Below are 60673 nucleotides of genomic sequence, written 5' to 3'. Positions count from 1 at the left end.
AACTGTAAAAAACTTTTTAAGGTGTGAGGGTTTTCTCATAGGGGAAATATTTATTTTTAAAGCAAGGAGGGTGGGCCGTGGAGACAGCTCCGGGCTCTGGCAGAGAACCTGAGTTCAGTCCCGAGCACCCACTTGGCAGCTCACAGCTGTCTGCAACTCCAGTTCCAGGTCTGACTCCCTTTTCTGGCCCCTGTGTGCACCAGGCGCACGCGCACGCGCACACACACACACACACACACAGAGGCACGCTCCCACACACACTCAACTGTGTATAGAAAGAAGTAGGAAACGCCTGAATGCCCAAGGTTATTCTCCAAAGCCATGACCAGTGCTGGCCTCACTGCAGACAATGGATTCCTTTGCATTCCTGTACTTTGTCTCTACCACAAATCTCTTTTACTTTTAGCAACTGTTAGTAGTTTCTTCGTGTCAGCTTTACTTAAAACTTAGAGATAAGTGGTTGCCAGACCGACACCTCAGAACTGGCAGATACCATCCTTTTAGACCATGATGCTATTTATTTATTTAATCCTCCTCCAGTTTCATGATAGTGCCCAATGCCTAACATGAGCCCTACGTCGGTCAGGACGCTCAAGAACGCTCCTCTACAGTGAGACCTCGCCGCTCTTCATTTCCTACATGACTGCCACTACAGTTCAGGGACTCACTAGGTTACTGCAAAAAGTGACTTCCAAATCCCAGTAAAAACCTTTCTGCAGAGGAGGAGGAGGAACAGACTGGGGAGGGGGGTAGGGGAAGGAACTGGGAGGACAGGAGGGAGAGAGAGAGGGAGGGAGGGACGGAGGGAGGGAGGGAGGGAGACGGAGGGAGGGAGGGAGGGAGGGAGGGAAAACTGATCAGTCTGGGAAAAAAAGTAATTAAAGAAAAAAACCTCACAGGTGGAAAACAAAACAACACAAAAAACCCAAATCTTTCTGCAAACGGAACCTTGTGTTGGAACGTCAACATACACAGAGGCAGCATCCACTGAGTCCTGTCCACGCAGCCCCTGCCCACAGGGCGCAGCGTTAAGAACTGCCACTGCCCTCTGCAACGCTACATGCCACGCCAGAGCGAAGGAAGAGACACACACTCGGTCTCACGTTTATTTGGTGGTTTTGCTTTGCAGGGCTGGATCGCCATCACTGGTAGAGCTGCAGCTGGCCGGGGTGTGCTCCACTCAGGGAAAAGCAAACACGGCTCGGTGGCTTTACAGGAAATCGCAGGACTTCGTAGTGTATGTGCAAGAGGACACAAGTCTTGGCCCTCTCCTCGGAAATAAATATTAACCATAAAAATGTTCAGCCATTCTTCAGTTGTCCAGGGAGGCGCACGCCAGGCCCCACGCAGGGGGTCAGAGTTCCTCTTTGAAATAACCCAGTTTTGCCAACGACATCTCCTTTCTCAACTGCATAACTTCCCAAAACATCTGATCAACTGCACAGACAGAGAAGAGACATGTAAATCATGTGTAATTACTGCTCAAGCGTCAAGGAAAATGTAACATTAGCTAAAATGCAAAGCTGGTGCTCCCTAATATGGGTTACCCCAGCTCTACCAGCCCTCAAGCCACGGTGTCAGACTTGTCGTGATAAACACGGACAAAAGTAGATATTTCAAGGTCTAGAGTAAATGCCAACTCCATCCCCTCCTTGAGTACATTAAGGCTCAGTTACTTATTCAAAGGTTATGATCCAACCGCTGAGTCTTCGGCACTGGTCTGTCCTCCCTTAGACGTTTCCCAGAAACAGAAAATGCAGTAATGTCCCTTGAAGTGATAAGGGAAGCTTTTTGTATGGCTCAAATTAGAAATAAAAAGGAACACCGAGGTTCAACTATACATTTCCATTATCCACACTTCTTTTAATTCCCAGTCAAAGTGGGAGAGAAGGGGTCTGTGCTTCAAGCAATAAACAGTCTGTGGCCAGCTCACACTGTGGCCAGCTCACACACTCACCAATGGGTTCATCAGACACATTTGGCCCCCAAAGCACATTTGACAATGTCTGAATACCTTTTTCATGGCTGTATGTTAGAGTTCTACTGGCATCTAACAACTACAGGCCAGAGATGTTGTAAAATATGTTATAACACACCCAATACACACACACACACACACACACACACACACACACGATTATCCAAGCTAGCAGTGTCACTATAAGACAGTATCCTTTACCTAAAATGCTTGTAAGAGGAAAAGGTCCATATTTTAATTAAAAAACATAAAACATTTACACAGACACGAGGAGATAACCTTGGGGAAGGGCCCAGCACCTTCAACCCAAAGTTCAAAGGCTTTGTGTGGAGCCTGCTATTGCGGAAGTCTTTAACCCAGCAGAGCCAGGATAGTGAGTTCGAGGCCAGCCTGATCTACAGAGGGAGTTCCAGGACAGCTAGAACTACATAGTGTGACCCTGCCTCAATAAAAAAAAAAAAGGAAAAGGAAAAAGGAAAAAAGTTCCTGTGGATCTTATACACAGTGCCTAAAAGTAGTGTTTCTATTGTGCTTGCATCCTGACTATGGGATTACGTCCATGCTCGATGCAATGCTTATCTTGAGGCATTTGTGTTGGGGTGTTAAGGTGCCCAAACTACTGTAGTACAAAGGCTAAAAAACTATGCCTTGGATTTAACTGACCCTAACCTTTTTTTTTAACACAAAGCTCAGATGATGCTAGGTTTTAAAATAAAACTTTAGCTTCATACAAGGGCCCTGCAGGGTATATTCTGGGTATTAGATACATGAGATGCAAAAATAACAGAATGTCACACCTGACACTCTCATCCAAGACATTTCCTTCCTATTTTCATGAAGTGAATTCTTTTCGTATTTCATAACAAGGAGGAAGTTTGCATCATATTATCCATCAATCGTTATTCAAAAGATGTTTTTACTGAAATTATAAAAGCCATCACACACTTACAGACTCCTTTTGTTTCATAGCCTCTAGCTCCATGCCTCCCATATTTACATGTTAAAATTAATTATGTGCAATTCTAAATAAATATGGCACAGTTCCATGCACCGGAGCCATAAGGGCTGAACTGAGTCTTTGCCAGTCTTGTGTGACAGCAAACAATCAGCTTCTGTAGTCTCGAGGTACAGAAAGGTTTTCACTATCTGTACAAGCTTACATGGAAACTCTCCCACCATGCCCGAGGAGAAAGGTGGGCTTCTTCCTGACCTAGTGTGATCAGTAAGTGTGGGAGGGTGGGCAGTTAAGACACTGGGTTATGGTCCCTTAGCAACCCCAGAAGGCTACACTGAAATGTTAACACAACCGCAACGGCCTGCACTTCTGCTTCTGCTGCTTCAGGAGGAGTCATTTTCCTGTTCAGAATCACCACGTCTGCCTCGCGAAAGCAGAGAACACAGGAAACTCACAGCTGGTCCCTTAAACTTTCGACCAGTGAAAATAATCTGACCACTGGCAGAGCTTGCTCATCTTCCCACACACCAAACCTAGGACCTCACTCATGCTAATCAAGTGCTCTTCCACGGAGCTATACCGTTTATTCTCAAGCTCCTTTGATATTTGAGGCAGGGTGCCACTAACTTGCTTAAGCTGGCCTTGAACTCATCCTGTAGCTCTTACTGGCCTCAACCTGCTCTCCTCCTGTCTCAGCCTCCCAAGCAGCTTTCAAGGGGTAAATGCAGTTAGTGGTTTGATCTATCATACGTCCCTAGCAAGGTAAAGCTGGTCCTGCTCGGCACTCAGGAGTAAAACCGGGGAAGCGAAAACATCATTTTTGGAAGACGCACACTTTGTTAGAACGAACGGTGAGGGATTCACTGAGGCGACAGGAACAACAGTTCACCGCCACACACTACAGTGGTCTGGTACGCTCTCCCGCAAACGCTACGCTCTCACGCAAACGCTACGCTCTCCCGCAAACGCTACGCTCTCCCGCAAACGCTACGCTCTCCCGCAAACGCTACGCTCTCCCGCAAACGCTACGCTCTCCCGCAAACGCTACGCTCTCCCGCAAGTGCTTACAAGGGTTTGAAAGCACTCACCATCCTGTTGTCTCACAAGCCCCTGCTGAATATATCGGATGTACGTAAAAAAGTTGCAAACAGACGTGATCTAGGCCAAAAGGAAGAGCTGTCAGAGCTGGTCAGTTTATGGCAAAGAGAACATTATTAAACACCATGGTCATGTCACTTACCCTGTATCTGCAAAAGGGAGAAATATAGTAATAGTTGCTTGAGTCCCCCAGTTTAATTCTGTGTTTACAGGACTTACTCTGGCCAGTGAGAGCACATTTTCTGCAAAATAACAAAAATGTCAGTTTTGTTTTATAATTAAAAGCCTTTGCCCCCTTTCTCTCTCTCTTTCTCTCTCTCTTTCTTTTAACAAGCTGTCTCCTCATTACCATAGAAAATATCTAAGAACCTAACGTGTCAGGCCTGACCTGGACGCTGGATCACCGAGACAAAAAGGCACAGTCAGTGCCCTGTGGGATTTATGTCCCAGTATAGCCCTATGACCCTAACACTGTGCTCGCTTCTAGAAAGACGCAGACTGCTTCCACACTCGGCCCAGCTGGGAGAAAATCTACACGTGGTCCAGTAGCTGCAGGTCTCCGTACAACATAACAGCTTCCTAGCTGAAGAGAACCTAATCAAGAGCATTCAAGTCTTAACAACCCTTGCTAATGCTGTACAGGGTTGACAGCTGCCAAGAGGAGCCTGTTTGACTGGTAGGCCTTGCTGCATTTAGTGTATAAAGAAGTAAGTTGTCCTTAACACCTGTGTGAGGGGCCCAGCTCATTCCACCCTTCCTACCTGCGGCCGTTCTGCCTGGACTAGGCTATCTACTTCTTGAGGGTAGATACTGTGCTTGCTCATCTTTAGAGCCTGGCAACAAGTCAGATTCACTGACTGCTAACTAAGTGATAGCCACCTGTCACCATGCTGCTCAGTTGTCAACCTAGTCAGCTGGGGCCTTGGGTAGACACAACCACCAGTGTTTGTTAATGAAAAATTAGCGACGCTCTCAGTAAAACAAGGTGGCAATAGCAGCTGACGCGACACTACAAATTATACAACAAAGAAACAATATACCCGAACGATGCTAGATTTCAGGTATACCTAAAATAAACACAACCCAAGCGCTCCTCCACAGAGAAACAAAGTATAAAACATATTATTTAGAACAAAAATTTAGAATTTCAAATCTCTTTGAAAAAAGATTATCTTTTAATTCTTCTCAAGGAGATTATTTTACTTACTTTGGTCCAGCGTGCACAAACACACACAGGCACACACAACACACACCTGCAAACTGTTCTAATGCTCTGTGACAATATTTCAAAGTACTAACGGCTGTAATTTTAAAAAGCAGCTCAAGATAGAAAGACACCATGGAACAGAGTTCAAGCAAAAGGGTTTTTTATTCGGGAAAGGGGAGCAGGGAGACCGGCCTCCAGGGACAGGAACAGTGGGATCAAAGGAGAGAGACAGGGGGGGGGGATGATGGGTGGGGGAGGACAGTCAGACAGCAGACAGACAGAGGGAGAGAAGGAGAGAGGGATGCAAGGTGGACAGGGCCCTTTTGAAAGGGAACGTAGTGAATGTGCACAGGTGCTCTTAGTGGCTGAAGCTGAGGGCGCATCCTGTCAGAACCCCACGGGCAGGCCAGTGCAGATGTCTGGATACTAACACTAACTACTGGATTGGGAAAGATCAGAGGTCAGTAAACTTAAGTTGGAAGTCCTTGTAATTTGCAAAAAGTATAATTTATTCAGAAAGAAAAGTACCCTTGAAGAAAAGAAAGGAAGGAACCCAACTTATTCTTCTGAAAATATATTTGTTCTTTAACATCTTGTCACATTTTGAAAGGATTTTGCTAAAGTGGTCTCAGGTATTAATTTTTAGAATAAAATTAAAAAATCCCCTTCAAAGAGAGGACCAAGCTCTGGCTTGCAGAGTGCGCCCCCTTCTGCTCTGTGGAGGGTCTTTCTCTGTATGTGCTGCATGCATGTGTGTCTTCGCTCCTAATAAAAGTTCTTCTTCAACTGCCTTTAAAAGCAGCATTTCTTAAATGGCCATTTCTAAACGCTAACAGGGTCAGTTAATCAATGCACTTCTGATTCTGGACTCAATGCTGGTCTGGTCTCTTGAAGCTGCCATAGAACACGCTGCTGCTGCTGCTGCTGCTGCTGTACCTCTTCAAGGATGTAGCCTGCCTTGTCACACCGGGATGACTGCACATAGACCCAGGCCCGTAGCGTCTTTCAAGCCAGAACCTTCTCTACTCGTTTCCACGATACTCCAACCCTCATCAAGCTGGCGGTCTCTAATTCTTTCTTCTTGCACCCCTCACCCATCTATCACACCGTTTTTCTCCTCCCTATCTTACCTGTCCTCTGAACATACTGTTTTCCTGTCCAATTTATCCACTTCCTCCCACACCCCAACGCTACCAAATCTTTCCACCTCTTATCAGGGAGTAGTATGACACACCTGTAATCCCAGTCTCTGGAGGCAGAGGCAGGCACATCTCTGAGTTCAAAGTCAAGCTAGTCTACAGAGGGAGTTCCAGGACAGCCAGAGCTACACAGTGAGACCCCCATCTCAAAAAACAAAAAAATCAACAACAACAACACACACACACACACACAAACACAAATACACACACCAAATCTGTCCTCTCCCAGAGGAGTTCCTAATCACTAGAGTGGTTGTGTCTTACAGCACTGAGTCATTTGTTTAATCACCATGTTTGAAACCTGGTCCCCACAGTTTGTTTAAAGGTCCAATATGTGAGCCAGCAAGATGGCTGACTGCTGCAGAGTGTGACAGTCTGAGCTCCACCCCTGGAACCCAACAGGAGGAGAGAAACCAGCTCCCACAAGGCATACTGACCTCACACGCACACTAAAGAAAGTAAAGCACAGTAATAAAGGGAAGACAAACGTCTCCCTTCAGTTTTACACAGAATGTGTGTGTATACACCTGAAATGCCTTTCCTGACCTCACAGCGTAAGCACAGCGTGCAAACTGCTCTCTAAATCTAACCTATCTAATTCCTTTCCTAAAACCCTGTATGTCCGCATCACCGTCTGGCATCATCTGGAGTACACTTCATATGTGTACCATGTGTGACATAATGTACGTCCGCATCACCGTCTGGCATCATCTGGAGTACACTTCATATGTGTACCATGTGTGAGATAATGCAGGGGTAGACAAATGCGACAGTAAAAACTGCCAGGTATCACACTGACAATACGGTATGACCCAGACCTTCAAAGTGTGGACTCTGCTATCACTGCATCTGGTTTTCCATTTGAGAGGCTGCAGGGCCAAAAGGGAAATACGTTGGTGTTTGTAGAATTTAATACTATAAATTCCCCTGAAATTCAGAGGCCACTGTGCTACAGGTTGTCACAGCACTAGTTTAACACAGACTACAACTCTGAGTTCATAGATGTGCGGCTCACAAAACACACACACCGTGCACACACTCTGCAGGCATCCTAAGGAGTGTGTGCACCAACAAAACAGTTACAACTTCAACAGTCCTGCACAGACAACAGCTGCAATCGGGCCCACGGCTGCCCTGAGCTCTCCGGCTCCCTCCCGGCCCCCGCTAATGTGGTCTTCAGAACGGAAGCTGAGGCACCGTTACATGCTGGTTTGGGGCAGAACACTTCTCAGAGGTTTTAGGCCTTCTTCCCAGAGGACTGGCTGGGGAAGCCTGCCCGCTGGGAAATACACCAGTCCTCCCATTGACCCCCATTTATAATTTCCAAAGACCTCCCGAATGTGGAAGACAGACTATTTGCCAATTTTGGAATCTTTTACAGAAGAACTATGGGAGGTGGGGGTTAATTATTTCTGTGGTTGTGGTTTTTAATTATGAATATGCATCCAGGTCTGTGCTCACATAAGTGCTGGGGTCCATGAAGGTCAGAGGGTCTGGGTCTGAGTTACAGGTATCTGTGAGCTCCCTGATGTGGGTGTTTGCACTGAACTGGAGTTCTCTCAAGAGCACCAAGTACTGCATCAGGGCCATCAATCCAGGTACTGTTTCCCTTGTGGAAAGACCAGCTCTAAGTCAGTACCGCCCCAAAGTAAAATGGGCCAACACTTTCTATCCCTAGTCTACCCACACCCCTACCTTGTACGTGTATGCCATAACTGAAAGGGTGCTAACTCTCTGGAGAAGCCGCCATCCATCTCTTGCCTGAGGCCTGCGCCAGTGGCCTTCCCTCGGGTATTTCCCACCCTACCTTTCTTCACTAAAGAGACCACAACTCTGTCTGGGGGAAACTAAGCTTGACTTTGAAAAGCACCAATACCACCTGGGATTTATTTGTCTTTGGGCCACAGATGCGGAGAAGAAACTGAGGAGGAGAAACGTCATCACATTTACAACACACACATGAATAAACACAATAGCACAACACAGAAACTTTCCAGAACTCACTCTCCCACGAGGCACGGGTGTAAAAACCTACTTTGGCCCTCCGCATTCTACAGCTGAGGCTTTCACGAATCGAATGGGCTGCAGCCCCACGGGCTCGATGCTTAGAGTGTTGTTCTCCACCGCCTCCAGGACAGCTGAAGCCAACTTAAAAACAACAAAAGAATTAAATCAGGCTGGCAGGGAAACTCAAGTAAGACAGGAAGTTAATTTTATAAGCTAGCCCTCCTTCAATGCCATACACTTGGCCTTAGCCACTTCAAAGAGAAGGGGACAAAAGTTCAAGTCACAATCTCCATTTAATTTCTTTCATAATTCGAGCAGTTATGGGAGGCAACTAAGTTGCAGTGGAAGAATTTTTTTGTATTAACCGGAAGAGGATTAAAGTATTAATTCCAGTCTCAACCCATTCCTCACCCACGACTACACATCCACTACAAAAGCCATTTCAAAATTAACATCCTAATGCTACATCCTGCTTAACTTATGCAATAAGTACTAGTAATTTACATTAGCAATATGTACCAAATTTAGCTATATATTTTCTCAACTTGTACTTAGAGGCATAAACATCTACCAAAAAAAAAAAAAAAAAAAAAAAAAAAAAAAGAAAGAAAAAGAAAAAAAGAAAAAAAGAAAAAAATAGCATTCACCCCCCCCCCCCGAATCAAATATGAAGTCTCCTCTGATAGAGGCAGTGTGACGGTCCCGAGTTCCTCCTGGTGAGGTTACCAGCACCGAGCGGATGGTCGGCAATGCCCACACCAGGCTAGTGCTGTGTTCATCTGACTCTGGCTTTATAAGCTTGCAGCATCTGCAAGAACGCTACAGCTCAATCCTCAAAAGGCTTCCATTAGACTCTCAGGAATGAAGTCCTTAAACATCAGCTGGCAGGTTATTGGGGACAAACTTCTCACAGGTAAGATCAAAGGGAAATGGTGACTGCCCAGCTGTGTGTGATCTATACGATACCCGATCCTCTGAAATATTTCTTAATCTGCCTACTTCATTTTTCCTCTTAATCCTGAGACAAAGGCCAAGCCTTGTCTTTCCTGTTTTATTTATAAACAGATTTGGTTCTGGTGTAGGTTCTGTTTTGGCAGGTGGTGGGGATGGACTCAGGGCCCTGCAGAGGCGGGTCTGTCATTTCTCTCTGAGCTACACCCCGGCTGTGCACACATTTATCGTGACCACGAGCCCAGCAACTGCCTGTTACAGAGTAGGCTCAGGACTTGGCTTAAACTGAAAACTGAACCTGATGTGTGAAACAAGCTGCTCCTCCCACACACATGTCCCTGTCACACTGACACAATACACATCTCAGTGTTCATGACCCCCGGCTAACGAGAAGGAAAATGTGGAGGATCGCAATAACCATATGGTCCTAAAATGAAATGGAGAAAATGTTACACATGCCATTTTTACAGTAATTTAAGACATATAAGACATTAAAATATGTAACATGACAGTAGAAAGTACAAAAGATCTGGAACAAACTTCTATTAAAATGAAAAAGAAAAAATTACCTCGCTTTTTGCGAATGTTAAACATGGAAAGATATCTTCCTGATAGATTTTGTCTAAGAAAGGACATGTTCTATCCATCGTGGGCTCATCCTTCCAAGATCTGAATTCATTGTACAGAGATAAATCGGCCTAACAAACAGAACAGACACAAAGCAACTTTAAAAGAATAAATATGAACCACTTGATAGAACCAAGCCCTAATTTACACATTATTAAAAGGAAATGTCCTTCATTTCAAATAATAACAATTCAACTGTCCTGTAATACATGATAGCAAGTTTTCTTTAAAAAGAAAAAAAAGATTAACTGAGTCTCTTGAGTCTCTGGGTGTCTGGGTGTGTCCCCTATGATGTTCAAAGATGCTGCCATCATCTGCACCTCTTCGGAGACAGGGCCTCACTCATACCCAGCTCTCTGGGACTCACTGTCAGCAGGCTGGCCCTGAGCAGGCTCCTGCCTCTGCCTGACCACCATGCCCAGCAACACTAGAGCTCTCTGGGGACAAGGACTGTCCTGAATATAAAAGGTGCTACTGAGCAGTCTGCTTTAAAATTATCAATCCGGATATCTGTTACTTGAAAAAATCTAATCCAGCCTGTGCCGGAGTGTGGGATGACAGTCCTAACAGGATGCTAAAACAGCCATTAGTACAAGCGACGGGCAATGAGCAACAGCACGCTCAGTTGCTACACTGACCATGGGAACCACCGTGAATTAGCCGTAAGAAGCGAGCCACACCTCCCCTTGGCCCTCCTCGTTCCCCTGACTAAGTCCTCTTCTCTACAGACCCTCAGCCTACCTAGCCCACCCCAGGCCACCTGCTGATAGAAAGCAGCACCTACACACGCACGGGCGCAGAGCGGCCCCTGAGCTCCGGGCCACACCCGCAGCCAGAGGTGCAGCCCCATCAAAGGCACCGAAGGCTGAGGGCACCACTGTCTCCTACGGGCTTTAAGAGGTCAGTAATGGCAATCACATTGTGATTATTTTTCATTCGATTCATAAATGTCCTGAGTCAATGTTAAAGGCAAGAGGATAAAGTCTGTTAAGAGATAAATAGTTAAGATTTCCAAATTCACTCATGAAGTTAATGGAGAAAATGGAAATAAGGCCCGAAGCAGGAAAGTGAATAATAATCAAAGGAAAGATTGCTTAAAGGCAACACTGGAACCATTTCCTGACAGCTGACTCTTTCAGAAACCATGGTCCCTTAAGCACTTTCTAAACACTTAATCCTCTAAGTTGTGCAAGGAGAGATGATGGGCGAGGACTTACAGAGAAAAGCAGCTTCCCAAACCACAATTGAGGAAAAGCCTCAAGCCCAAGGGGCATTTTCTTATCATGACTGGTGGGGGAAGGCCCAGCTCTCTGTGGGCGGCGCCATTCCTGGGCTGCTGGTCCTGGGTTCAATAGTTAAAGCAGACCGAGCCAGGGGAAGAAGACAGTGAGCAGCAGCCCCGCATGGCCTCCGCATCAGCTCCCGCTCCAGAATCCTGCTCTGTGTAACTCTGACCCTGGCTTCCTTCAGATGATGAAAGATGACGTGAAATCCTTTGGGTCAAAGCATTTCATCGCAGCGCTAGCATCCTTGACTAAGACACACAGTTAAGTATAATGTAGACCCAAAGCCTGCACTGTGTGTGTACGGCTGCACACGTGTGCTAAAGCTTTCAGAGCTCCCTTCTATGACTGAGAGCCTCACCACGCTGTCCAGAAGAACAGGCGACTGCTGGGAAGTGTCCTACAACAGTGGTTTTCAACCTTCCTAATGCTGTGACCCCCAACCCTAACCTCACCCTCATTGCTACTTGCTAACTGTAACTCTGCTATGGTTATGAATCATAAGGTAAACATCTGTCTTTTCTGATGCTCTTAGGCGACCCCTGTCAAAGGGTCATTCGACCCCAGAGGGGTCGCGACCCACAAGGTTGAGAACATTGTCCTAGGGTATACTTCAGCCAAATCTGGATTTCTTTTGTGTGATAAAATTTCCTGATATTTCCACAAAGCACCAGGATATAAAGTATCAAAAGTGGATGTGTGCAACCTATTCATATGCATTTCAAAACTAGAAAAGCTTTAAAAATGGTGAGAAACCATCCAAACTGTTTTATTATAGGCAACAGGAGAAAAACCATTACACTTACTAAGTGAAAACTACAATTTTTTTTTAAGTACACTTATTTAAAATCAAAGAAGAAATGAGAATTAAAGCAACTAAAGGAGTGTGTTAGACATTTAACAGAAACAAATATGGATTTCAGATTTTGCTATATTCAGAATTGGACAAGAACTAAACTGTTCTGGTTACCATATTCTTACTAATAGCTGAGCAAAGGTAACTCAGTTACAATAGTTTGCCTTGGTAATTCAATTAGTAATTCCTGGCTTCTAGACACAGGTTAAATGAATAAACACCAATGGCTTCTCAAACATGAATTAGCTTAAACTCAATGATGGATGTAGCTTTCAAGAAAACCAGCGATACTCCCAGAATTCTTGATCAATCCCTTTAGAAACGGTTTAATAATTATCTAATCTTTATTCTGCACATCCCAAAATACACAGTATCTACGTTATCTTTATGTTTTCTAAAATGTAAGGCTTCTAGTACTTCTGGGTTCTGTTTGTTCTCTTCCTCAATTGTCTGAATCAACTCTGGACTTCCGTAGCAATGTAAAATTCTGCTTCTCAGATCTTGAAGAGCATCACCCCACTTCCCCACTTCCCGTGCTGCTATTTTAACACTGCACCAACGGAGCACCCCGGCTAGTGAGGATGCTGAGGCCCCCCTTTCCTCTACACAACACATGCCAGTTTGCTCCCCTAGTGAAACTCTGAGGTGCAGAGACACAGCAGGTCTGCAGCGGCAAGTCCAAGGCCAGCCAGCAGAGAACAGGGGGAAAGGGTCCCTGAAAGCAGCCAGCTCTAGACAAAGCCTCCCCCATCTTAATATTGCATATTTTATACTAAAGGAAGGAAGGAAGGAAGGAAGGAAGGAAGGAAGGAAGGAAGGGAAAGAAAGAATCCCGACAGACACCTCCGCGATGGAAATGAGCGACAGTCACCTCTTTACAGTCTTTGGCCAGGGGCTGTATCACACTGAGGTCCTGGTGGCTGCCACCCATGGCACTGCTGGTACTTTTATTCCTCGTGTGCCCCCTTTTAAAAGGCGTCTTTGCAGCCACCAGCGGCTCCTGCGTCGGTGACGTGGGCGAGCTGGACAACACGAGTGACTTCAGGGCGGCCACTTCAGCTTGGAGAACGTCAATCTTGAAAAGAGATCAGCACCGACCGTCACACACACACACACACACACACCACACACACACACACACACACACACACTCACACACACACACACACCACACACACACACACACACACACACACACACACACACAAGCTCTGACACATGTGGCCGAGCGTTAGCAGTTCGGCCAGGACACTCTCAAGGGCAGAAAATAAGATTAAGTTGTATGTTCTGGGGACTAATGCAAAGAAAGTAATCCAAGTTTTTGGGTTTCCAGATGGCTTGGATTCCAAAAGAAAACATTTAAATGGTCAAAATTACCTAACATTAATGTGGATTCTCAAAATCACTACGATACATTAACTTACGATTAGCTGTAGTTCAGTCTTAAATAATAAAATCTATTTAGGTGCTTGATTTTTTTTTTTAAGCAAACTAAGAAAAGAAGTATAACTTTTCACTGTGACTACTGAACCCTTTTGTGTGACTTACACGGTTTTAAGTGAGCTGGATGGTACGCGAATGCACCGGTGCCCGGTGTCCCTAGCTTTAGGTGACTTACACGGTTTTAAGTGAGCTGGATGGTACGCGAATGCACCGGTGCCCGGTGTCCCTAGCTCCTGTATGCGCCTACTTCCTCCCTCGTGGCTTTTGTGCATGTAAACTCAGCACTGCCTCTCTGCAGAACAGCCCCGATGGCGGCCAAGGCGCCCTGGAGACAGCGATGACTGACATCTTCCTGCCCACAACTGGAGCCATGAGACTTACTTTCCCTTGAGCTTCCTTCAGCTGCTTCTCCGCTGTGGCCTGCTTGACGTTTGCTTCTCTCACCATCCTGTGGGCTTCCTGGAAAAGGCGACATCTCAAATTTTGTAGACAAGTATTTTAGCATTCATTTTCAAAGCACATTTAAGCTGCTGCCTAAGACAAAGACCCCCTGCCAAGTTCGACCGTGGAACTAAGCATTCCGTGCTCTATGGGAAAGCAGCTGATATTAAAAGGGCAGGAGGGAAGGACCAGGCATTCTCCACTTAGCACCCATCAGCCACTGAGGCAGCCGCGGTGGGTCCAACCAATCCAGCGGTGTCTGTCACGCGATCGTGATACGTATACATATTGTTAGTCACAGAAAAAAATACACGAAACGGACAAGTAAGAACTGTTAACACCTCAACAGGAAGGTTAACCGAGGAGTTTCAGTTGCCAAGAGAGTGAAAACTGTATTGTACAGCGTGACCTGCAAGGGAAATCTGAGTACTCGTTAGTGGCCTTCACTTTCTAATGAAACAGACGTGAAGCCGTAGGAAACTCCAGGGTTCCTGCCTTTTAGTCACAAATATTCACTCATGCCATCTCTTTATGCGGTGCTGTTCCAGGCTGACAATGAACGGGGTAAAGGCCCTGCTCCTAAAGAGTACATGAACATTCTGAGGGAGACAGACTTGATTCTAAATGAAAGATGAAGTCTCTTTTTAAGGAAGAGAATAACATGATCTCGTATTTTAAAGGTTATGCTTTTGTGCAAAATAATCAGTCTAAGAGATTAAAGTGAATCCAAACAGCACGGGATTTGAGAGTTCACATTTCAGAGTTTTAATATATCCAAAGGAGATTAAAAGATATTTAATAAGCACACAGGGCAATGGCCGCCCTGGGCCTGCGAGCCGCCGAGTGCAGGATGGAACTCTTCCTTGGGCTGTGCCAGGGCACCCAGCTGCTCAGCTGCTCTTATGGCATGGGACTGGAGACAGCAGCTTCTGTGTCTCATGACCGTGAACCCCAGACAGCAATAAATAATCAAATGATCATTATTCGTGATTTATAATGAAATGAGATGAACCACGGACATACTTCATGCACCATTTTTCTGCTTATCTGGCAAAGTCCTTAAGAACAGTCAGATGTCGTGAGCCCAGCAGCTCCCTTTGGGAAACGACAGTTGTTGCAGAGTCACTGAATTTTACTGGGACAAGGAGGGGCTGTCAAAAGAAGACTATCTGACAGATATTTCCAAAATAATGAACCTGTCTATTCCAACCTCTCCTAACTTAACTCTACATACAGAAGACACTAATGATAAGCAGAGCACCTGCTGAACTGGCTGGCAATGGACTCTTAATGTCAACTCTACAATCGGAATCACACTTCTTGGAGTTGACACTTCTAAAATGTATCTTTGGAAGCATCAGAGAGATGAGCAAACGGTGAACAACCGGAACCAAGGCCAGGAGAAAACCCAAAGATTCCAGTTGCAAGAGGGGCACCATGAAAGACACACAGGTGTCCCCAAAGAGGAGGGTGCTGGCCTGCGGCAAAACCATCTGAAAAGATACCGCATTTGGCACAAGTCTGCCAATCACCCAAATGTCAGGATGTAGAATATCTAGACGGTTTTCCTTTACTTCTTTCTGAGGTGAGATGTAGGCACTATATACACCAGGCTTTTCGAATGCTCTACTAGAGATGTCAGACTGTCCATTTTACAATAGTGAGAGTACCACTTCTAATACAAAAGGCATTAGTATGTTTAGGACCATTTCAGAGACTGCTAGAAATTAATTTTTAAATACGTAACTTTCATTGACGTTTCCTCCTTTGACAATTTAGTACATGTATGCAATGCATTCTGGGTACTTTGCTCCCATCTGTCGTCTCTCCCTCCTACCCGACAACCTTCCCATTTACAAGTGCCTTCTCACACTCAGCCCTTGCGCTCCGACTTTTGGCTCCCAGTGTCAGTTTGTGACCATGTTTTGAACTGTCCATTCTGTCCAGGTGGGCACACCATATACAAGCCATCAGGGCCCACAGTTCATCAGGGTGGCGTATGGTCCCGTGAGCCCTCCCCGTCTGTGCTTAACTGGTGTCAGCCCTACTGTGTGCAGGCTGTGTGCAGATTGGGCAGACGCTCTGGACACAGAGTTTTCACAGTTCTCCGCATCTTCTGGCTCTTAGATTTTTTTTTTTCAATGTCTCTTTTTTGGGGGGGATTTCTTTCTTATTATTTAGTAGCTCATTCCCCCTTTCCCCTACCCCTCCATTTCTCTTCAGATACAGATAGTCCTCCCATGGATATCAGCCAGCCATAGCTGGGAAATCAGGCATCTCCTCTTCTATTAAGACTGGACAAGGCAATCCGGTCAAAGCAGGCAACACAGTCATTGACAGCCCTTGTTACCACTGCCAGGAGCCCCACAAGACCAACCTACACACAACTGTAACATACATGCAGGGCTGGTTCAGTTCCATGCAGGCTCCCTGGCTGTCGGTTGAGTCTCTGTGATCCCTATGAGCCCAGGTTAGTTGGTTCTACGGGTTTTCTTGTGATGCCCTAGACTGCATCAGAGTCCGCCCGATGTCTGCTGTGGGTCCCTATATCTGTTTCCACCACCAACCTCTCCTTTTAATGGGTTTTTTCCCCTTTTAAATAAAACTCAAACTAACACTTTGAACAGCAATTTCCCTTTTTTTACAAATTCTTTGTCATATTTACTAATTTATCTTTGTACGTGCCATGGCATGCCTATAGAGATCAGGGAACAACTCGCACAAGTTAGCTCCCTATTTCCACCATATGGTCCCAGGGATGGAACTCGGCGGCTCAGGCTCAGCCACAGGGGCCCTTACTGCTGAGCCACCCTGCTGGCCTACAGACCACAATCTCTAACCATTCAATCCAAACACACGCGCACTTTGTTTCCTGTAACTAAGCCCATGTGTTTCTACAGGAGCAGGAAACCATATACACTGCAGCCCCCAACGGGCCACAGGCCTGAACCGGAGCTGGGCGTTTCAGGCCACCCTCGCTGGTGGTAGAATGGACGATGCAGGGGGAGCATACGGCATGTGCAGAGCCAAGGCTGCGGTGTGGCCCTGTGACGTGACACGGGTTAGCACTGTTGCACCTTCGGGAGTGGCACTCTCTTTGCACCACAGGGGATTAAACTCTGGCCATTAGCTTGCAGAGCAGGCACTTTCACCAACAGAGCCCTATCAACCTGATGTCCCTTATTATATAGCCACACACCATGCTTCAGCTTTATTCATTCCTTGATGAGTATATGTTCCCTCACTTCTGGCTTGTGATAATACTATAGCAACAGGCACGAGAATACAAGTATCAAGAACTGTAATGCGTACGGTTTTTCCTCCCGCTGCCGGTCTGGTCCCGCCGCTGCCGCACCAGCCAATTAACACACGAGACTCTGTATTTGATATTATGCTGTTAGCCAGGTGCTAGTTTCTTATCGGCTAGCTCTGTCTTAAGAATTAACCCATTTCTATGTATTTCCACGTGGTCTTACCAGCAAGAAGCGGCTGGCGTTTCTGCCTTCTCCAGACTCTCCATCTTTACTCTTCTCCCTTACCACTTCCTCTTTCCTCCTCGTCTCCTAGTCCCTTCTATCTTCCTTTCCTATTGGCCAACAGTGCTTTATTCATTAACCAGTATGAGAAACATATACATAATGGCATCTCCCATCAAAGAATTAATTTTATTTCCTTTGATATAGATTGAAAAGTGAGATTGCTTGCTTCTAATTTCAATCTTTTTTGGGGGGGTCTGGTTATTTTTGATAGGTTTTATTGTTATTGTTTGTGAGACAAGGTCTCTCTATGCAGCCCTGGCTGTCCTGGAACTCACTATGTAGACCAGGCTGACCTCAAATGCTGAGATCTGTCTGCCTCTGCCTCCTGACTGCTGGGGTTAAAGGCATGCATCAGCACCGCCCAACTCTACTTCTAATCTTTTAAGAAGAAATCTCCATATTTTTGTCCACAATAACCATACCAGCAGTACCACATCCTTGCCTACAGGTGCTGTGCTGAATTTGGATAAGCGTGTGGAAAGACCTCACTGGGCTCTGATTTGCAACTGCCTGACTGGTGTTGCTGAACATCTTCTTATGTATCTTCTGCTTGCACATCTCTTTAGGGAAAAGTCCATTCAGCCTTTAAACTATCTTTTATTGTATTGCTCTTTTGATATTCCTAATATGTGCCCTTGGTAGACACACTTTGCAAGTGTTTTTCCATCCATCCACTGCACTTTAATTTTGGTGATGGGTGTGTACAGGTTTTAGTTAGATGCAACTCCACTCGTCCATTTTTGTTGTTTTCCTGAGCTTCTGAATCCTTAGAACCTCACATGGGACTCCGTGACCTCACATGGGATTCCGTGACCTCACACAGGACTCTGTGATCTCATACACGACTCTGTGACCTCACACGGGACTCTGTGACCTCACACAGGACTCTGTGATCTCATACACGACTCTGTGACCTCACACACAATTCTGTGACCTCACACAGGACTCTGTGACCTCACACACGACTCTGTGACCTCACACAGGACTCTGTGACCTCACACAGGACTCTGTGACCTCACACAGGACTCTGTGACCTCACACGGGACTCTGTGACCTCACACAGGATTCTGTGACCCCACACGGGACTCTGTGACCTCACACAGGACTCTGTGACCTCACACATGACTCTGTGACCTCACACACGACTTTGTGACCTCACACACGACTCTGTGACCTCACACGGGACTCTGTGACCTCACACATGACTCCGTGACCTCATTCGGGACCCTGTGACCTCACACATGACTCTGACCTCACACAGGACCCTGTGACCTCACATGGGACTCTGTGACCTCACACATGACTCTGACCTCACACAGGACTCTTTGTGACCTCACACAGGACTCCGTGACCTCACACGGGACCCTGTGACCTCACACAGGATTCTGACCTCACACAGGACTCTGTGACCTCACACGGGACCCTGTGACCTCACACAGGATTCTGACCTCACACAGGACTCTGTGACCTCACACAAGACTCCGTGACCTCACTCGGGACCCTGTGACCTCACACGGGACTCTGTGACCTCACTCGGGACTCTGACCTCACACGGGACTCTGACCTCACACACAACTCTGTGACCTCACTCGGGACCCTGTGACCTCACACGGGACTCTGACCTCACTCAGGACCCTGTGACCTCACACGGGACTCTGTGACCTCACACAGGACTCTGACCTCACACAGTACACTTATCACTTCATAAGAACTCTAAGAAATCTGCAGTACATCTCTCCTTTCAACTATTTTTTAAAACTTTCTCTCTCTTTTTTTTCTCAGTCTAGTAAAGGTGTGGTTATTTCTTAAAAGAAAGAAAAAAGCCAAAAAACAAGTCTTGGGCTTCTTGATATTTTCCCCTTGTTTCTGTACCTACTACACTCCCTTACTTCCTTCCTCTTGCTAGCTTGGTACTTGGGTTGTTTTTCCTCCGGTTCCCTGAGGCCTGACACTAAGTAGAGTGTCTTCTTGTATTCTGTAAGCATTTACTGCCATGACTGCAATTTTCTTAGCATTGCTTTTGCGGCATCTCATAAGCTTTTAATATGCTATATTTTCAATGTCTCAAGTTTTTCAAGTTCCTCTTTAATTCCCTCTTTAGCTCACAGTTCAGTGTTTCCATTTCCACACACTTAACGTAATTTTGCTGTTCTATTGTTGATTTCTAACTAGATGTCACTATGGCTGCAAAAGAAGAATACGGATTGCTTCCTCGTGTGGACAGTTCCGTGTGTGTCCACAGGTGTATCTGGTGCACTGCCACCCGTCCAACTGCTTCTGTATCTGACTGCCATCTGAACGATGTGTCCATTCCACACAGAGGTATTAGCATCTCCTGCAATTACTGTACTGTTTTTCTCCCTTCAGCTCTGACACTGCGTGCTTTGAACATGCAGATGCTTTGTTGTTGGGTACATATTTAATTGTATCGTCCAATCAAACTGATCCTTTGTCATTATGTATCCATCCTGTCTCTTGATGACAGTGTTGATCGAAACTCTATTATGTGCATACAACACCTCCTGTTCTCCTTAGCAGTTGCACAGAAATCTCTCTCTGCCCATTCACCTTCAGGCTGTGTGTTTCTACACGTATACTGTGACTGGAGGATGTGTTCACACTGAATCAATTACTGTAAGGCAGGGGCTTACTCTCCACACGTGGTCCATCTGTGCTCTGTCCTCTGTGGCTTCCTTGTTCCTCCTTGGTCTTGTCCGCTTTCGCGGCTCGCGGCTCTCTGGTGGTGTGGGGTGTGCGTTGGTACACTTGATTCCTTTCTCTCTTTCGTGTATCTAATGTGCTTTTTATTTTGGTTATCAGAACGCAAACTAAAGAGTTCCCCACTCTAATGCCGTTTTCAGCTAAGTAACACACAGACAGTTTGAGATGTGCCCCCACCCCACTCTGCCCCTTAGACGTGCTGGACCTCACGTCTTTACTGTGTTTCCACTGACAAATTTCTGTGGTTTGGCTACTTCCAATACTTGCTTTCCAACTTATGCAGTAGTATTCATTTTTTTCATATTATTTACATGTGTGAGAGTTTTAAACTTTTTTCTCCACTTAAAGCCATAAACTCTATTTTTTAGGTCACAGGAGACAAAAATCAACAGAATGCAATTTGCTCACTTGTGACCTTTGCTCTTACACACGTGTACACACTCACAAACTCAGAGAATAAAATCACTTTTCTTTCCCAGTTAGAATTTGAACAAACCAATTTCAGGTTTCATTTTGCAATGTGAATGGATCACAGGACGCCTTAATTAAGTATTATCAAACATTATCCCTAGTATTTCTGTAATGGTGTTTGGGACAAGATTAACAAACTGATACACTTAATAAGGCAGACTGCACTCTACAGGGACAATCGCACAGAGGAAGGCCTCAGCAGAATAAAGGCTTACCTTCTCACCGGGTAGGAGAGCCTGTTCTCCTTTCCAACCCTGACTCATGGTCCTTTCCAGTTCTGGGGCCTGCTAACCCACATTACAGCCCTCAGACACAGCAGGCTCCACAGGCAATAGCCAGTTCTTTACAACAATGAGTGTCTGAGTGTCTGAGTGTCTGTCTGTCTGTCTCACAAGTGCATCTGTCTTTCTGGGCCAATGACTGTGATCAAAAGTCAAAGCAGAGCTGGGCAGAAATCTTGGTCCTGACCGCAAGCTAGAAATGAAGAGGTGTACCTCCTAATGTCCCTCAAACCACCCTGCAGCAATGGCTGCACCTCAAGGGCCTGCAAGCATAAAAGACAATTTAAAAAAAAAAAAAGTAGCCCCTAAATAACTGTAAAATGTAAAACTAAAGTTACTAACCCTTCCTTTCACACACATATGTTTAAACCACCAGATACTGATAACCTAAGGAATTCTATTTTCCTCTGTACACTATTTTAAGTTAGACTACATTTCCTTACTATAATTAATGTTCTCTTTCTTGCTTAGAGGGATTATGAATACTCGTGAAGCTAGCCATTACCCTTCTCAAGATTCCCTCACAAACCAATTCTATCAACATATAAAATTGCGATGTTGCTCTTGGCCACGAACAAACCAACCTCAAATAAACTAGCTGTGAGTTCTTCCAGCTCCTGCCCAAGTTGATCTCGCACTTTCGAGAGTCTCTCACATTCTTCATCTTTTAACTTCAATTCCTATGAGAAATTGATAATTTTGTTTTAGATCTCTTCAACCTGAAACAAGATTGTATTGACTACATAACAGTTATTAGTAAAATTATAAAATATTAACACCACCACCGACATGTTCATATTGAATGCCTAGTACCTGCTAGATACAAGACAGCCAGACAACTACAATTACATCTAATTCCAACATGTTGCATTAGATTTCTTCCATAAAATATCCAGAGATTAAATATGAATAACACATAAAAAACACTATTTCCCCTTTAGCTTTTCTCTGAACATGATTATTTCTCCCAAGCATGTACTTCTTTCTAATTTTGCTTACTAATGACTATAAAATTATTTTTTAATGTTTATTCAGAGTAGATAGATGGCTCGGTCAGTAAAGCCCCTGACACAAACGCACAAAGACCCAGACCCATATGCAAAAGCCAAGCACAGCAGGCACATCTGTAACCCAGCACCAAGGAGACAGAGGTGGACAGACCCCTGAGCTCACTGGCACAGCAGGCACATCTGTAACCCAGCACCAAGGAGACAGAGGTGGACAGACCCCTGAGCTCACCTGTGGCAGAAGGGGTGAGCAAGGAGCCTCTCCCAGCACAGCCTCACACTAAGGGAAAACCTGTTTTTGGAAAGCCATCAATACACTGCAGGCAGGCTGAGAGAAAGCTCCCATGCAAAATCTGATCTCCAGTGGAATGCTGAGAGGCTGAGACCCCCCCAGAAACACTGCCCTAGAGGAAACCTGCTGGACAAGGTATGGCTCTGGAGGATGTTAAGTGATGACAAACACACACCAATCCCAAGGAAGGCACACTGGCTATCCTGCTCCTACACTGGAACCTCCTAATACTCCTTAGAAACTCAAGTCATGTGCACATGAGAAGCAAAAATGGTTGGAAAGTTACAGTTAAACAGGCGTCTGGTATGCTATTGTACAGCAGGGTGACTATAAATAATAATATGCTGACCACTTCAAATCTGTAACAAAGGACTTCAAGAACTTTGTCAATGGAAAATTTTGTAGAGCTACATATATGCTTAACATGATTTAAACATGATACAACATACACACATATTGATACATATTACATATAATGTATATATTAATGTATATGATTTATATGTTTTTTGTCTGTTAAAAACTTTTTAAAAAGTCAAATTACCTGTAAGGAAGAAAAAAAATGAGATACGTCTAAAACTTCAACAGCAATATTTTATGCTACCAAACAAGGAAGTACTGTTTTTAAAAGAAATCCTAGACTACAAATTGAGTGTTTTATAGTTAGCCGAACTATCTTTCATGAGGCCACGAAGTAACACATCTGTAAGATGTCAGGAAATGTCTGCCCCGTGAACCTGCTTGAAAAGGAAACTGTGGACACAAAAGACTGACCATCCCCAAGGGGGAACCTGGGAGGCTGGGCTGGGTGAGCAGATGAAGTATTAGGACATAAGGGCCGCCATGCTACACAACAAAAGCAAGCTATTAACAAGGTTCAAACTCCAACAAAGTCTGAAATATGTTAGATACCACAGAAGGAGCAGCACTGGAAACTAGGAGAGACTATCCACAATCAAACACAAATGGAGGTAAAAGACTGAAACAGGAAAAGGAATAGAGGCCCACACTCTAATGTACATACGTACAGGTTGAAGAAAGTGCAGGCAAGAAATGAAAGATTTTTGAAACAGAAGCCAAATGTCCAAAATTTTATGAAAATCAGAAACCCAGTGTCAAGAGCACACCACACTCTCTATAAGTGTGCACATGCACACTTACACGCATACACACGTACACACAGACACCAACCACACAGCCCTGACGAAAACTACACCACCCGGGAAAAGAAGTGCTCACGGCAGCAAGAAAGCAAAGACATCACACACAGCGGCTTCCTGTGTGCCGGAAGACAACGAAGCGAAGCCTTTCCCTACTGAGGGAGAGAACGCATGAATCGGCCTCCGCGTCCGTACCCAAAACTAAAGTAAAAGGGACCTCACATCACAAGCGGATGGGAAACAGGTTAAAGGTGGCCTCTCAACAGAAAGAAGAAAATGCCAGATGGAAATCTAAATACACATGAAGCAAAAGAGCAACACTGTAAACATCTGTGTATAGAGAACTGAAGATTCTTTATGTCCCTTTAAAATGATCAAATGTCTAGCACACACAAAAAGAGTATGTGCAGGAAGCATATGATAACTACTGCAAACAGCTGAACACAAAAGAGAAAATATAGTCTCTAAGATTCTTACACTGTGCACAGGCAGTATGCCACAGCAAGGTAACACAGTGACAAGTTAAAGGAGTGTACTACTAAGTCAAAACAACAACAACTAGCCAGTAAGCCAAATTATCAAAAATAATGAATTAATACAAAAGGAGGAATGTGGTAGGAGATCAAATAGAATAACAGAATACAAATACCAAGACAATAGATACTGCCAAATTTTATCAATACTGTATGAAGTGTAAATGACCAGTTAAAGGGGACATACTAGTAGGAAGGATAAAAAGCAAGACTTAAATAGGAAGGTACAGACAAAACCAGGCAGCTAAGGGTCATCAGAATACGGAGTGGCCAATGATGTAATTTTGATTCATTAGTTACCAGAATTCAGAAAATATTTTCATATTCAAGTCCTCCTCAAGATTTCGGTCCTGAGTTAATATTAAAACTATATTGTACTCATCCTAATACAATTCAGTATGTACATGGTCACACATCATGATCTTACCATACTACAGCTCTAAATGCTAAAATCTGAAGGGATTCAAAAGGGATTCTCAATGGAGCTGGGAGATCAGCATGCATGTGCACACAAAATGTAAATAAATGGGGAAAAAATGAGAAAGCCATGGTATAGACGGCGGGAAACATGACAGGACTATGTCATGGTATAAAAGAAACAGTGCTTGACATCTTTCTCAAGTTTTAAAACACAAAATGGGATTTTACTTTTCGTCCCTAAATTATACTTTTGCTGTCTGTGTGATCAGGGGTAATAACTGTTTTACTCTTAATATCGATAATCGGTTGTCTTTTTTTTTTTTTAATCTTTTTTTGCCAGAGTTTTGTCGATTTTACTGCTGTGTTAAAGAATCCATGTTTTATTTGTTCCCTGCTTCTCTTATTAATTGCAGTGACTTCTGCTCTCCGTGCTCTGACTGCACCGCTGTTTTTCAGCTGATAAAATAAGAACTTCTCCTGGGCCAGAGGGAACCCGGAACAGTGCTTGCTGCCTGGTCACGAAGAACAAGGGTCAGATCCCAGCTCCCATGAGACAAGTCTAGCATGCTGCTATACACTTCTCTCGGCAACTGTATTTCAGTCTGGGGGTGGCAGAGGATAAGAGCTGGCCATAGATTAGAAGGCGACTAGGAACCTATCAAGGAAAGGACATTCCCCAATGTAAAATACTGACAATGTTCACAATCAGCAGAAGAAAGGTGACGGCACTTAAACAATTCCCCCAAGAAGAAAGAACTGGACCGGAGGGCTTCGTGAGCGACTACCAACCCAGCCACATAAGGAGACAGTTCAGGTGAGATACGGTCCATCAGGCTGTGTTAGAGATGCCGCTGGGACAGGCCCCCCTCTCTAGTGCCTATCCGGGAGGGCGATTCTGCGCACTCTCGGATGCTGGGAGTTTAAGTGAAGGAGAAACACACGCTCTAAGAAAGCAGCCATTCTCAACGTGGCTTTCTTACCCTCTGGGCTTTTGCAAGTTCTTCTTTCAGCCTTTCGTAGCCCTTTTCTCTAACTTCCAGGACAGATGGGCTCCGTAAACGGGACAAGCTATCCGTACTCAACCCAAAGATGTCGTCACTGCCAGCAGGGGCCTCTGGGACAGTGGCGCCCTGCAAAAACTCCCTCTCCGCATTGCAGCTGTCCTTCCTTGGTGTTAGCTTCGTGAGTCCCACGGCCACTCTAGAGGTAACAGCTGCTGCCGTGTCCGGAACATGAACGCTGTGAGGAGAGGAAGCCCAGAGGGTAGGCCACAAATCTTCCAAAGAACTAGCCAACCTACATTTGACTAACGCCAGGTCCTCGTGCGAGCTACGCTTCAAGTGCTCGACAGCCCACGTGGGTAACGGCTATCACTCGCAGTACACACCACAGTAATACTTTCATCATCCCAAAGGGCTGCTGAGTGCTGTTCTCCAGGGCAGGGGTCACACAGGGCATCTGAAGCCTAAATCAAGTCTCCCCTGCTGTCCTAAGGCCCACAAGCCAGCAATGGATAACAAGGAATCAGGGACACTGTATGACCCGTAAACACTGTATGAAATTTCTGTGGCCACAAGTTCTTATTGCAACAGTCAGAGTTATTCATACTACCTGTGGCCGCTTTCACACTGTAAAAAGGACTGATGAGTTTGGTATAAACCCTGTATGGCCTGGGCTGCAGAGATGGCCCAGTGGTTAAGAGCACTGGCTGTTTTTTACAGAGGACACAGATTTGAATCTCAGCAAAGACACGATGCAGCCACTGAAACTCAGCTCCAGGGGCTCTGACGCCCTCTACCTGCCTCCACAGGTACCTCACATATGAGGGACACAGATACATGTGCAAGCAAAACATCTACATACAAAAAAATAAAAACAAAATCTTAAAAAAAGAAAGAAAGAAAGAAAGAAAGAAAGAAAGAAAGAAAGAAAGAAAGAAAGAAGGAAGGAAGGAAGGAAGGAAGGAAGGAAACTATATAGCCTGCTACACGAAAATATTTTTTGGTCTGGACATCTGCAGAAGTTTGCTAATTCCTGGTTTAAGGATTAAAATGTATCACGCTACATGGGCATACTCATATTACTCGTATTTTCTAAAAAGGATAATTTAAGACATCCAAGCAAACTCACACCTGACATTGGGATCTCATACCTGATGTTGGGTATCTCCGCACAGTTTAAACGCCTAGGGGATGAGTACACAGGTTGTGTGGGAAGATCAGAAAGATCTAAGGCATTAGCCTGGAGAGGGGTAGAGCATAGAGACGAAGGATGTGGCCGGTAGATGACACTCGGGGAGGTCGTCTGCTCCTGGGTGCCTGAGTCACACACCCCAAGAAGGTCCGGAGAAGTAGGTGAAGCAAGGTTCACTTCATGGAAGCCTTCCAAGGGGTCATTAGCCATAGCAAAGGCTTCATCCTAGGACAGTCTAAGCTAAAGCCAAAAGAATATGATTATTTTTAGGGGTTGGTTCAAAACTAAATCAAAATGCATAAGCTGTAAAATAATCCATATAAAGTATAAGCTTACAATAAAATAGTTTAAAAAGAAAAATGAAAAAGCCTTAATATCTGCAATATTATCTCATGGTAGAAATACTGCACAGAAGGTAATCTGATTTGGAAAAGATATGAAAATATAGAAATATTGTCACAGTAGGTACAAGTAAAAGGTATGAGGAATAAAGATAAGCTTTCTCGATTTCTTAACTTTGCTATCATCTATAACCTTGGCTAGGAAAAGTAAAAGACAGCAAAGATACACGCATTTAGAACAAGCTAGCCTTAAGTTCAACTGTTCTATCCCACCTTGTACTGGGTGTGACTTTGGAAACGCCAGTGGTTTTTCTGTTGAAATCACTTAGAATTTACATAAGGCCCTCAGAGCTCCTGTGTAATAGTCCCCATTACCAGGGTGCTATTAACATTTTTGAGCTGTTTGAGGAATGTTTCAAACCACTGATGTGCACATATACACTGTATTCCAAGAACAAGGGTGTTCTCCTAGCTGACCATAAAATCATCACCAAAATCTAGTAAATGATGACAACTACCACCAACCAAATGCACAAGCCCCAATCAAACTCTGGACTTACAGGTCAGGTCCAGGATCCAGTTCCTTTCCCTAAACCCAAATGATGAGCTAGGAATGGGCCTAACCACCGCCGCCACCCCCCAGCACCTGCCCACCTCCACCTCCTAGCTGCCATGAGCACTGAAGACAGTCCCTAAGATCACTCAGGAACACTGTACCGCTGATAACATTTACTTCACAGCCACTATGACAAGTGTTCTTCAGTTTCTACACTAGCAAAAAAATACTTTATGTAGTATTTTACAGATGATTTTACACAACTTATGCAAAAAATAAGACCTGTCTCTCTCGAGTTGCTCTCTTAATTGTAAAACTAAGAATCTTGTACATCATTCATTGTTTTTTTTTTTAATCTACAGGGGAAAGTCCAAAAAGCCAGAGCCTATAAAACCCTGAACTGGCTCCTTTCCAATCTGGTCCTTCCTACAGCAGCACAGGGACAGTCGTGAGCAGTCCTTCCCGGACCTTCAACGCAAGCAGCAGCTGGGCTGTCACGGACACAGGCATACTCACTCAATCGCTAAACACCAATAAAAAGCCTTAACTTATCCAGACAGCAAAAACATTAACAGTCTCTCAAAATTACCCAGTGCTCCATGGCCATGTATGAACAACAAAAATTTTGTCAAATAAGTATAAATGCCCATCTTCAAAGTAGGTGAATTTACTAATAACAAGTTTATTAATAGCAAATGGTACTTTCGGTCCTCGAAGCTCAACTAATTTAATGTAAAACACTTACTGTGCCAAATGCAAGCTCAGATAGTACTTTGTAAATTGTTTTTTTTTTTCCCCATCTAAAAGAACCATTTTCATCTTTTACATAATTCACAAACAAATATGGAGCCAGGAAGTTTATGCTAAAAGTATATATATTCCATTTCCATATAGCTTACTAATTAATTCATGCTAAGGTAAAGAAATAAACACCTTTGAAATGTGTTTACAGTAAACCGACTTTCAAAAAGAAAATGGGACGATCCCGTGTGCAGGGAGTCACGCCTTCTCCTATCTCCTCACACCCTCTCTCCTCTTGTTCATGCTTTTCTTTCCCCGCCCAGCGCCCGCCCACCCCAGGTCCTTATATTATCTGTGCAGGCCTTGCGCGGGGAGCACATGCACAGAGTACCGCCTGGAGTCCCTCCATCCTCCGGCTCTCATACTCTCCTACCCCTCTTGGGCATGTCCCCTGGGCCGGGCAGGGGCAGGTGCATGACTCGGCAGTCACTCATCCTGACTGTTCTGGCTGCTTAGGATTCTCTGTATTAACTACTGCCCCCCGCAGAAAAGAAATTTCTCTGACCCATACTGGTAGCAGTACGAGCAATAACACACATACATAAAAGGCAGTTAGGCTGCTTGTCCACTTGGTAAAACATCAGGAGTACATTCTGTGCTGGGGCCTGTGACGTCTCCAGCCATAGGTTTATGATCAGGGTTACTGTATCCACCATGGAACAACTCTCAAATCCAATCAGGAAGCAGCTGGTTAATCCCATGCTCTTGCCATGTTCTCGCTTTGCAGGTCAGGGCTGCAGCATGCAGGAGCCACAGCTGGCTTAGGGCACTGACAATTTCTCTCCCTTCAGGACCTCACAGAACCTTCAGGTACCATGAACACTTGGCAGCAGAAGGAAGCTTGCAGCTCAGTGTCCGCCTGCTTCCTCTGTCTGCCTGTTCCATCCAGAACGTGGTGGCTCCTTCAGCAAAGGGTACCCACCATCTAGGTCTGGGTTAGCAAGAGCATGAGCAGGAGCCTGTCTTTAAATTGACGTTTTTATGAGTACCCATGGCCCTTCCCTCTTTCCCTCGTATAGAAAAGTCAAACGTGTAGTAGACCGCACTGAATTACAGAGCACAACAGCATTTTCATTTCTAGAAGTCTCCCGGAAGGAAACGAGGCAATACCTAGCAAAGTGGCAGGTCCGTGACGAATGTGACCCAGCATGCTCGTAGTGAAGGGTTCAGCCCAAGGATAAACAGGCAAACTGGAAAGACAAAGAAGACAAACATCAACTGTAACAGCAAGACTATAAGTTGCGGTGCAGCCTCTTAACGAAGTGTGTATATAAAAGAGGGTTAGCGTCTGCACACATTGCTGAGTGACCGTGATATGCTGACGAATTTAATAGCAGGGAAAACAGCTGTGAATAGCAAGCTACTTTTTAAATCTTTTACCATGGCACACACGTGAAGGACGGGTGGGCGTGGGGCACACACGTGAAGGATGGGTAGGTACCAGGTACACACGTATGAAGGACGGGTAGATACCGGCACACACGTATAAAGGACAGGTAGGTGCTGGGTACACACGTATGAAGGACGGGTAGGTACCGGGCACACACGTATGAAGGACAGGTGGGTACCGGGTACACACGTATGAAGGACGGGTGGGTACCGGGTACACACGTATGAAGGACAGGTAGGTGCCAGGTACATACGTATGAAGGACGGTTAGGTACCGGGTACACACGTATGAAGGATGGGTAGGTACCGGCACACAGGTGAGTCTCCATTTATAAAAAGTGTGGCCGGAACTACAGTTTAGACGTAAACAAAGGTTATGTGTCATTGTAGTGCCTGAACAGGAATGCTGAGGCTCTCAGCTTTTATACATTTGATTGCTATTATTACTGTGTAGGCATGAGAACGTCACCGAGCTGGTGTGGGGCAAGTCAAGACCAAGCCACGCTACATAGGTCCAGGCTGACCCAGGCGATGCAGTGAGACCCTGCCTCAAAACACCAAAAAAGGGTTACAAGCGCATTTCCCTCTGTTCCGTTTATTATCTGCAGACTACTGAATGCTGTGCTGAGGGCTGAGGACAGGCCCATTCCCCACACACCTTTTTTCTTTCCTTATTTTACACAGCTCTCACTAGGTAGCACTGGCTGATTTAGAACTTTCCATGTAGACCAGGCTAGCCCCAAACCCAAGGAGCCTCTGCTTCTTGAATGCCGGAATTAAATGAACACGCCACCAACCTGGCCAGATTTTTTTTTTTTTTTTTTTAATTCTCAGATGACTTTCAAAATTTAGCATGGATTTCTAAAGAATGGCCCCGACATTACACGTTAAATTGCTACTGCAATGGTATAACATGGCTCACTTCACTAAACACCCCTGTCACGCCCAGCATGGTCACCAGTTTCAGCTCGTCAGGGTGCCGCTGACGTCTAAGAACACAGTGATGGACAGACTGAATGGACAACATTTGGTCCCTGAGAGCCAGAGATGACCCCGCAGGCACAGGGATGGAGGGGGAGGGTACCCTAAGGAGAGTAAAGTATAGCTTACATGGCAAATGCTAGGGAGGCGTCCACTGGATTGACATGGCAGGGAAATAAGATAGGACGCTCGGGGAATAAGGGTCAGATGCTAAGGAAGCTAGCGACAGAAAATCAAGCCAGGAAGGCAGCTGAGGGACAGACCATTAGACGCTTCGTTTAACATGAAAATGCTGCTTGGCGTTTATCCTGAAGAGTCAGACCTTCATCTTGAGAAACTTTGCCAAACTATAGTGCAGTCATTAAAAAAAGGGACTCCAAGGTAGTTATGGCTTTAAGCAGAGGCAACTGGTTAAGTGGTTACCACAAAGGGCCGCATAGACTATAAAGGTCAGACCAACACTGAGGTCACACCCTGGGGACACCCAAAGCAGGGGTAAGCTTTATTTTCATCTGCACACACAACCCAGCTGAGCACCCACACAAACTAGCTGAGCACCCACACAAACTAGCTGAGCACACACACAACCTAGCTGAGCATCCTCTAAAACGGCCCCATCCTTACGTCACAGAACAGACCCAGACAGTCCACAAGTAAGACGATGCAAGCCTGCCTCGTCTGATGCCGACACCTGACCCCCACTTCATTAAAGGTGCAGTTACAGGACAGACCTGACCTGAAGATGGGCAGCAGGCGGGGGCAGCTGGAAAGACAAAGCAGTCACGTCTACCCTGAGATGGGAGCATCCACACAGAAAGACGTTAGCCTCTCAGCTCCTCTGGCTCTGCCCTTCCTCAAACAGCCGCCGAAACCAACAGCGAGTGCCGATTTCTGTGTCCCCTGTTCTCACCGGCTGCAACCCTCCTGCCCGCCTCCTTTACCTACTACTTTGTTCAGATTTTAACTTGTTAAAGTCTTTTAGAGAGCCGTGTGTGTGTGTGTGTGTGTGTGTGTGTGTCTCGTGACTGTGTGTGAGAGAGTGTGACTCTGTGTGTGTGTGTGTCTCCATCCCTGTGCATGTGGGGACCAGAGGACAATATCTCTGGCGTTGTTACTCAGGCACCATTCATCCTGCCTTGAGGAAGTGTCTCTCACTGACCTGGAGTTCACGATTATGCAGGTGGCCAAGCTCTGCCTACTTCAGCCTCCGCGACACTGGGAAACAAGCGCAGACCGAAGCTGTGGTGTTGTGAATGAGGATTGTCCCCCACAGGCTTCCGTTGGTCCGGGTACCTGCTGCTTCACTGGGCACAGAAGTTTTGGGAGCATCAGCCTAACCCTACTTCCTGCATGTTCTCTGCACTTCATGCCTGCTGTTAAAGATGGGACCTCTCAGCTGCCTGCTCTGCTGCCATGACGTCCTGCCAAGATGGCCTCCTACCTGCCGGACACACTGAGCTCTACGATGAGCTGCTTTGGCCATGCTGTTTTTATCACAGCAATGGAACACTAACTAGCCTGGCGCTGTTTCACTGGTTCTGGAGATAAAACGCAAACAAGCACTTCCCTAACTGAGCCGTCTCCTCAATTCTCCTCACAGAACTTTGAAAAAGCACAACTTGTAAATGAAAATAAACAGGAGCTTGATTTTACTAAAGCCAATGTATTCCGGTGTCTTATTCAGCCGCTAAAAATTAATGACATCTACCATTTGTGGGAACATCAGTGAGACAGGTTAGGCATGGGAAAGAAAGCCGTCCATTTTCCCAGTTAGTGTAGAAACTTAACACACTGGTCTTTGTTAACGACAAGCAACAAATCTTGCATAAGCTTCGAGCTTCCTGCTAACTTGCACCTTCTAAGCCATCTTGGTCTGTGGCTCTAGCTAACAAACCATGCTGCCAACTCTCAGGTGTCACTCTGTGTGACTACCTCTTCCCGATGTAAGAATAATCCACGCTGTCAAAGGTGTGCGAATCTCTTCCGTTCTCCCCTCAGCTCTCCTGTGAAACACTTCAGCGTTTCTACTCAGCACAACTGCAATGGCTTACCCAGTGCAATCCTTCAGCCTGAGCATCAAGCCCAAGGCTAAAGCTCTACACTGGACTGAGATAAAGGAAAGCCAGCTGTCCAGGAGCTCCAAGAACCACCTCCTCAAGCATTTGTCCAGGTCACCAGAAGGGGGCAGATGCATTGCAAATCAAAATTAGTAACTAACAAAACAGAACTGTATTCAACACCACAGAAGCCAGCGAGAAGCGAGCGAGTAGAGCGGAAGTACTTTTCCCACACTAAGTGAGGGAGGGTTACAGTAGAAATACATATCCAACACAGAAGTGTTGAGGGGCAAGGGTAGTTGAGGACAGCATTAGAGGAGGAGAAACCAGTTAACGCAGTTTTCCCAAGCCCTGATATTGACTTGGGGGAGTCACATAGATACAGTAGCAAAAATCGGTTGGCCTGGGTTTTCAAAAGAATTCTATACCTGCCAAAAAGTTTAGTTTTAAAATGTATCTTCCTGAACAATAATCTTGTAACTTTTTAACACACACCCACCTACTAGTCATTGCTGCCTCTACCTCAGCACCCAACAACTGTAACTTTCTGTTTTGATACTCAACAAAACGTATACATATATTTTCACATCCATATGTATGTATGTATGAATGAGTGTGTGTGTGTGTGTGTGTGTGTGTGTGTGTGTGTGTTTGTGTGTATCCTTTAAGTTGTTTCTATTGGGAGCTTTTGCTTTTTCTGCATCCTAGGGACTGGATTCAATTTCACGAAGGCTAAGCAACCCCCTCTACCACTGAGCTACACCTTAGCTTCCTCTAAGTTTTGAGGAACATATCATATAATACACAGGAGCAAAACATGCTCCTCCTACCTTAGACTCTAAAGCTACCTTTAACCCCCACTGACTTGCAAAGTAGATACCCAATGAATATTTCATTTGAAAACCTCTGGTGACATAAGAATTGCATATTACACACTTACAACCACCTCACAGACGCTAAATTAAAAACAATTTTTCAGCATTACAACCTACACACGAAGTGGCAGAGCAGTAATTAAGAACTGGCAATCCTTCAAACATGGACTGGTGAGACGGGCTGACTAAGAGAGCAGGCACCACATACACAGGAAGCGATGGGTTTAGTAATGGTCCCAGCCCTGACACTGAAGCTGCCCGACCTCTGATCTACCCAGCACCTAATGAGCCATGTGACCCCGGCCAAGCTACACAACTGTTCGAGTCTCAGTTTCCTCAATTATAAAAAGCAAGGGGGGTATAATTTCCTGGATGGTGAGAGAAAAATGACCTGGAGTGAGCTTGGATCAGGACTTGGCACTCAAGAACCAGGAACTTAGCAACAGTGGCAACAGCAATGTCACCGTCATCAGAACACCTGTGTCGTTTTTAATCAGACACACAAATAACAGCACCTCTCACCTGCACAACCCCCCCCCCACACACACACACCCAGGCCAAATGCAAAGTTCTTTTTTCAGAGTCTAAAGATCCACTTGAGGTCCCCACAGTTTGTTTTTGATTTTTTTTTTTTTAAATCCTGACTTTGAGATCAGCCGGTTATAAATGAGAACTAAGTACCACAGGCAAGTCATTTTTGACTCTCTGCCCTTCGGTTTCCAGGTCTGTAAAACCCGATAAAGCACCTATAACCTAAGATTGTCCTTAGGACTAACGAGCCAAGGGTAGCCGCAAACGACAGGCACCATGCCCAGTCTGCGGTCAAGCTGATATTCGTTTTCTCCCCTCCCCCACATCAGCGGAATGCCTAATTAAACCCACATCCCACCCATATCATGGGTCGAAACACAGAGAATGGCCAAATACTGGCATTTGAATGTGTGTCTACAAAGTATGCTCAATAAATGATTTACTCAAGGTTGCATGCTTGGTGAGACAGGACTGAAAGTTATGCCACTTTCATTGGAGCTAAGATGCTCAGCACAGAAAGGCCTCTCTAACCCCTGCAACACACACAAACCTGCTTATTTCTATTGTACCCCAGCATAAAAATGAGGGATGGACTATTGCTAGGAACGTTTCCATTTTTAAAAATATTTGTAGAACACCCATGTATGCAGCAGAGTAGGGGCTTAAAGAAAATCTGGGGCAGGGCTGGAGAGATGGCTCAGCAGTTAAGAGCTACAGCAGAGGACCTGAGTTCAAGTCCCAGCACCCACGTGAGTGCACACAGCTGTCTGTAACTCCCGATCCAGGTGATCTGATTCCTGAATAGAGACACATTTGCAGGCAAAACATCTATATAATATACATCAAAGAAAATATGAGGTGAAGAGCATTTTTAAAAGTATGGAACTACATTCATTCAAAAGTACAGCTAGATTTAAACAGACACATCACTAACCATAACTTCCGAAAATCAGGTGAACAGCAAACAGACCGTGTGGGAGGCTTACATGTGTTTGAAATCAGTGGCGAGCTGCTGTGTGAACGGAGCAAGGAAGCGTTCCATCAAGCACACTCACTCACAAAGGTATGCATTAATTCGAAACCTCGTAGGACTGGAAAGAGAGAAAAAAAGTCTGAAGATGTTTGTTCAACACTGAGGAAACCTGTGTGATTGCTAAGGTTCACTAAGTAAAGCCGTTAGGATTGGATCACACAGGCCAGATTCAGAACGCAGTGTCTATCCAAACGGCACAGCCCTAGTAAATAAATAACACACGCTAACCGAACAAGGCCCCCGTAAAACTGGCGAAGTATTGAGCAGTATCAAACATTTACAACGAAGGTCTGCATACCTATCCTACCTGCTCTTTGTCACTCACTGTCTAAAACCAAACCAAAAAAAAAAAAAAAAAACACGTTAACAGGGTAATGGACAGAAACTGGGTCTTTCAGAAGATTTACAAACACAACAGTGTGTTTTAATCCTCTTATCGGCCTCTCCTCCCATTATGCAATCATTCCCGGGGGGGGGGGGAATAATAATGATAAGATCTCGGGGCTCCTTCCTTGACTGGGGGACTCTGCACAGGTGTATAAACCGGCAACATTTCCTGGAAACTCGGGTGCCCCTGGGGCATCCTTCCCAACTCGGTGCTGGGCGCCCCAGCCAGCCCTGACCGGGCGGGCGAAGCCCCTATCTCCAACAACTGCCAACTCCTGGCGTGCAGCACGCAGCGTCCGGCGATGGGGAGGGGACCGGGGTGCGAACCGGCGTCCTCCCACCGCTCCGCCCGGGGCCGGCCGAGCGCGGCGCGGGCGACTTGGACAACTCCGGGACCCAGGCCGCGCCGGGCAGCGCTCGGCGGGCGCGGAGTTCCGGAGTAACCGGGCGAGCCTGCGCCTCCGCCCTCCGGGCCCCCGGGGCTCCGCGGTGGGCGGGCGACAGCGGCCGCCGTCCCCGCCCGCCGGCCCGGCGGGACGGACCGATGGACGGACGGACCGATGGACGGGCAGCGCGGAGCCCTCCCTCCCGCCGCACTCACCTGCCGGACCCGCCCGCGCTCAGCCGCGCTCGCACGCCGAGCCGCACGGCAGGGCAGCGCGTCCCCGGGTCGCTCCCCGCTCCGGAGACGCGGAGGACGGAGACCGACCGACGGCGCTGCACTCCACGCCGCCGCCGCCGCCGCCGCCGAGGGGGGAGCCCACTGCGCCTGCGCGGACGGACGGACGGACGGACGGGGCGAGGGCGGGGCTGGGGGCGGGGCCTGGGGCGAGGGCACGCGCGCTGCGGCGCCCCCTGGCGACAGTCCCCCGTGCGGAGACCGTGCTGGGTCATCCCAGCGCGGTTGCCCCGGGCAACCACTGTGGCTGGGCACCCTGGGGATGGCGTGCAGGATGCTGAGCAAGCCTGAGGTGATGGGAAGAGCTGAGGACCAGACCGGGCGGTGGGGGGTACGGGTGGGGTGGGGTGGGGTGGGGTGGGGTGGGGTGGGGTGGGGTGGGGTGGGGTGGGGTGGGTGGGTTAGCCCAAGAGTCTGTCCACAGGCGTCCGGAGCACTTGAGCCTGTGCCAGCCTACTCTCATCGTTTGCGGGAACTGTTTTTAATTGTTTTGTTCTGTTTGTCAAACTTCCATCCCAAGTTGAAAAAGCCAAAGCGCAGAGGGAATCGAGTGTAAGGAAGGACGGGAGAGGGGAAGAAGCAGGCACACACACACACACACACACACACACACACCCGCTATCTTGGTCAATGTTTGTGGATACTCAGAGGAAGGGGCTGGCGTTCTGCGTTGAGCACATCTAGGAGGTGGTCACCAAAAGTAGGCTGTGTGCGTGGCTCCTGTGATCAGCCACCTACTGACCTCTGTGACCTTGAGCGCCCTAGTCTGACATCCGCCACAATCTTCTCCCTACTAAATGGGTACAAGAACAACTACCTCACTGAGGGTTTAATACATGCCATCCGTGTGCTGTGTGACAGAGTGTCCAGGGAATGTGCCTGTCCTTCAGAAACCTAGAAAGTCATAACTATTTAATAACTCATCTTCAATATATTAGCAGCTCTGAATTCCCAGAGGCTTCTCAAATTTGCCTTGTTTCATTCATCGCGTAAGGCCTTCATCATCCCTATATCTCTCCTCCCGTATTTTCTGTCGTCTATCCATTTATTACATTTCATTTCTGTACCTCTCTCTCTCTCTCTCTGGTTTCACAGAAGTCAGTTTCCTTATACCCTCAAAATACTTAAAACAAGTCTCCAATTTTGTTTGGTGCAGCTTTGAATGGGTTACTGTTACTGGCCACCAGAAAATATCCTTGTTACATTGTCGTACGCTTTATTTATTATGTGGTGGCATGGTGAACGGTGTGATGTGTGAGGAGGTCAGAGGACAACTTTCGGGAGTCGGGGTCTCTTTTTTCACCATGTGGGTCCTGGGAACTTGGGTCATCAGGTTTCGTGGCAAGCACCTTTTAAGAGTTCAAGGCTAGCCTGAGCTACACAGAAATTCCTGTATGGGGGTGGGGTGGGGGTTCTTATAAAGAAAAGCGCAAAGTCACATAAATTAAACAAAATAAATCTATGCTTCCCACACAAGTGCAGGCAGAACAAGGTTAGTGTGGCAGATATCGATAAGCAGGAGCTCCTGTCCTATGACTTCATCTCCTCAACAAGTAGCTTCTACTTTATGATCCATAATAGCTGCTCTGACTCCAACAATCACATCCCTTTCCTAGCCAGCAGAACAGGAAGTGTGTGGGGTGGGGGGAACAGAACATGGGCTTCTATTTAAGGTCCTTTATAAATCTTATTGGCCAAGTATAATCTCTACTGGGTAGCCTTGTGCCTAGCTAAAAATCTGTGGTTCTAACGCTAAACTAGAAAGAAGAACCAATATCAGAGGTAGCCAGTGTTCCCTAGCTCATCGTCTGAGATGAGGCTTAGGCCAAGAGCAGCAGAGTTGATGTGGGACCAACACCACGCAAAGACCCTGTAAGGATGGCAAGGATGGGTAAGACAGAACTAGACGCCCTTAATACAGCTGACAATGGTGTGACTGGGACAATGTATGAGGTCACTGGCAGTAGGTCCAAGATCTGACTCTAATGCCCAAAGCGACTTAGTGGAGCCCATTCTATATGGAGAGATTCCTTGCCCAGCCTAGACACAGGGCTGCAGATGGGAGCATCAAGAGGAGAGAAATGGGATTGGAATGTAAAAACTAAATGAATAATAATAATAATAATAATAAAGGAATTGTAAAGTCTCTCGGTGTGCTCTGAGATGGCAAGCAGTTAGAGGAGTTGGCACATGGAACAAGTACATAAGATATAAATAAACTGAACACTGTGGGCAGGTAAGCCCAAAAAGACTCAAAAAAAAAGCCATGGACCTTCAAAAAAAAAATGACTGTAAAATAAAAAGCGTGTCTCTCACAGATGTGGGCAGGGTGTCTTTATTCCCACCCTTTGACAATGAGAGATACCTTCTTGCTTCCTTACCTGGTGAGTTTCCAGCTCAGAAACAAACAAGTTATCGTCACTCTTGCACACACATTCACACAACTAAATTTTTAGTTGTTACTTAGGATACATGTTCCATAGAGCAAGTCTACGGAACAGACCGCCAGCACACAGTGGTGGTCAGTTAGGAGACCCTGATCCTGTCTCAGTAGGGGACACAGACTTCACAGACGCTATGGATGCCAGCAGGGAATGTGAGCCCTTTGGAAAAGCTCCATACCTGCAGTGGACGGAGGGAGAAATGCTCTGGTACCCATCGAAGACAAAAGCCGTGCTCTGGTGACTCTTGGCTTGCGTTCCTGGTCAGCCGGTTTGCCGTTAGCGCTCTGAAAAGGTCTTTTCCCCGGGATAGAGCAGGAGCTATGGTTGTCCTTCTCCACGCCCGTGCAGTTTCCAGTTAGGGCAAAGACAAGGTAACATCAGTTGAAGTTTATTTTAATACAGTCAGAATCCTGGATGGCGGGATCTTGTTAACAAGATGTTTCAACGTCAAGGGCCTCAGGGAATGAAAGAATTCCCACAGGCCCAACTTATCCAACATGGAGGGACCCAAGAGACTGCTTTCTGATGAAACAGCGGAATATACTGAACTTGGGAGCCCAGGGGGAGAGGACCTCTGTTTCAGGGGATGAAAATGCTAGGCTTAAACTAGGCATTCAGCCCAAGCCAGGAGCTTCATGGAACTATGAATTCAGCACAGTTGATTTCAGAAGAGACTTACTCTGACGAACATGAGTCATACTTCAAGCTTCTGCAGCTGCTTTCGATACAAAACCCTCAAGATGTGTTTGAATCACCAAGTGCCTCTCCGTTGTATACAGTGTGGTTGCAAAAGGAATTTAATCTCACTGACCTGAAAAGGAAGTATTCTATCAAAGATCTAGTTGGAATTTGAGACGTGGCATGTGGATGACAAAATTGTCCCAAATTTTAGTCTGCATGGATTTCTTTCATAGCAACACTTAAAATCCAGGCAAAACCAATCATTCTGTAAACAACAAAACAAGAAAAGTCTAAATTCAGCTATCCATCACTGTAAGCACTTCGACGGATCGGATGGGATGGACAGGGATTCTGGCTCTCAGGAGTCACAGAACAGGAGTGTTACAGCTCGGATGGAAAGGTATTCTGGCAGTCGGAGCCGAGAAATACCACAGGTCGCAGTAAGCGGAGCAGCTTCCAGCCCTGCTCCAGGGAAGGTTTTGCCAGTGTGACCGCTCTGCTCTAGCAGGAGAGGGGTTCCGGGTGACCTTGTTACAGTTTGGCCCCAGCTCCCCAGAGAGCCACGAAGGTTTCCCCATTGAAAATTGTCACAGCACTATTCTGCTCCGCTCCGCCCAGGGTCGTTTCTGCTCTGGCGAAAGAAGGTCTCACCCAAACCTCATTCAAGAGATTTATTGGGAAGGAAGAATCCAGGAGAGGGGCTGCCTGGGCAGTTTTCCAGGGAGATTTTCAGGGTGGAGATTGGTCAGATTTCATTCCCTGAGCTCAGACTGGCTAGATCTCCTGCTCAGGGATTGGTTGGTTTCCTACGCAGGCTTAGGGTTCGATTTAGCTCTAATTTCAGGGACAAAGTGTGTTTCTTTGGCACTGGTTTCAGGGTCAGGGTGCATTTCTTTGACTCTGGTTGCAGGGCCAAAGTGTGTTCATTTGGCTCTGCTCAGGGTATGTTTCTTTGGCTGGCCCTTTTCCGTCTACAGTCACCTGAACACAGTTGAGACACCTCAAAGAAAAAAAAAAATGTTTAATTGAGTACATAACTGCATTGTCACTAAAGTAATCAAAATTTGCCAATAAGTTTCTGTTTTATGATAATGTTTTTCAGGACCAGAAACACTCTGCTATCAACCCTGTGTAAATAATTCTTTCCAGATAAACATACTTGGGGCTGGGGCTGCCTGGAATGGGCACTGATCCACCTTGCTACCAGTAATCCCAGCTCAAGACCCAAGTGGTCCAGAAGCTTCCAGAATCTGACATTGAGGAAGGATATGGGAAATGGTTAAATATTGTGAAGCCTAGTGTTTTATAATGAGTAAACAGATACATATAAGCACTTTTCAAAAGGGAACCGTCAGGCTGGTTGTGGGTCTCTGCCCAGGAGTCTTCCTTCCTAGAAGACTCCAGAGCAACGAAAGATGTAAGAAGAAAGTGGACACGCCAGACAGGAAGTCTTGCCAAACTGTCTTCCAAGTAGACAGACTACAGGCAAAGAAAGAGTTTTGACTACACAACCATCCAGGCACTGTTGCTCCAGTTAGCCCTTTAAAAAGAGAAAAGAGAAAGAAAACTACTAAAAGATTAACTTTGGGCAACAAAAGATGATTACACGCAGCTGGTCACAAAGCGCCAGTGACAGACACACTCGCCGGCAAGAAGCAAAGCCGTCCGGCAACAACACCTCTTCCTCCATCTGCTACAGGGTACAGAGCTATGTGGAGCAGGCCACCTTATAGGACTTGAATCCTTCAGATGGGGAGAAGCCAGCCCGTGGTAACTCAGCAAGCTGGAAGACACAGGTATCAAACAGCCAATATGATTAGGCAGGGTACAAGATCAGGACACTAATACGACCAGAGGCCATGGACAGCCCTGAGGATGCACCTCCCGTCCCAAGAAGGGGCATCTTCAGATCTTTGGGGGTTCTCAAAGGTCGTGGTAGAGCTCGATGAGCTGTTTTCAACATTTCAGACAGTATATCACATAGAAATTTTGTACCTCTTTACAAGACCGCACGAGCTGAAATGTGTGTCCCAGCCTTGAGCTGAATAGCAGGAACCGGCAGAAGAGATGTGTAAGAGGAAGTGTGATAATCTTGACTATCAACTTGATGGGGACTTGGTGTCAACTCAGAGACATGGTCCTGGGCTGGCCTGTGACGGCATTCCCAGGAAGGAGGAACTAAGGGAAGATGACCTGTGCTCAGAGTGGGCAACAGGGGAGGTGGAGAAGAAGGCAGTGTGGCCGTCCGCCTCTCTTCTTGTAGGTGGCTGTATCTACTGCTGCAGCATCTTCTTGTAGGTGGCTGTATTTACTGCTGCAGCATCTTCTTGTAGGTGGCTGTATTTACTGCTGCAGCATCTTCTTGTAGGTGGCTATATTTACTGCTGCAGCTGCTGCTTTATCATCTCCTGCCGGCATCACCCTTCAGGTTCTTCAGATTTCTAGCCTGAACTGAAGATCACCCACTCTCCAGGAATCTTCTAGGCCCTCAGCAAAGTGGAAAAGCTGAGGCTTCCAGTTCCATAGATTGTGAAGCTAAAAGGTTCTCAGGCTTCAGTGTGGAGATGGTCGATGCTGGACTACTCAACCCCTATTGTGTAAGCCAGCCTAATGAATCCTCTTCTGTAACACACACACACACACACACACACACACACACACCGAAGTTGGTTCTGTTCTCTAGAAAACTGTGCAAAAATACAGATGGTGGTTTATAGCCTTAATGCATCAAAGAGGAGCAGCATTCTGTTTTTATTTACTTATTTGTATCTGTGTGTGGTACATGCCGGTGTGTGCGCCTGTGGGTGGGTGGTGAGCTTGCCCACATATGTGAACTCATGGACACCAGAGGCAGAAGTCAGGGGCCTTTTAGCAGTCCCTACCATACTTTCACCAAACCTGAAGCTTACCACTTCAAGCTATCCTGGATGGCCAGAAGCCCCGGGAGCCAGCTGTTTCTACCCCACCCACCCACACTGGGGTTACAGACACTGCAGCAGCTGGCTTTAAATGAATGCTGAGGACCCGAACCCAGGTCCTTACACTTGCACAGCAAAACCTTTACCAGCTAAACCGTCTCCTCCATCCCCACATGTTCAAGATACAATTAACTCCAAATACAGAGCACCAAAGCTCTGAGCCTTATTTCTAAGCCCAGCATAGCGGTGCACTCCTCTAGTCCCAGCACACGGGAGGCAGAGACAAGAAGATCTCTGTGAGTTCGAGGCCAGCCTGGTCTACACAGTGAGTTCCAGGACAGCCCGGGCTATGAAAAGAGCCCCTGTATCAAAAAACAAGCAGAGTAATAATCAATTTCAGACAGTCACTGGGATCAAGAGGTAAGGGTTATAATCACTGGAAAATGGAGGTGGGTATGGATGGGTGGTATACGTACTGTTTGCCCAGTTTATTATCTGATAAATTGTTCCACCATTTAAAAAGTCAGAAAACATATTCCCCAATATTAGAATATTATAATTAAAATATAAGTGTTAAAATTTGACTTTTTAAAGATTTTTAAAGACTCAGCACACTCAGAGTCAAGCACCTTTAAATTACATGAGGGGTCGTGAAGTTCAAAACTATCAAAATGTCATGGGGTTAACAAGATACAAACACAAGATTCAAGAAAAAACATCTCTTCCAAAAACATGCATGAAACCTGAGGGATTTTTGCTTTTTTTTTTTTTTTTTTTTTTTTTTTTTTAACATGTGAGACCTAAAATTCTCCATGTTTTTCCTTACAGATGAACATTGTTAGGAAAGGACTGTCACCTGCCTCCCCTTGTCCCCATCCTGCCACCGTGTGTCTAAAGCCATCCGCCTCGACGACAGGGCTCCCAAAAGGCAGGCCCAGCAGCCAGAATTCAGTTCATTCCTTTAGTTATCCCCTGACAACATAACTCAAATGGAAAGGCTTCGGGCAAACGCAACATGAGAGATAATCTCCTCTCGGAGTGGGAGGCCTCCCCAGAGGGTAGCAAAGCTTACCAAAGTTACAGAACTCCATTTGGCAAGCTCAAAGTGCCAGCCCTGGGGCAAGCTGCCATGGGTCATAATGAATGCAGCCACAGACCCGGCCACTGAGGCACCAGACCGGTGTGGGCCTGGTCCTCAACAAGGCCTCTCATTGCAAATTCGTCTTAGCACTTGGAATTTGTCCTCCCAGGAAGCCGTGTGCTATCGTGAGAATTTGGAAGCCCATCAATAGGTAATGGTGAGAAATATGGCACATCTAGTCTCTGGGGTCCTAGACATTCGTTTAGAAGAGCAAGCCTGCAAAACCCTGATATGAAAAAGTGGGTATAGTTTATTTTGTTTTTGTTTTCACCGGGAAAGCATACAGAGTGAGGTTCAAAGTATTGCATTTTTGAAAAACTTCCTCCCATTTTTCCTTTTCTCTTTCTTTTTTCTTTTTCTTTTTTCTTTTGTGTGTGTGTGTGTGTGTGTGTGTGTGTTGTTTTGTTTTGTTTGCTTGCTTTTCAAGACAAGATTTCTCTGCATACCAGTCCTGGCAGTCCTGGAACTCACAGAGATCAGACTGCGTCTGCCTCCTGAGTGCTGGGATTAAAGGCGTCCGCCACAACTGCCCGGCCTCCAATTTCGAATCAGTGCTTTGAAGGTAGTCTCTGTCCTGAGGGGCACACCAACACCCTGATTGTACCCTTCCTGCTACCCTGGGCTTTGCCAAGCTCCCTAAGCTGGCTGCGGTTTGAGTTGGAACCCTGGGCCATCAGCATCGATATGTGCCTCTCGTTTCCAGATTTGGATGAGCCGTCACACTGGAGAGCAGGGCTGCAAATACGAGCTGCCTCACCCCACCACCCCGCAGTGGGAAGAGGCTTGGCCAGTGGGGAATCAGAAGCAGGAGAAAGCTAAGGAAAAGCCCTTCCATCGTCTGTCCTTGGAGAGACCTGCTTTGAAGTAGGATCCCTCCCTGCAGCCAGACACACCTGCTGATCACCTCCAACTTTGCCCCGCCCCTGTAGAGCAGCCAGCACAGCCACATGTCCCTCCCCCCTCCCGTCGCTTCACGCCTTTCTTGCATCATTTCCATCGTCTAGTTCTCCCTCACCAGCCTCACTTGCTTTCCTCAGAGAAAGTGGAACGCAACAATCCTTGCCTCTTGCTCACTCTTCAACCCGGACGAGCCCCGCTAAGATCATGAGCAAACTGAGTATTGAGAATGTGTGTAATGGTGAGTGTTTACACGAGTGTCCACTTGAGCCTTTGTAAGTACATAGAAATGTGAGTGCTTGCCTCTGCTACATTTTTTTTAATGAGCATGCTTTGTTTTGTGTATTTTATCAAGCAGTGACAGCTAAATGCCTTTGCAATAAACCTAGCACAATGGACTTGAGCATATCTCAGGGGAAACTGGTCTCTCAGATGCCTAAACTCTTTGATCTGGGTTTGGCAGTTGATTTTGCACGCTGGAACACACACACACACAGATGCACACTCGTGCCTCTCATGTATGTGTGTACACACCCTTCGTCCTTGCTAGAAACCCAATCTTGTTTGCAGTCATCCTTTTCCTTGCTATCTTGGGAGTGTAACGGACAATTCAAAAACTAACCATGATGGGTTACACAACTCTGGGGATCCCTGCACACTTTAACATACACACAGGTATGTGTGTGTATATGTAATTATATATATATACACATATATAATAATTTCTTGTATCATGTGTCTTGACAGAGATTATGAGATAGTATTCATCTTACTTTCATATTCTCAACTCCTAACATTCATACATAGTAGGATCTCAACAAACATTTCTTGAAATGATTGGTTCATTCATCTTGACCTGCAATTTACGTATTATTTATATTACATGCCTAGCAGGAAGTTAAGTAAAGGATTGTAAAGAAAGCCCAGAAAATATGGCTGGTATCACGTCTTACCCCAAAAGTTTAAGACTATAAAGAAAAGTAACAAGGGACTGGAGAGGTGGCCTAGTGGTTAAGAGCACTTAACTGCTCTTCCAGAGGTCCTGAGTTCAATTCCCAGCAACCACATGGTGGTTCACAGCCATCTGTAATAGGATCTGCCTGCCTCTTGTGTGCATGAAGACAGAGCACGCATATATATGAATGAATAAATCTGAAAGAAATGGAAAGAAGGAAGGAAGGAAGGAAGGAAGGAAGGAAGGAAGGAAGAAAAGAAGGAAGGAAGGAAGGAAACAAATGGAACACCAAACTGGTTAAATCACTACCATGTTATACTGCTCCAAATACGGCAAGTAACTGCTTCAGGAACAGATAGATCCTTCTGGCATCGTATTATGTTTAGATAAGCCAAACACAAGGGAAAGTATAATCTGTTCGTGGAAGAACACAGCTGATGCTTGGAGAGTGCCAACAGAATGTCAAAACTTAGCAAGAGAAGTTGACAAATCAGCAGCAGAGAGTGGCAGATGGGGTGGGATTAAAAGGGACAGTTGCCCCAAAGTGAGGACCCGTGATCTAACTTTCCACATAAGTAGCTTCAAAACTTAGCTTTGAATTACAGCTGTGAGTGAGCAGGCAAATGGCGTTTGTTTATGTAACATGGATTGTCCTGGTACCGTGGATAGGGAAGTAGTCTGCGAGAGGGGACTAGTCTACGAGACAAAGGGTCAGAATAGTTTCATCTACCACAAGATCATTTCTAGAACTAGGGAGGAGTGGGTTATGAGAAGAAAGAGCCACAGATACCAGAAGGAAATGCACTTTAAACCTTAGTTTCGTACTGAGGCCAGCTCTGAAATGCATTCTAGTTCTCTCCGGTTCATTTCATAGTTTATTTAGCAGCTTTCCCTCCCAGCTTTCTTTCTATGCTCTCAGGGGAGTTAGTATGCTCTGTGTGTGGTCAGGTCAACTGAGTCCCGGACTCCTAGGCTAGAACTCATGAATCTAACCTTCTTCTACAGCCACACCACACTCACAATCCTACCGCCCTCCACAAAGACTGTGGGAGCAGCCCACCCATATGTGATCTGACTTAAGGCCCACACCACCGATGGAACCCATAGCTGTCGCTGCTTGGGTGACCAAGAACCTAAGACTAGACTGCTGAGCATCTAGAGCAAAGCCAAGTACACTGTTCTACTAAAAGAATGCAGCAATAAAATGCCTCTCAATAACGTTCTGTTATATTCATAGATCAGATCTTGTTCGGCCATCATCAGAGACGCTTTCTCCTGCAGCAGATGGGAATGCATACAGGGACCCACAGCCAGACACTATGCAGAGAGAGAGACGCCTTGAAACTCTCAACCCTAAATGGTTTGTCTCCATCAAATCCCTCCCCTCAGAGCTCAGCAAACCCAGGCAGAAAGTAAGAGCCGGAGGGATGGAGGACACCAGGGAATCAAGGCCCTCTAAACCAACAGGATTGACATATATGAACTCAGAGTCTGAGGTGCACACACAGGGCCTGCATGGGCCCTTTGAATATATATTATGGCTTCCAGTCTAGTGCTTTTAAGGGGTTCCTGAGTGTGCAAACCAGTGAGTCTCTGTGTCTATATCTATTTCTTCTGCCTTTTTTCTTGGACTCTTTTCCTTCGGTTTCGTTTTGTTTTGTCTTGTACTATTCTAATGTGCTAGTTTTTGTTTTATCTTACTTTATTGTTATCCCTTAAAGGCCTGTTTGTTTTCTGATGAGAGACAGGAGAGGGGAGAGGTGGGAAGAGGGAGAGGGAAGAGAAACCATAAGGAGGATGTATTATATGAGAGAGAGAAAAAAAATCTATTTTCAATGAAAGGAAAAGGGGGAGTTTGAAGGCTTGGGGTGTTAATTTACCTAAACTCGATCTGGAGCCAGGACTTAGACCAGTCCTGCTTTCCCTCCAGCTCCACTTAAGCAAGGAGAGCCCTGGGCAAAGGTCAGAGTTTTGTTTTTTAATTAAAACAACATCAACAACTAAACTTTAGCATGCTTTTTTTCCTTGATGTGCTCTCTTGGTAAAGGTATCCATTTGTATAAATGTATGTTACTCTATACAGAAGTCCTGAGCAGTTGTGTAGTGAAATTTTACTTGCCTGGCAAGCTTCCCAAGGAAAGGTTAAGAAATGTAGTTTTGTTGTTGTTGTTGTTTTGTGTTTTAATATCCTATAAGTGGGCTACTAACATGGCTCAGGAAGTAAGAGCATTTGCTGACAAGTCTAATGACGAAAATTTGATCCCAGAAACCAAAAAAGGTGTTCTGCCATCTTCAGACATGCTAGGGCAGGCACCCTCCTTACACACACACACACGCATACACACACACACACACACACACACACACACACACACACACACACACGAGGGGAGGTACACAAATTAATAAAATGTAAAAATAATTAATCCTTTCAGAAAGCATTATCTCATCTTTTATGTAAGGCTTTATTTACAATTTAAATGTTGTAACATTTTCTTAGCATGTGGGAATACGTTGGCCATTGCTATAAACAGTATCATATTCAGTTTTCACTTAAACCGGTAAAGCAGTGTAGTGTAGAATGTGCTCAGATGCATCCTATGGGGCATCTTACAATGAAGTCGTAATGTGCGAGAGGTGCTGCATTTTTTAATATGTAAAATAGCATTCACTCATTGTGTGAATTTTTAAATGTAGAAAAGTTTACCCGTAACCATCACCTCGCCAGAATTCAATTTACTCATTTGCTGTGTTCCCCAGTGAGACCCTGCAACAGCTCTGAGGGAGCATTCTAGTGTAGTGTTCCTCCGAATGTTTGTATTCTAATAACTCTCACTACGTAGTTGTCAGGGGACATTTGTTTTATGTTTACATTGTTGCTGAGACAGAGGTCCCACTGTGTGACTCTGGCTGGCCTGGAACTTACCGCAGACCAAGCTAAACTCAAACCCACAGAGATCTGTCTGCCTCCGCCTCCAGAGTTCTGGAACTAAAAGGCTGCACCGCCATGGCCTTGTACTTAGTTGCGATCATACTATATATTAAACGTGTTCTATTTTCTATTTGTTATGTAGCATGCATTTCCCCATTCCACTAAAAGCTATTTATAAGCGTAATTTTAAATAACTGCACATTATTACATGGGAGATGTCTTGTTTACAGAAGGGTTCCCAGTCTACAGCCTTTAATAGTTTCCGTCTTCCAAGAATTCATAATGAACAATGGAATGTCCAAACTGAACAATTCCATACTAAAAGTTTCTTTTGGAGGCTCATTTTTTATTTCCATCAGCTAGATTCCCGGCACTGAAATTCTCTTACACCGTTAGAACATATTTAAGGTACTTGTTATGTATTAAAAGTTCGCATTCCAACAGATTCGGCTTACATATCAGCAATAATCACCATCCCTTGCAGACTGGAGGCTTTCAGATAAGAAACAAGGTGTATGTTTGTGTGCGTTTGTTGGTTTCTAGAGAGTTTAGTTATTCCCTATATACTGGCTAACTAGTAACATTTCCTGTACCATAAGTTGCTTTTCCATATAATTTGTAAACAGTAATCATTACAAAAAAAAAAAAAAAAAAAAAAAAAGTCTTTTTAATTTACGAGTTAACTTACGAATTAACTCAGGTCCTCCAGCCAGCCATCCGACACAGGGGGTGGAGTGGGAGGGACCCAAAGCAGCAATGGGGCGGGGCATATATTGAATAGACCAAGGGGAGTGTAGGGGAGGGTGTCTGCTAGTTGCATGCAACAGTCTCAGGATTGGTGCACCTCTGGGCTTGGCAACCTGTCCTGAGTTGATTGGTCAGCTGCAGCTGCAGAAAGGTTGCTAAGCCCTCCCGGGCCAGTTGCTATGTCCTGCATTCCACTATTATCAGCAAAGCACATGCAGAGACCGCCAGCTAACTTCTGATTGGTTCCTTATTATATGGAGAGTATCTGGCTTGCTGGTAACTAGGGCAAGGTCAGAGGCTCAGCACGTGATGCTGAGTCTATGTCTTGCCGGGGTCTTTTCTGCAGCCTGTAATGGCTGCCAGAGCAGGGAGCTGGGTGAAGGGCTGGGCCCTTCACTATAAGAACAAGGTCAAAATTTCTAAGGAAAGAACAGTGCCATTTTGTAACCCCCTGATATGAATTCCCATCCTCATTAAGAACTGGCAAAACCTGGGGGTGAGGTTGGCGAGTGTGAGAGGGGTCTATGATGTGAAATTCCCAAATAATCAATAAAAATATATGTTTAAAAAAAAAAAAAAAGGACTAGCAAAACTCAAAGCCAGGGAGACAGCTACAGTGGACTCTGGGCCTGCTCAGTGTGAGTCACATTCTGGGCTGAATTCCCTGAGTTCCCTCTTTGTGCTATAATGTACAAGCATTTTGAGCCTCCTTTCACAGAAGCAAAAGCAATTCTTGCTACCACCTAAACAGATAGGGAAAGTAGGCTCACAGAGGCCTATGACTCACCCATGGTCACACAGGTAGTAAGGAACCCAACACTGTCTTTTTCAAACACCTCAAGTTCTCTTTGCTAAGCTGATGCTTTTTCCTAAAGCTAGACATCTAAAAATGTAGGAAAAGGAAGAAGCCGATTAAAAACAGCAACCCTCGTGGTCAGGAATGCCTCAGCAGACTGCAGGGACCTCTAGCAGCATCAAAGCGTTCATTTCCTATGCCGGGGCTTTGCTTTTCGATTTTAAAAAGAATTCCCATTTACCCCCAGCCGGGTCCTTTCAGGGTGTCTCATAGCTGAGAGGCTACAGTAGAGTGGGTGAGCATGTGGGCTCCAAGTCCGTCTGTCTGAGGTTTCATAGCCAATACACGAAGTACACAAAGAATATAGCTGCCTGCCCGGAGCAAACTGCTGTCTTCTTTGTCTGCTTCGTGACAGCCTTACGATGATAGCAACCTACTTCTGTCCTCCTTTATCAACGAGGAAAGTGGAGATACACTGACTACAAAGCCGTGGATGCTCTGCAACCCTTTGAAAATGTGATCGCTACCTATAAATATAAACCAAGTGTGAGAATCATGACGCTTCAATGAAATATAAAAAAGTTAAAGGCGATAAGTCATATTTTACATTAAAAAGTCCCAAATCAAGTAACTTTAGACACAAACGATCTTTGGCAACACTGAGCGAATAACAACAAAATGTTGTATGGCTTTTTACATGGCTCCCTTTGTATCCGGGAGTCTTGGAAAACTGCAGAGGGGTGACAGGGAGGAGGGCAGATGACGCAGCCCCACCCTATGTGCTGTTTAAGAACCACTGAGCTTGTTCTTGACTGCTTGAGTGCTTGGCTTCGACGCCGGGTGATTTATTGGGAATTAACATGTGTATTGAACGACATATTATCAATCTACTTTCATTTTAAAGAGGGCATACACTCTGAATATTTTCTCTTAAAAATCAATCTTTCCCGGGAAAGATGGCATCGGAATCCCAGGGGAAATCAATATGATGAAAATGCTTTTGTGAGAACTGCCCTTAAGCAATAAGACACAGGGGGTGGGCCGGGGCAGTCACTCACCTCTCCCCTTCCTTCCCAAATACGAGGAAACCTAGCTAAACCGTGGCCTTGTGGAGGGTCCCAGGGACCTAGGCCAGAGAAGCAGGAAACCAGAAACCAAAGATTGTTGTAACGGTGGAGATCTAGAAAAATGTTACCAGTCAACAGTAACCCAGGGGTGAGGAGCTCAGACAACAGGCAGGGAGTAAAGGGTAAGAAATGCAGACATGTCGGACGATGGAAGGAACAAAGGAACTCATGGAAGACAGACAGACAGACTCATCCACTTCAGAGGTCAAACTACTGAAGAGCCCCTGGGACTGTGGCACCAAGAAATGGCTGATCTAAAGACACTGAACTTAGATGCAGAATATAACTTATATAGAATATAGAATACACACATACACATGCACACACACACACACACATTCATATACCACACACACACATATACCACACACACACATATACCACACACACACACACACACACACACACACACACACACACACACAAAGACAGACTCCCAAAGTCATTATTATTGATTGGTAGAATTTGGGGTTTCTTGCCCTTCCTTTTTATGCTGGTGAACTTTATAGTACAGCCATTTTATCCAAACAATAGCAGCATTTATCAAGAATTAGGATATTTGGAGAAACATAAAGATGCAAAGCCACCACCTGGAATCAAGCTATGAACCTTAGCATGGGCGGCGTGGAGAGTACCGGAATCCTGAGGCTCCAGGGACAACAGTCTCCCTGTCCCTGGTCTCACATGGTCAAAGGGAGGCGGTACCCGGCCTTGGACGCTCCTGACTCTATCTAGCTTCTTGAGAACTGATTCTTCAGTGACAACACGGAATGTGCACAAGAATGAGGTATAATTGCCTGTTATCACCAGTGGTTGTGCCGAGAGGGAAGAGCTCTGGAGCTCACGTCTGAAGCAGACTAGAATCGTTTCCCTCCTAAGTGGACAAAGACCCGTTCCCAACCTTGGGTCCAAATGCGAACCGCTCCATCGGAAAGGCAGTGTACAGTGCACATCCCTTGTGAGCGACCTCGATCCTCTCAGTAATTCCCAGAGGCAACCCCTCCCTCAACCCCACCTCTCATTCCTGGTGGCCCCAAATTGGTTTGGGGCCACTGAAGTTTCATTCCCTGATTGTATTAGATGAATGAGGGGCAAGGTTTCCTTATGTCAAGTCGGGGAAGGGCGATTGTGAGAGGAAAAAACACATTGATTCTAGATGAGAAGCTGTGTCTGAAGACTCACTAGAACAACCCATACTCACATCCCCCCAGAAACTATATCAACCCTCAGGTGCGGTGAGTCGTAGAATCGGTCTAAGTACAACAGATGAATGGATAAAGTGTGTTCTGTCTACACACAATGGAGTTTAATCCAGGCGTAAAGAAGAATGAAATTACATCGTCTTCAGAACAACAAATAGAATTGGAGGTTGCCGTGATAAGCGAAACGATCCAGACCCAGAAAGACAAATGTCACATGTTTCCTCCCATATGTGGAACTTGAGCGCCATGCGTATGTATGTGTGTAGGTGTGTGCATACGGTACACATGTACACACTATATATGACATGAAAGTAAAAGGGGGCGAGAGAGGGTGATGGGGAGTGAGGGCCTTTGCCACAGCGCTGCATGGCAGAAAGACAAGCCAGCTCATGCCAGGGAGAAAGCATAAGGAGGCAGGGCTGCTTCCGTAATTCTGCTAAATGGACAGAGCTTTAAGCTGAGTCCCCATGACTGTTAAGCACATAGATGGATGCTCTCGCCCACTTCTCCACACATCTTCCTCCCACTTTCCACTCTGTGGTTTGCTGTGTCCCCTACACCACAAGCTGTCGACTCACTCCTCGCTGTCAGGGTGCTGGGCGGCAGAGCCCTTCAGAGTGGATTAGTGCAGTCATGAAGGTGTGGGTTTTATCTTATGAAGTGTTTGGTTATTCCCATGATATCCATGCCACTGTTGTGCCAACCCGGTCCCCAGTGCTGGGATTAAAGGCCACCACTGCCCAGCCCGACCCAGTCTCTTTTGTAGGATTGATGGTTACTTTTCTTGCCGGGTAGTACACACAGTACCTTCTAGCACTTCCAAGTGAGTACCAGTTTGGAACCCTGGGATACTCTAGAACTTGAGGGAACCCGAAAGCAGTATCAGCGGCCTGTAGTGTTTTGGGGCCTATGGAACCTCACTGGTTAACGGGCCATAGGATCATCTGTAACTTTCTGAGGGACCATCAATTTGTTTTCTGCAGTGATGGTAGGCACGTTTCCAGTTTTTACCAGCAACACGCTAGGATTTAAATTTCTCCTTATCCTCAACAACACTTGTTTTCTACTTACCTTGTTTCTTTGATTTTGCTTTTGTTGTTGTTTTAGACAGGTTCTATAGTCCAGGCTGACCTTGAACTCATGGCCCTCCTACCTTAGCTACCTGAGCGCTGCCCTTCCCAGATCTGTTTGCATTTCATAGCCATCCTGTGTTTTTCACTCTGACTAGCATTTACCCAGTAGCTACTGATGTCAAGGATCTCACCATGAGTTTATTTGCTATAAGTGATTTTTTGCACCTCCCCTCTCCCCAGCCCCTAGCTACCAGAGTACCCTGTAAATCATACAGATCCATAAGGATCATTTTTTGTTCTTGTTTGCAGCTGCATGTGCCTCATTTAACTAATGGACCATTTTAGCCAACCATTCTCCTGCATATGGGTATATACTATGTCCTTTTCAACAGTTTGCAATTACAAACAATGCTACAGCGGATGAGTTGGCACATCTGCATTTTTTATTATGATACCAGACAGTGGGCTCTTGTGACATGGAGATAATACAAATGAGACAAAGCCATGTATTATGAAGGAGACAGGCAAGGCTTTATTGGAACATCAGCTCCCGAGCAAATGGGAGCTAACAGCAATCAAAGGGATAGACAGACAACTTGCCTCTCAAAGGGAGAAACAGGCTTTTATTGATTTTTTTTTTCTGAAGTGGGCTAAAGTTTGATAATTGTCTGTTGTTCAAGGGCAAGATTTGGAAAGAGGTTTTCCTTCTTGTATACAGGGATTCTGGCCTTGAGATTTGCCAGCTAGTAGTTATTCAGCTTAACCTGGGAACTGCTGAGTTATTCGTTATTGCATAAACATCCTGACCTTGCATAAGGCTGAGGGACTGTAGGTATCCAGAGCTGCTGACAAAGCACTAGACTAAGGGTAGAGGAAAGGCATACCAGCTCCAAACGGGGAGGAGCCCAGCTCACCATGCGTTACAGCATTGGGTAAAACATTTTCAATGATCAATGTGAAGAGAAGAGTGTGGCCCGAAGATCAAGGGGACAGACACAATTTGGGGACAGAAATACCACATTTTTTTTCATCTCATTTTAGTGCCCATTAGATATAAGTAGACACCATGGAGGAGTGTGTGTGCGCGTGCGTGTGCATGAGTATGTGTGAGTGTATATGTGTATGCATGAGTGTGTGTGAGTATATGTGTGCATGAGTGTGTGAGTGTATGTGTGTGCAGGGGTGTGTGTGAGTGAGTGTGAGTGTATATGTGTGCGCATGAGTGTGTGTGAGTGAGTGAGTGTGTGTGTGCATGAGTGTGAGTGAGTGTGTGTATGTATGCACGATGCATGAGCATGTATGTGCATGTGTGTGACTGCATGTGAGTGTGTGTGAGTGTAAGATTCAATTCCTTTTGCATCGTGTTAGGAGTATTTTGCCAGTATGTGCATGCAGTGCCCACAGAGGCCAGAAGAGGGCATCAGATCTCATGGAATGGTTGTGAGCTGCCCTGTGAGAGCGGGGATGGGGAGGGGGTGTCCTAGACTGCAGAAGAGGGAGAAAGTGGACTGAGGGCCAGCATTGCTCACTCTCTGCTTCCGGGCTGTGGGTGAAATTAACCAGCTGCTTCTTGCTGCTGCTGCTGCTGCTCCGGTAGCTGCCCTGCCGTGATGGACTCTGCATCCGTGGAACCGTGAGCCACAACAAACACTTCCTCCTTCCGGTTTCTCTGGTCAAGCATTTTGTCATAGCAACAAAACGAAGCACCAGCACTGAGAGGGGGGGAGCGGACACAAAGTGCCACCCCTACCGGAGAAGGTGATTGCAATCGATACCTGTCTGGAAAGGGGAAAACTGTGTCACCAATGGAGTGTCACGGGCCATGCCAACTACACTCCAAAGAGGACCCACGCTCAGGAGCAGTTGGCTGACACAAAACGGACTCCATGCGTCTGATTGTGCTTTTGTTTGCTATTTTAATATTAAGGGCTTTTGTTTTTGTTTTTCTGAGAGAGAAAAGGAACAGGAAGTTGGATGCAGGAGAAGTTAGCGGGGAGAAAGAATTTAATCAAAATATATAAAAAAGTCAATAAAATATTTTGAAATATGAATACTTTCATATTTATAGTTTGTGTGAGAGGAAAAAAACCCCAAAGTTTCTCTTTGACTGCTTTGGCCCAAATCCAAGAGGCTCCTTAGCAGGTTACAGTTTGTTCAGGAGCTATTACAAGTTATAAAACCCAAAGGATGTCTGAAAAATGTTCCATCCTTTGGGTTTTATTAGGAAACGAAGCAATGGGAGCTTTCCATTTCCACCCATGTTCTGCCATGTTACTTGTTCTCTAAAACAGGGCTGGATGGGAGATGGCATTCTGTAAATGTTTCTCATACTGGTTAATGAGTAAAGCACTGCTGGCCAACAGGAAAGCAAGATAGGCGGGACTAGGAGCCGAGGAGGAAAGAGGAAGTAGTAGGGAGGAGTCAGCATGGAGAGACTGGGAAGGCGGCCCCACTCCCCGGTAAGATGAGACCACGTGGAAATACATAAATTAATAGAAATGGGTTAATAATTAAGACAGAGCTAGCCGATAAGAAACTAGTACCTGGAACAGCATTGTATCTAATACAGTGTGCCTCTGTGTTATTTGGGGCTGGCGCGGCGGTGGCTCCAGGCTGCCGGAAAAACTACTCTTACATTATGGCGTCGCAACGTGGACCAAAGAACTTCCACGTAAAACTTAAGAAAAGCTTAAAAAGGATTTTAAAAACAAAAAACAGACAAGCAAGAGAGCTCTCGGAGCCCCCTCCTCAGCCTTAGTTCCCCCAGGTCACGTCTGGCCCTGTCTCCACCCCCCATGGGCGTGGTCTATGTCACAGGTGCGGACAAGATGAGTATCTCCCTACAGCGTGTAGCCCAGACTGTCCTTGAACTCACTATTCGACCGAGACAATTGGCCTTTGCCCTTGACCCTCAGGGTCCTATCTCCCAAACGCTGAACAGTGTATGCATGTCACCACACGTGGCTAACCCTTATTTCAGGGTAAAATTTCCCTTTACCTTCCCCTTTCCCACACATTAATATGATTTCCAAACACTGTTTGTCAAGTAACAGAATTTCATAGCTGTTCAGAATAAACAATGTACTTGGATTTACATGGTGTGTGTGTGTGTGTGCGCGCGCGCGCGCCTGTGTGAAATTGAACTTGTTGTAATTGGCTCTATGCTGTAATTCCTTTTTCCTCTAGCAATCTGGAATGCGTTAGAGCAGAGTGGGACCATTTACTTAAGGAATGTCATTGATTATTGAGCGCTGGATATGTTTTCAGCACCGTCGTCATAATTCTGTAGACTCAGAGCTTTCATCTCTAAAATAGAACCGAGTTTCCGTAGCATCCATTTCAAAAGAGATCACCTTCAGAACTTGAACTAATGCATTTCTGTTTTGTTGAGTTGGCAATTACTCTCAGCACGGGCAATTACTCTCAGACTCCTCACTACCCAGCCTCCTCTGGGTTTAAAGCTGAAACTTTTGTTCCCTGAAAACCAAGAGGGAGCCTGAGAGGGAGGTTTCCAAGGTTTTCCTTAGCCTTTGCTCAGTATGGGGCAGAATTCCCTGTGCAATGGCACCTGTATCAGAAACTTTACACACCTGCTGTACCACATGGCCTCCCCAAGCAGCTGCCTGGTTTAGAGCCCTAGAAGCCATCAGAGAAGCCCGCATCCGGGAAACCCCAAGATGGGCTAAGGGTGTGAGTTCTCAGGAAGATTACTGCCTATGGGACTCGGGACTCAGGAAAGCATTACCTGTAGGGATAAGAATTTGTGTGCAGTTCATAAAGCAACCGAACCAAAACATTGTGTTGTTGAGAAAATGATGAGTTAAGGCGGGTGGGGGGACGATTCAGTCAGTGGAGCGCTCACCTTGGAAGCACTGAGTTCAATCGCAAGCATCCACGTGAAAAATGCTGAGCATAGCTTCCTGTGTATGTAATCTCAGTGCTGGAGACAGGGCTCAGTGTGGCTCCCTGGGGCCAGCCAGCATGGCCTACGGGGAGAGTTCTAGGCCACTGAGAGGCTCGGCCTCAAAGCAAAATAGATGGACAGTATAGAATGATTGAACCGTTTGATTTTTTAAGCTTTAAAGTTTGGCACTTCGTTTGATTTATGTTTTGACTTTAGTCCTGTCTATCCGTCTGTATCTCATGACTTGTTTGTGTAGCAATGGTCCACCACACCTTCTCTTGATGTTCCATAACAGAAAAACATCATCCTGTTGGGAGACGTAGCACCAACCAGCAATGCTTACACTGCCCGGCAAAGCATGCTGGTTTCCTGGGTCTCAGGTACCTCTGCTGTAAAACATGCTGAGGGTTAGGGGCCAGCAGTGGAGGCGTAAGGCCTCACCTCTTCTCCTGTGCATGTGAGGGTTTAGAAAAGTTCACACTCCCTAACCCACCAGACCTGACAGTCTTTGTAAATGCAATTGCAAGTCTATCCAACCACCTTTCAAGACAACTCAGATATAAGGTGTGAAATACGGTGTGTATGCATTCTGTGTGTTCACAAATTCCCCATCCCCCAAGGTACTCACGGCTGTGAACTAGTGAATAAGAACTGATACTCAAACAGTAATAATATCCATTATCTGTTATTGGAGCCTCAGTGGGGTGATCAGTTAGCGAGAAATTGTTAAATGAATATCCACTATTTACAGTGCTTCAACCTGAAGTTAGGGACGAGAATAAGGGCAAAAAAAGTAAAAAAAACAAAACAAAAAACAAAAAACAAAAGATAACACCTTCAACTCTGTTAGGACTTTAAAGCACTCACAGTCTGACCAAATTGATGAAATGTACATACAACTTAATAATTCTTTAAAATTTTTAATTTTATATATATATGTATTTCTTTTATTTTATACATTCTTAAGGGATTGGGGGGTTGTCCATTTGCTTTTTGTTTGTTTGTTTTGCTTTGTTTTTCAAGACAGAGTTTCATTTACTAGCCAAGGTTGTCCTGGAGCTTACTGAATTTCCCAGTCTAGGCTTGAATTCATGGCAAGTCTCCTGCCTCAACTTTCCAGGTGATAGGAATACAGGCATGATCCACCAGGCTTAGCCTAGCCTTGATTCAAATATTTTATTCTACACTTTTCTCTCCAAAAACAAACATTTTTTTTCACATTATTCTCTTCAAGCTCACAATGATGGGACCCAGGAAACGATCTCAGATTAATTATCCTACCACCTAAGGAACTCAGATGAACAGCTTTTAAGGAAGAAAATATGCATTATTACTGATCTGAAAGAAACCACTCAAATAATTTATAGTTTTCCTAGTTACAGGGAAACATGGTAGATCCCTGTGTTGTGGTTTCCCAGTGTATCACACGCAGTGATTCTCTATGATTTCTAAGACACCACACACATATGCCACACCACACACATATACACTCTATGTACACATACATGCCACACACATGCACACAGATATACACACGTGCACACACACAAAGCATGTGCTTACAAACATATACACCACACACCCTAGATACACATGCATAGCACATACATACCACACACATGCACACAAATATACACACTCCCCTGACGCACATGCACACGCCTGCATGCACTTACACACGCACACTTGTTGCTTTTAGTGGAGGAACAGGCTCAATTGCTCTCAGGCGATCAGAATTCTTGTTTATATTCCTGTCTGCCCCAGCTTCCTAAGAATCTATTCTTCATGCACAGAAGACTGTCCTAATCCCCCTCTTTGGCTGCTGGAGTCTGTCCAGAACTTTTCCGTTGAGAAGGACCTTTCTTCCTTGATCCCAAGCCAGGGCTGAAACAAATCTTGCAGGACTGGAACGGCCCAGCATCTTCATGTCACCACCGGAGTTCTGTTCGAAGGGGTACTTTGGGCGGCAGGTGGAGTTATAATTATAGATTAGAAAAAAGCAACATCAGCAGCTGTCGCTTCTGTTTGTCCCCAGCTATAACTGTCATCAGTGGGCAAACTGGCACAAACAGGCCTCTGCAAGTGGAAAAACATTTAACCCCGGACTGGCTACATGCTGGAACCTCACAGCAGCCAGGGAGCGGGCGGAACCCTGACGGCCACGGTCCACGAGTGAAGAGTGGAATTGGAGCCACGATCTGAAGCGCCTCTCCAGTGAGAGCCGGCGTTTGAAGACTCCCTTCCCGTGGGAGACGCCAAAGAAAACGGTTAGTGCGCAGTCAGCTATGCACTTGAACGGTGACCTTGGTGCGCCGTGGGCTTAGGGGTTTTGACAGAGCCTAGATAGAAGGATGAAGGAGCAAACAGAAGAAAGGGAAGGTGGTCAGAGACTTATTTAACACGGCCTACCTGGAGGACAGCTGATGGCACTGGCTCCGTTTATTGTGTTGTGTCCCTCTTCTGTGTCAAGTGTTTTCTCCTTGGGCAAAGAGACAAGGTAGCCACGGGAAAGGGGAGTGTGTTTTGTGGCGGGCATCCCATCTTTTTATAGGGCCACTTACTTAGGCAAACGGCCTTGGTTTGGTTTTTAATTAAAATCAATAATTTTGGAGGGTAAATCGGTGACTTTGTTGTTGCTGCTGCTGCTGTGAATACAGTTGCCAGCTCATACTTCCTTAGAGAAAACAGCCTAATTACAGTTAATGTTTGCCTATCTGAATGAGACGTTTTCACTTGTGATAGAATGTATGATGTACATTGTGCTATAGGAAAAGCATCTAGTGTGTGTGTGTGTGTTATAATTTGACCTAAAAACTACATGTTCTCAGCCTAAGTCACTCTGTGAGAAGCGCCTCATAGTTCCATTTGAGGAAAGTTGTTATTTTACGGAAATCTCACTCTGTTTGCTTGAGACCTACGCCAGCCAATAGCTGAGCGAGATTTCTACCCACAGGTCAGCTTTACTTTATGCATCTCACAGTTGAGTAGCACACGTCAGTGAGAAGCAATGGCAAAACAAAGCTCAGTGAGGACCAGGCTTAGGGTTCCATTCCCATCCTGCTCACATCCAGGGCACAGGACGCAGTACAAGGAATCCTAAATAATGGACGCACTGAGGATGCGTTGGCAGCGTGCTTGCCTCAAGTACACGGGACGGTGCCTAGTAAATTAAGCACAGTGGCTCAGTCCTACAACTCCAGCCCTCACTCAAAAGGTGGATCCAAAGCTCAAGGTCATCCTTGGCAAAATACCGCGTTCTAGGCCACTGTCTCACAACAACAACAAAGCTCATTCTGTTCAGCTCCGAGCAGAAGGTCAGCCACCTTTAAGCATCTCACTAGGACTTTCCAAAGGGAAAATACAGCAGGATTGCCCAGCAGGCATGGGCTCCGGATACAGAATTCTACTTGTGCATCCGGAGAGCACTCAGATGCACATCCCACCCAGTAGGACTCTGCAGAGTAACCCAGCAGTTAAAGTGATCGAAGGGCCTGGCTTCCTTCTTCCTTACAATAACTCCTGGTTCCTAAGAAGTGAGCCACAACTTTCTCCTCTTAGGAAGTT

The 60673-nt window shown here is 45.7% G+C and overlaps 1 protein-coding gene across 2 annotated transcripts; it reads right to left on the bottom strand.

The window, feature by feature from the left end:
- Window positions 1–1092: 1092 nt before the first annotated feature.
- Rab3ip (RAB3A interacting protein) lies at window positions 1093–36235 on the bottom strand. 2 transcript variants are annotated; one of them, XM_051176213.1, is made up of 11 exons: window positions 36215–36235; window positions 29471–29550; window positions 26622–26902; window positions 25450–25708; window positions 13986–14063; window positions 13033–13236; window positions 9965–10093; window positions 8473–8585; window positions 4174–4273; window positions 4022–4091; window positions 1093–1437 (listed from the first exon to the last, which is right to left on the bottom strand). In XM_051176213.1, exons 3-11 carry the CDS (start codon window positions 26870–26872, stop codon window positions 1355–1357), a joined length of 1287 nt encoding a protein of 428 aa, XP_051032170.1. In that variant the 5' UTR covers window positions 26873–26902; window positions 29471–29550; window positions 36215–36235; the 3' UTR covers window positions 1093–1354. The 2 variants fall into 2 exon arrangements, with proteins under 2 accessions (XP_051032170.1, XP_051032169.1); XM_051176212.1 differs by lacking the exon at window positions 36215–36235 and adding an exon at window positions 21642–21737.
- Window positions 36236–60673: the final 24438 nt, after the last annotated feature.

Source organism: Phodopus roborovskii, unplaced genomic scaffold (genome assembly GCF_943737965.1).
Source record: "Phodopus roborovskii unplaced genomic scaffold, PHOROB, whole genome shotgun sequence".
Classification (NCBI taxonomy): Eukaryota; Metazoa; Chordata; class Mammalia; order Rodentia; family Cricetidae; genus Phodopus; species Phodopus roborovskii.
The sequence above is the reverse complement of the archived record's forward strand: the minus strand, read 5'-3'. Positions and strand labels throughout refer to the sequence as shown.

Coding starts and splice junctions, on each gene's coding strand:
- Rab3ip (XM_051176212.1), bottom strand. CDS start 26,872: ATGGCTAATGACCCCTTGGAAGGCTTCCATGAAGTGAACCTTGCTTCA. Junction 21,738..25,449: donor AACTTGCAAAAGCCCAGAGG/GTAAGAAAGCCA, acceptor AATTTCTCATAG/GAATTGAAGTTAAAAGATGA. Junction 4,092..4,173: donor CTCCCTTTTGCAGATACAGG/GTAAGTGACATG, acceptor CTTTTGGCCTAG/ATCACGTCTGTTTGCAACTT.